The 72,089-nt window shown below is 40.3% G+C and overlaps 1 long non-coding RNA gene across 1 annotated transcript; it reads left to right on the top strand.

Moving 5' to 3' along the window:
- The first annotated feature begins 25,081 nt into the window (after positions 1-25,081).
- Positions 25,082-52,589, top strand: LOC128145298 (uncharacterized). The gene is made up of 4 exons (XR_008236418.1): positions 25,082-25,133; positions 25,889-25,922; positions 26,008-26,291; positions 52,434-52,589. It is a non-coding gene; the product is annotated as an uncharacterized LOC128145298 (long non-coding RNA).
- The last annotated feature ends 19,500 nt before the right edge of the window (positions 52,590-72,089 follow it).

Raw genomic sequence — 72,089 nt, forward strand, 5'->3', positions numbered from 1 at the left:
GAAATTTTGAACTTTTATTTGAACAGTGGAATCTAGAATTTGGAATAACATGTGTTTGAACATGTGTACAGGTTCAGTTTTAATGTTTCTTTTAATACATGTGGCCAAGATTCATTTACCTCTTGGTTTAACCTTAGCATATTGCCATGGGTCTTCCTTAGAAGCATTTTATACCTTTATTACTTAAAAAAAAAAAAAGCAAGTATCAAAATGTATCAAGGTTCTGATGGTGAATACTGGGACCTGCCTTGACAGTGTTATAATCTTTATAAAAATGCTTGCCAAAAAGATGTGATAGTATCACCAGGTCACATATCTCAGTCAACACACATTCCTTTTAAGGACCTTGGTTACCATTTCTTCAAAGAGTTGATTTGACTGTAAGTCTAGGAGCTCACACAACAGATCTTCCTCTGTTTCTACTTATGGGATTTTCAAACACTCCGCAGTTTTCTGGAGATAAACTCAACAGATATATGTAGGTTAATTTGATTATTTACTATGACATAGACTTTAAGATCTCACTTAGGCATCTGACCACCAGCAATCACCTTTATCCCTGTGGCCTTCATCACTTGCTGTGAAGATGGGTTTATGGATTAAATCCCTTGCCATAATCAGCTTAACAACTCTGACTTTACCTGACTATTTGCAGTTGCTGTTGTCTCTCAGGGCACTGACAGAGTTAATGGCAGCCTTTATAAAACACAGCATTGTTTTTCCTGTAGACAAAATAACTGCAAGGAAAAAAACGAAGCTATGAATTAAATGATTAAACAGACATCTTTAAACAAGGCATGCTACATACTAGGTAATAGCTATGAAAGAATTGAGACCTTGTTTGATAAAAACACGTTCCTGGTTTGTCTTCGGATATGTGTCCTGCCCTGAGCTCATGGCTAATTGTTTAAAACCTTTTTCTCTAGCCTCTTCCTCAAAAAAACAAACAAACAACCCCACCCCCCCCCAAACCCCTTGTTATTTGCAGTTTGACTATGGAAGGAGAAAGAAAGCAGAAGGGCGAGGTTAGAAGCTGTTAGGGCTGCTGTCATTTCAGAAAACTTGCAACAATTACTTTTTTTTTGCTATGTAACATATAAATTATGGACTGTATTAGGGTAACAGGCATTTTTTTTTTTGATCCTTCTATATTCATGACCTCACATGACCAATAACGTTTACTGCTTCACACTGGTACAAGCAATCAAGTCTGAACAAGTGACAGACTAATACACCCCTTGTAGCATTAAAGTCCTTGTCCTAGTAGCAACGGACACAGAAATTTCATTTTTAACTGAATATGTGAAAAAAAGCACAAAATTTTCTCTAATGTAATTGCACCTCAGCTTTTTAATAGAGACAATAAAAGGAGCATACATTTCTTATTGACTGAGGAAGGAAAGCTAAATGCTCTGCCATCTGGGGATTTTACCGAGCAGCAGTTTGAAATATTCTCAGAATGAAAGTGAGCAGACTGATCCATGTGTTGGCATAGGAGAGAATGATTTGAATTAAATTTGCTACTGTTGGTTCTAAGAGAGTATTGGTCATCATAACCTTGGAGGTAAGAAAGGTGTAATTGCCTTCCTGCAGTGACAGGTGGAGTTCATATAGGAATACTTCCTAAAAAGACAGGGGAAGTATCTGCCAATGGCCTACTAATGCAAGCCAAATTTTCTGCCCATAGAAATAGATATGAACCCATTGGCATCAGAGGAGTTTTAACCATTTACAATAGCAGGGATCTGCCTTCTTACTGTGGTTTATTGTTGTACACATTCTGCCCTAGGGTCATTCAGTAATTACTATAGAAAATAGTGTATTCACTTGATAACTTCTTCTAGCAGAAAAGCAATTAGCCTGCCAAGTGACTTGATGTTCCTAAGAAGGTACTGAAGTTTTGGAGGGTGGAAGTTTTAGTAGAAAGAAATAGAAGTGAAAGAGGTAAAATGTCTGGCTGGCAGACAGCATACAAAAGAGAGGACTGGGTAGAGAGACAGAGATGGCCATTTTATGAAGTACAGCTCACAAAAAAAAGCTCAAGCTTTAATGTGATACCAAAACTAGAAAAATACTTGGCTAGCCCACTAACTCCTTTCAGTACTGACTCTTCGCAATATTGGGAAAGATACCTGGACTTTCTAGCTGAACAAATTACTTGGGCTATTCATGGCTAGGTGAGCAGTAGCCACAGTAGCAGTTGTCACATCTTTCTGATCTAAAATATTATTGATGCAGGAAGGAAAGATGTCCTTCTATACAGAAGAGTTATTATCATATGAATAGCATTGTTATTATGCAAAATACTCTTTGACCAGTGCTTCAGCCCTAGTTTACTGGATTAGCGTGGTGCTGATGAAATCTGAGTTTACTGGGCACAAAGGCAGAGATGGAAACGCTAGTGGATATCTCAGATTGTTGCAGTATTGTTATCACAATAGCACAAAGTGTTATTATTTTGTTATGGAAATCAAGACAATTTCTCTCATACAGAAAATAGATGCAACATATGATGGACTGTGCAACGTTTGAAAAAACTGCTTAGGCAGTTAGGGAATGGAAGAATAAATTAGATAAAGTGCAGCAACCTTAAAGCATAATAACCATTTTTGACTCTATTAGAGGGGAAAATGATTTTGCAAACTGTGATTTACCTGGTTCCGTAGAGCACACTGTATTGCATGCCTCTGTTGCATTTTCTTTTCTCTATAACTGCTCAAACAACAATTCAGAATCAATAGGTTGTGGAATATTGGAATGTCAGTATCTATTGAAAATGAACTGGTTTATGGTGATCTGATATAATTAAAATCAATGCAGATATCTTTAGAAAAATATGTTTTCTTTCGTTGGTGAAGCCATATAGGGATCTTGGGTAAATAAAATGCTCCCAATTGTCTGCTTTTTCAGAGGAAGCCTTTATGTGAATTGAATGTCTATTTATTGTTAGCTTATGTTCTTTTTTATTTCATGCAAACTAGATTAAAAAAAGACTTATCATTCACACAGAAATGTATTCTAAGAGATAAGACTACATGCGTGTAAATAAACATTATGCCCAGATTGTACATTACTAACATATAGCTGGAACAAATTGAATGTTAAGTCCACGTATACCTGAAGGCTTCATGTTTTTAGATGCAGGAGAAATCCTTAGATTATATTTCCCCATCTACGTTTTACAAATGTAAATAAAGCACCAACCATTTAAAGAAACCTCCTTTGAAAATCCCAGTCAAGTTCCTAGAAGCCTTCTACCAGCCTTATTTCAGTTTTGTAAATCATTATAGTCAGAAGGAAGTGGGTCCATGCTTTTGCTATACAATGCTTCTGAGGAGACAAGGAACACAGACTAGATCTAAGAAAATGGTTTGGGTTTGGGGTTTTTTTTTTTCTTCTGACAAAAATTCACATTCATCTAAGTTCATCATCAATTCTTGAAATCTTCATTTTTTAAGGTAAAAAAAGGGTGGGTGGAAAAGCGTTGCAAGTTGGTATTTGTTAAGGGAAACTTTTAAAATTTGATTTCACTTTAAGTTTAAAAGGAGAAATAAACTTTCTGCGTCCAAGAAAATAAGGTTTGGTCAAATTTAAGTACACATCCAGCTCTGAGGTGACAACACCACCGGTAAGAACAGTTGCAAGAGAGAATTCACTTCATGCATCTCTCAGAGGATGTACAACAGCAGGGCTTCCCACTACTGGTCAGAGACTAGAGCTGGTGGGAGACTTCCTCAGGCAGCAAGAGGAACAAGAAGGCAGCCATGCAGAAGGTCTCATAAGCACTGATGGGCTTATCCTTCTCTGCTTTCTGGGTTTTGCAGGGACAGAATCCTGCAGATTCATGTACAGGGATCCTACAGATCCCTGGTCACACTTAAAGGAGTAAAATTTCCAGGTTAAGGAAAACACAGGTAAAGTTTTATTTGCAGACACATTGTTTTAGGCATATATTATTTTTCAGGGATATTAGATGTAACAAACAAATCCTGAAAGTGCAACAGGCCACGCCAGTGCAATCAGTTTTAATCTTGCTTCAGTCAGGAGAGCTGAATCCAACACTCAAGTTTGGTTCATAGGTTTAAAAAAAGGCACTTCTCGCACTAAGCAGTTACCAGGGACTGTTGTAATGCATACCAATCTGAGATTTCATTAAACCAGCTATAATAATCTTACTTAAAAATGCAGTTAGGTTCCGTTCTCCCATACATATACAAAATACTAGCATTTTATGTATTCCATCACTGGACACATACAGAACACCACTTTCAGCTTCAAAGCACATGTTCTGCTTTTGAGGAGATACATGTTCAAATGCAGGAAAAAATGTACTCAATTAAAATGTACATGCACTTTTGTAAAGATGTCACAGTGTTATTTCTGCATGCAGGATCTACACATATAAAGGTATGGTTAAACTGTATGTATACATAGGAAAGTATTCAAGTGTAAGCCCGTCATAGCTGCAAGCTGGAAGTGATAGTTATATGCAATAGAGTTCAGTCTGCAAGTATTTAACATCCATACGCAATGTCGAATAATATTCTAAGGCCAGATAGTCATGAATAAAAGTTCAAAGATTAATTTAACACTTTTCTCTGCTACACTTTTTAATGAGTTCTCTCACATAAATACAGTTTTCCATAAGGCAGCCTGTTAAAAATGAAATTGAGATGCTTCCACCATCAATCTGAGCATGCTATAACATCACAACTCTACTAGGGCAAAGGAAAGTTTGAGATATCTTTATTTTAGCATCACTTTCAGTTTTGCATTGGTTTTGGAGGGCAATTTAATGTCATTTTTTTGATCTTGTAAAGGTTATTTAGGTATCTTGAAAAAACATTGCTTTCAGTCTACACTCTATTGTAATGACTTGTACGTGTGCCTGTCCCACATTTTGCCCTCAGCCCCTTCACTCTGGCATAAAACATTTTGTGGTGAACCTTGTACAAGGTATGCTGTGTACGATCACAGGTAAAAACAGTTTTATGCAATTAAGTTAGCTAATTCCAAGAGCACAGCCTGAAGTAATGCTTGTCCTGTCACTATAGAAAACTTTACACTGGGGGAAAATGTCATGTAATTATCAGACGTGACTCCTGAATCAAGATGTCTTACCTACTTTTGTCTTTTCCAGCTATGGAAGTTTCAGAAACCCTGCTATAAACTCACCCTCTCTTAAATCGATGTGCTTGCTTTGATGCATCCCCTTCTTTTGACTGCATTTACAGCAGCTTCTCCCCTCTCATTTGACATGCATTCCCAAATTGCCCATGCTGGCGGCTGTTTGCAGTGAGCTAGCATCACAGTTTTAATAAGCTGGTTTGTGGGAATTTTTTTTCTCTGAGGGCATATCAAGCATTGCAGACCTCTAATTAGTGGTAGTTGTAGTCAAAGTTCAATAGTCAGGTCTTTTGAGGCATTAAGAGATTATATCCTTTAATAGCCCTGAAATGAATGGAAAACATCCTTATTAGCTTCTCATTTCTCAGCCTTACCAATTTCAGGACACAATTTTGTGTCATGCAATGTGTGCATTATGTGCGATCAAGAGACTATGCTCATGCATTGGTGTATCACCAGAACAGGGAGAAAGCTGTTGTCTATAAATGAACAATAAAACCCAAACAATTCAGTGAATCAAAATTAATGTGTGTGTGTTTGTTTCTGTCAGGGAGAACTTCTATTTCTTCATCCTTGGCTATGAGCTTGCAATAGATCAAATTGTCCCTTCTCTTTCATTTGACTGACAGCAGAGCCAACACTTGCTGAAGCTTTTTTTGGTTCCTCGTGTTTCTCATCCCCTTTTTTTAACTTCATTTTTCTCTCTTCCTCTCCAGAGATCCATCACAGCAACATGCAGCTCCCAAGTGTTATCTTTGATTTGTTTGGCGGTGTATGTCTAAATCAAAGAGAAGGAGCAGAAAGTAACCTGGCTGATGTGCAACCTTATAATGATTTTCTTCCATAATCCCTCACAGAGTGTCATTCAAGGAAAAGCTAAATAATTACTTTTAAAATAAGACCTCAGAGCTTCATGATCATGTTCTGCACATCAAAAGCTCATTCTGTATCTCAAGTGTATGAAATAGTCTATCTTGTCAATCAGTCAGTTAATTAAAAAAAAAAAAAAATCCAAACCAAAAAGGAGCCAAACCCTTGAAATATACCCTAACAAATGTGATCCCAGCTAGTTGGACTAGTCATCAGGCTTGATCACAGATACCCAAAATATTCCCTTCTGTGACTACTGTGACTAATGTGTTACAGCAAAAGTCAATGAGGACTGCCTTGAGTTACTTTCCCACCAAATTAAGCATATTGAATTGTCAATATACCTCGGGCTTTATAGATCATATCAGATGCAGCTGAAATCTGCAACGTAAGAGGATTTTTTTCTTTTCTACTGTGGTGTTCAGTTGAACAGTGATTTCAATTTTTTGTTGTCAACATCAAAAACATTCAGCAAATTACACTGACATCTCATTTCAAAGATAGCTTACCAGGAATTAAACTCTTTTTTATGGAGTTGCTTATATTTTGTAATTATGGAGGACATTTATTTATCTGTGAGGTTTGCAATTCTACTGCCAACACATCTGTTTAATAGATAGACCAATTTGCTTACCATATTTCAGTTCTGTGTGTCAGTACACATAGGTATAAGTATAGTAAAGCACACACATGCACATACATATAAGCCAAATGCTTATTAAAATATACTTTTGTTAACTGCTGTGCATATTTTGACACATTTAAAGAATGATCTTTCGGTCCCAGAGTGCAACTCTCCCACAGTTGAAGCCATTGTAAAGAAAACATCCCGGTGCATTTGCATGAGCTACATTCCTGTGATAAATTTATGGCAGAAGAAAAGGTGTCAACATGTGTATTTCTTCAAAGTTGAACTAATTTTATTTATTCTCTCTTAAGTTCTTCACAATTTTTTTAAAATATATTTGGCTTTGTGATATGTGCCCTGCTGGACACCCTCAAGTGCAATGTAAGAACACTTGCAAACTATAATCTGAACCATAAATCCCCAAATGTTCATTTCAGTCTGTGAGATCCCCTTGGCACCTAACCTTTTAAGCTGTTCAAGTTCTGCTAATGTATATAACCAGTAGCACAGCCATCATGCCTGAGCTAATGGCAACAATTTCACGCCTTAAGACCATTTTCTATGCTTTGAGAAGTCTGTTCTGCTGGGCAAATTCAGTGCATTGCCTTTGCAATCACAGCAGTGATGGGCACTTCCATCAAAACTGCAACCAGAGGGGATGATGTCATTCTCTAATTTTTGAACAAGTTAATAACATGTGCTCTCATCTTGGAAATGGAAGACTTGCCTTCTTAAATATCAGAAAGTTCAAGCCTATATTACTTACCTACCAGATGATCATCCTCATTAATGATTAGAATCACAATTTTCTTCATTTGCCTCTATTGTCTGTTTGGCCCTCAGAAAATTCCCTCCTGGAAATTCTTTTTGCAGTATGGTGGCAATGAATTGTTCCTCTGCTTCAGTCTAGTGGATAGCCAACTGCTTAGGACATCAAACAGGAAGATCAAAGCTATGAACTTACTTAAACTACTTCTGGCTAAGGAAGGTCAAGAACTGTACTTCTAATCTCAGGTAGATTTATCTTGGCATAACTGTATGGTAGTGATGGTATGTTTTCTTCTTGTCCTACTAACCTAAACCCCAGTCATCCTCCTCAAAAACTCACTTTGCGCCTAAATGCAGGAATACATTTCCTGGATATATATCGCAGTCCTACATAGATTATAGCCCTGAGTCAAAGACAACATTTCAAATGTGCATTTCTTTTGGGAACATTTGCGCAGTGTGATGAATGTGGGTTGTGATGAATCTCTTAATTGGAAGTCTTGTTGTCTCTGTTCACTTAGGAGAGAATTTCGGACCTAATCTGGATTTATGAATACAATATTTGGTTCTAGGTTGCTCTGGCCTTTTATTTGTACACATTCACTGGAAATGCAATGAGAAGCCCAGATTGCTGAACTATGGACATGACCATCATTTCTACCAGACTTGCTTGTGTTGTATTAATTAATGGTGCAAGCATGAAAAATTTGCCATAGAGACAATTGTGAAAGACTTTGAAGTGCCAAAGGAAGGATAACTCATTTCATTCTCTTTTCTATTAAAACATTCAGAAATATGCTATGAGGGGAAGTTCATAGTGCTGGAGTACTTTATGGAATCAGTAAAACACATTCTTATTTTATGTCCATATAACATTCAAAGTTACATAACAACATAATTATCACTTATTATTCAAACTTTTTTCATGTTCTGCATATATGAGTTAGACTTTGCTGTTATTAGCAATTCAGCTGGTGTGGAAGATGATATAAGACAGCATAAAAGTACAATCCAGCTTGATTTAATGCTTTTTATATTCAAGGCATCCCAAAATACTTTATAGAACGAGTTGTTGTTAGGTATTATTAAAGACTTCCCATTAACTGGGAAAAGCTCTTTGATGGCTTCAAAGATAATTGAGAAGATGTTTCTTAATGTAAGACTGAAAAGAAAAAGCATTCTCAAACAAACTTATGCCACAGAGAACAAGCTGGGGAGAAAACTGACATTTGTCCTCTCTCGGTCAATAGATTGTTATTAAATCTCTGAAAACATATTAAACAACATTTTAAGGAACTGACTTAAATCCACAAGGGGAATTAAAAGAGAATGAAGGCAGATATTTATTCTGAAATGTCATACTATTGTGACTGTATTTCAGAGTCTGATGACATACTATGCACATGTTATTATTAACCTTCAGTCAGACAGCATGGGTTAAGATAAGATTGTCATCCCAGGCATTAGCCATTAATCTGGGTATCTCATTGCTTTACTGAGGTTTAGGTTATACGCATAATAACTCTGGGCCATATTTTGACACCTTTATTCATGCTGAATTGCATCTTATGCAGCATCAAGTCCCACTAAAATCAGAAGGTTATTTCCAGAGAAATACATTAGTCAATGTAGTGGAATATTGTCCTTTGGCAACATCTGTAGATGAAATTGTACTGTAAAACATTACCGCATCAGAGCAGGGTATCAAAATGGCTTTGTGTACAAATTTGAAACAGATTCTGAGATAGTGGTTCCTGATAATGCCATTTCACTCTCTCTTTCAACGTGTGATTGCTTACCACAGAGCAGTAATGACAATAAATACAGCACTAACATTTTATCAAAAAATGACAGTCAAACCATGGATATGAGTCATCAAAGTTATGACACTAAGACATGTTTGGGACTCAAAGTCAGGTAGAAATTTTGTGCAATGATCTTAAAAACTGCCTTAGTTCATTGTAGACCATTCTAGGCTATGGGGACTCACACCTCTTGTGTATTAATTTAGAGAATTGCAAAGATGTGTGTTTCACACATAAATCACATTAAATGATGTCATTTTTGTGTCACTTTTTTTTTAATTGTATGGTTTTAATGCTATCTTCTACAAACAAAATCACAGATAATTCTTTTAAAACCTAATTTAAACTGCTTTTGGTAGCCAAATAGGCTCTTTCAGAGCCTTTTCAGTCTACTTGAGTCTGTGCGACAGTCATAATATTGGTAAATATTTTTATAAGGCCTGTACCTGTAATATTTCTAATGGTAAGTCCCGCTCCAATAACCTCAAAGAACTACATTTTCAAGGAACTGGCTTTTGGGGAAATTAACCCAGCAGAGAAAAGAAATGGCAAAAATTAACAATGGCAAACCTCTAGTTCAAGAGACAATAGAGAGAACACTTTATTTGATTTAGTCAGATATCCAGTTTTAGCATGATCTTAGTAGTTCATGTAATCAAAAACCCCTCACATCAAGAACTGATGGAAAATAACAAAATGTTGTGTAATTCAAGATGATACAGTAACGAATGCACACCAGGTACTCTCGCCAACAGACTACCAGTTTTGACTTCAAGAATGGGAGTTACAGGAGGACCTTGGGCCTGACTAAGCATCTTTGCCCTATGATCTCATGTGGCTACCTCTGTGTCTTTAGCAAGCTTTCTTAGGAGACACAGGTGTCTGTGCATGTGAGAACATCCTAAGAGGTCTTCTAGGGTACTGAAGGAAATGAAGTAGAAAAAGCATTGCATTGCTGCCTATGTCTTTCAGAGGCTTTCAGTGCTACAAGAGATCTGATCAGCTTGGAAAGAAGCTGATCAGACGTTGACAGGAGCTGCTCCATTCTCCCAGACAATAGTTAGTTCTTCACTACTGTACAGTTGTTATCAAGCTGCCAAGGTTGGACCCTGCGTCACGATTTTTGTTTACATAGGACCAAGAGCTTGTATTGCTTTTAGAAGCTGGGAAAATCTTTTCAGAGTCTCTTTCCAACATTTTTGACACAAGGGGTCAGACCTCCTTCCTGAGAGTGTTCAACCCAGGTAAGATGTGTAGGCTCCTGATGAGAGCTCACTGGACTGAAGTTCACAGCCCAGAAAGAGGCGTTGGAGCTGGCCCCCAGCTCCTTTTCAGGAGCTCCCAGTCCCTCTGTGTCTGGAGTAAAGATGGGCTCATGCTTCGAGGAGATGTGTTGGTAGGTATGGGGATTCATCAAGCATGCTGCGAACAATCATCAGGCAGTAAAGCACACCAGAGGAGATCTCCCTCCCACTCAGATAAACCAGCTTTCTTTTTTCTAAGATGTGTGATGGTTTAGGGCTCTTTTGCCATGCTGAGAGCTTCTGCATCACTTAGTTTATCAGTCAAGGACAAAATGGTTTTGGCCATAAAACACGATCTCACTCATGCCTCTGTCCATCAGATAGTTCACCCAGTATATCCTTTCATGACTCGTCTCTCTGGTTTCCACATTCTCATTATCTGTGAAGGAGATTTTAGGGGAAATTATTAGATGACCCTCAATATGCTTATGTGGTTCTTTGTTGTGGTAGAGTACCACGCTGTTAGCCTCCTCCACTGTCTTCCACTGTTGCCCAACAGCTGCTGTCTCCTCTGAAGGCTTTTTGTGCTTTCTATCTCTATTGCTGTCTTCTTTTCTTTGCCCACTTCTATTCCTTGTCTCCCCTTAAAAACTGCTCATTGACCATATAAAACTGAGACTTCAGATATTAAAACTTGTCTGGTTATGAATCTTTTTTATGGGAACAATGTGGAAATGTCCATGACATGAAGGTGACTGTCTCTCTCATCCCACTCTATACCATCTGCTACTACTGCCACTTTGCCAAATGTTTTCTGCAGAGCAAATGAAAGTTAGAGCTTCTCAACCCAACAGTAAGAAAACCTTATCCTGTCTCTAGAAACAGCTAGAATAATTTGTCTGAAAATCCTCTCCCCTTCATCCCAAAGACCCCACACGCACCCAAAATTAGTCCAAAGGAGACACAAGCAGCTTGGAAAATGTTACATTAAGTGACAAAAGCCTGGGAGCTTTAAAGTAAATGAGTATGAAAACAGCATCCTAAAATAAGAAGTGCTGTGCAGATTTGAGATTGGCTGAAACTAAAGACAGGACTTCTAATTAGGATCTAGATAGTGAAAACAATACAGCTACTGATACCGGGGCTAAACTCTGTCCTTGGATATGTATATTGTAAGAAGTTCCTGTCAACTTCCAGCAGAAACATTTGCACAGATCCAACTGTGGACTTCAGTGAGAGTTTGCAAGGAGTCATGTTTGAATTTGTACTGGCATCATTATCAGTTACAAATGCCATCATTTCTGTCATTATATATGCCTTGTCATGCAAAGAATAGATATCAGCAGCATGTTAGGATGGTAAAAAAGAGGAAAAGTTTTAAGTATAATTACTTTACAATATAATCAAATTACACTATTGGGCATTACAACCCTTTTATGACGTTCAGTGTCACAGATGAAAATTTTTATTTTTACTATTGATAAGATTATTACTTTACTGCTTCCTTGAAATTTTCATTCTGCTTTATGGGAGAGTTCCAGGGGAAACAAATGTGAAGTAAACGGAGCTGAAATGTGCAGTATGGGTGATGAAACTGCCAAAAGTCAAATTACTTTGTTCTGGGTTTAGTGGTTGTAGACAATTCTCTTTTTGATTTATTAAAAGTTGAGAATGTACATTAAAATAATTGAGACCCCAGTGAAGTACAAGGAACAAAAGATAGGACACCCTTTGGTAGTCACAGATGTACAAATACAATATTAATGCTTAGCATAGGTAATGTAAAAAATTGTCCACTAAACAAACTCAAATGCACCTGGGAATCTGAGCCTTTCCAGGAAGTGATACTGATGCCAGATGAATTCATGTTCTACATGCAATATGAGTAATAGGAGAGAAAAGCAAAGTGAACACTTAATTCATGTTGTGGCTTAGTAATTAAATTGTGGCTCTTAAAACTTTGTCCCCCCACAAAATTCCTTACAAGTAAATGAGTTGCCTGTAAGTGTAGTTTTAATAAAATTGACTTAGATACATTCCAGCCTACTTTTACATCCTTGTGCTTTTTAAATTTAATACAGTATTTCTAATTCATCCTTTTTAACATGATCAAAATTTCTAACACATTTGCTCTGAGATTCTGCATTAAAGTTTAATTGCTGAACTTTTGTCTAGCAATCAAAGAACCACTGCATCATATTGATTGCAACTGCCAAGTGCCTCTCAGTCCTTAGGACTCTGGGCAATTTTCCTGGGGGACTGGAGCTAACTAGGGCCAGTAGCAACTCACCTCTGTCTCATTCTCTGACTGTAAAAGTTCTTTTCCAACAACTTGAAGTCTTTATCTGCAGACTGCCTCTCCCAGCAACCAATAATTTAATGGTTAATCTCCCTTTCTTATTGCCTCTCTTTAAGATGGTCACTGAATTTCAGCTCACAGATTTAAGTCTAAGGCTTCTCTGACTGCGAGGCTATTGCACAGTCTTAAGCTTATTTTGCACCTTATTCTTCCAGCAGATCTACAGTGATTTGATTTTTTTTACTTTTTAATAGGACCGCCTCATGCCTGAGTGTGTTCCCACATGCTATGATTTTGTACATAGCTGTGATGTTTGTCTAAGAATATGAGAAGTGTCTGCTTTCATCAGAGCAGAAGAAGAGCTTGTGCACTTCAAAACCTGATCACTTTTCAGCTATGGCAGTTTACCCAATAAAACACATTCCCTCTCTCATAAGATCCTGCCATGTTGAATGCATTTGTATTCTGGGCAAAATAACTTGCTATAGCATGATCATTGACGTAAGAGAGAGCAGACAGTATGGCTAGCGATGAGAAGTTATACTCTGTACAGTGCAGAGGCCCATTTAATCTTATGGGGTGCAGGCATCAACCTTAAGGTGCCATGTTGAAACCAATAATAACACTTTAGTCAACAGAAAAAAAACCCTTATTTATGAAATCTTGGCCCCACTGAAGTCAACGACAAAACTTCTGTTAACTTCAGAGAAGCCAGTATTTATATTCTATTTTCAAATAGTGTAGAGTGTAGAAAAATGGGGACTAAGAAATTGCTCCCACAGCCAGACACAAAGAGCCAGCAGCTGGAATATCCTCCATTCCCTTTTAAGGGCAGTCGCTTGGATCCATTAGCTCCTGACATCAACCTTCCTGTTTGAAAGCAATGCCTAAGATCACAGGTAACTTTACAAATGATGTTATGTTTTCCTTCTGTTAAAAACCATCTGCCTTTGCACTTTCTGCCTGCACAGCTAGAAACAACCTAGAAGGCAGTAAAGCAAATGCTCCCAAAGTCACCCACTGGTCTCCAGTGATGAGGTGAAACAGGGATTAATTCCTTTCATGTATGTCACCATCACCATACTTTGTGCTGGGAAGGAAATTTCTCCTTGCAGTTTATCAGTCACATTTTGAAGCTTTTTTTTCCCCATTTTCCTTGGTGAATATGAGGGAGGCTTGCCATTGAAGCTTTAGATGGATGCACTGCATTTCATTGAGCTTACAGCTATCTAGCAGATGTAATGCACAACTGATGTGATGAACATTGCCTCTTTTCCATTTCGCTATCTTGGTCTACGTGGACAGTTTAACACACCTTCAAGCTTTCAAAAACTGTCCTCTGAGCTCCAGTCTCCTGAGAACAAGGATCAGGCACTTGGCCTTAGCGAGGAGGCATGTCACACTGCTCTCTACAGCTGAGAGCACTGCTGTGCCTCCTGACTTTTGTGTCTCCTTTCCAGGGGAAAGACCTTTTCAGAGGCCCCCTGGCACTGTTGGGGGCTGCCCTCTGGCTGAGCTGGTGGGATCACTGTGGCCAAAGCCAGGGCTGCAGCCACGGTGGCAGGAGCACATCGTGCCCAAGTGCTTCTGCTGGGTCCAGGCTGGGAGATGGGGTAGGGAGAAGAGGGCAAGATCTGGGGAGCATTCTCGCTATTTGTTTTATTTGTTGGTCTCTTTAACATGTAATTTTCCATTTCTCAAATGCAGAGGGTGAAAGGGTTCACAGAAGCATAATTTCTTGCTCTCCTTTGGGGCCAGATCTCATAGGTCACAGAGTAAAAGTGTTTGCAAACAGCACAGGTTCACCCCAACTGAATCCCTGTTCTTTAGCAGTGCTGTAAATATGACTTGTGTTTTGGTTTGGGTTTTTTTTTTTTCCTCACAGCTTGTTATTTTTAAATATCCTATATGTGCTTGATATCTTCCACTTCTAAATAAATACCAGTGACACTTGCCAGATGGTTTCTGAGAAGTTAAAAGGGGGAACAGAAAAAGTTTGTTAGCATTAAAGTCTTTTTTGTCAGTCAGCTTTATTACATGGCAAGGGATAAGGTTTAGATGAAACAGCAGGACTGATCCTACATCAAAATAAGGAATGAACTCTTTTGCTTAAAACTGTGCTCATATGAATGCAACCATTGAATGGTAAGTGGATCTTTGAAGCTGAATGCTTTCAAATAAGACTTCAGCCATTTAAAAATATATACACATGCACACGAGTCTTCCTGAGAATTTGACATTTCTTATTCATACCACATTGTTGATGACAACTGGATGACCAATCAAGCGCTCCAAGCACAAACATCCAAATCAGCAAATCAATAAATAACCGTGCCAAACAGTGCAGAGAGGACTTGGGAGTTATTTTATCTGCAGACATCCCTACTAGTTTAAAAACAAACAAAGGAACAAGACATCATCTGCCTGCTATTGAGAAGAAAAAAAGAAGTATACGCAAAGCAGTGAAAATTCATTGCAAATATCTGAGTGAAACTTTGCAAGAACTTTTTGGCCATGGGTACTGATTACTCAGTGCTTTGACTTCCATTGGAAGCTTCTCATTGCATTTGATTGGATTATGTATTTATTGCAACATATTTTTATGCAAATCTTTTTTGGTTGGATATACCAGTCCTTTTCTCAAAGTGTATAGCATGGCAGTGAAGCAACAGATGTGGTGGCTTGTAATAACCTTTTACAATGAGGCAAATGTAAGTGTTTTGATGAAAGGCATGGCTGAACTGAAAAGAAGCCATTGTTCCCATAATTTCCAGTATAGGGTTTAATGCCTTTGCATCAGTTCTGAATCTCTGACCATGGAGAAAAAGAGGAAATAGGTGATCGACTGTGTGTGGTTTTAATATCACAGAAAACAGCCTATTATGTCTCTAGTGCCTCTGCAAGGTTTATTACTGTTACTCAAATGATGACAGTAGCATCACTATTGCCATACCTGCTCTGTGATTCTTGGGTCATATGCTGTCATTGCCACAGTGCTGCGTGAAAGTTGAAACTGAATTGGTTTGGGACTGTACAGCCATGAAACATGCAGTGGATGGAGGAGACAACAAGAGTAGAAAAGCTATGTTGCATTTCAGGCAGAAATGCTCAGGATGAGATAAAGCCACGCACACACACACACAAAACACCCGAAAAGGTAGAGATACTAGAAAGAACAGAGCCAGGTGAAAGTTGGATGAATTGAAAGGATCCATAAAATTATAAGACCTTGTGCCATTGTTAAAATTTCCATTCTCATCTCAGCTTTTCCCCTGTTGTGCTAGACTGGTTAATGCCTGACAACATGATTAGGCTTTTGGTCTTTTGATTTCACAGAAGAAAATGCAAAGTTATTTCAGTGCTTCTTATTTCCCACCTCTCTCACTTCATATCTTTAAAAGTTTAGGATTTTTTTTTTCTTCCCTTTACAAAACTCTTTATCATACCTTTCTCCATGAACAATATTTTGCTTACTGCAATTCCATACCCTACTGATCTGCAACCTGCAATAATATAAAATTAGATCATCTTTTTCTCCATTTTTTGTAGTAAGACATCTGCCTTGTGATGATCTTTGTCTGCTGCCAGTGCAAGTGTCAGTGTTCGTCAAGATATCTCTTTTGTAACAATAAGAAGAAATCATTACTGAAATCAGATTAAAACCAAGGACATGTTAGATACAACTAGTGCTTTTATATTCGTTACCAATTTTATCCATCTTTGCTGTGGTGCAAGAGACTTTGTTTCACAAGTATATGATTCTGTAAATAAAAACTATTTAAACTTCAAGTTAGAAAAAGAAATAAAGAAGGAAGAAATCAACTATAACAAGAATTCACCTCTTTTTCGAAAAGATTATTTGTATATACAACCCCCAGTGATTTGTCAGTGTGCCATATTCCACTTTCATGTCTTTATAGGATTATTATTTAACAGGTTTTATTGAAATTTTTGATACAGCATAAAGAAAGACAAGACAAGTGAAGCCTGAGGGACAAAGCATTTGATTTATGTATGCTTTTCTTGTGTGTGATAGTAAACAAAAAAAAAACCCCAAATAAAGTTCTCCACCAGATGTATAAAAGTAAACCCATAAGAAGAAGTTTCAAAGGAGAACAGCATTAATGGCAATTTTAACATAACCAAACAATCAAAGGAATGTCTGGTGCAGTGTTACTTTAACAAGAATAGCAGTGAAGAATTTGCTAAAAGGAAAAAAAACCCTCAACGTCTTTTCACAGTGAAATGATGGCAAGGCCTGCAGAGCATGCTAAAAAGAGCTAACTAAATGTGGTAATTACACTTTTTGTTTGTCAGTGCAGCCTCTGAAGACTTAAGCAGGTTAAGCTAAAATGTTGAACTAAAAGAGAAATTGCTTGCAAAAGCTATGGTGGCTGAATGTTACTGAAACATGTTCTGTATTTAAGTTTTTGTGTTTGTTTTTTTTTTTACTTCTCGTTACTTCAGTCAAACTGTTTATATCTGTGCCCCACTGCCATTGCCAGTATTTTGGGACAATCTGGCTCTGAAAGGAGGTGACGGTGCGGCTAGCTCTCAGAGTGGCACGCACAGGCACAGTTCCCTCTGCTTGGGACTGCCACGTGAAATAATGTAATGTTACTGCTACTTCAAACTGAGTTTCACTAGCAGCAATAGCAAACAGTTCATCGTATAAGAACACTACACAAAGTGTGACCCCCCACACCTTTGAACAAGAGGACTGTATTTTACTACCATAAGGCTAGTCATCTGAAATCCCGCCCATCTTTGTAGTCCACTGGAATTATTTCCCATGGCAGAGAAGTCTTTGATACAGGATTATATTACTGAGAAGTTTTTGGCTGCTGCTTTATTTTCTTGGCAATCTATAGGAACTGGTCAGAAAGACGACACTAGGTTTCTCAGATATGTTATCAGTTTAATGATCGAATCAGGGAGTAATTGTAATTTGCAACAACATATCTAAACTGGATCTTGAAAGCTCATTTATTCTGAAGTAATTTCCCACTTTCTTGGCCATGGTGATTATCGGGCTCCAATTAGGCAGCTGACCTCTAGTTGGAAAGTGAAGCTTAAGGTGTTTTGTGCCAGCATTGATATACATGCTGAGCGACACACAGGTGCCCTGTGTACAGAGCCCCTCAACTGTTTGGAATAAATTCTGGTAGAAGTCATTTGTACCACAAATAACAAGAACGCTGGAAATGTCTCTTCAATTTGCCAGGCTCCTTGCTGCCAAGAAGGTTTCTTATGTCAAGGGCTGATTCTCTGCTCTGGCACATTGCTGTGAGGCTGGTGTTTCTACAGGAATCTGAGCGCTGTCACAGAATGACTCCTACAGTGCTGAAAACTTAGGCCCAAGGGCTGCAGCCGTAGAGGGGTACTGGCACTCCTACTGCAAATTTCAGAGAATTTAGGTGATCAAGTAAATTTTAAGTAGGTTTCTTCCTCTACTGTCCCTAATATTCTTGCTCCCTTGGATCTGTTAATAACTGAGTTTTTGTCCAGTTGAGGCAGCCTTTCTCTCAATAGTCCTCTGGGACATCCCACAGTATCAGCAGCTTTTTACCTTTTCACCATCAGCAACAATTTCAGCTGCCTTCATTGGAAGTCCCTCCACAGATGCAGCCCTACAGCAGTAGCAGCCCCTCCTCTTGTCCTTCATGTCAAGCCTGCTCAGGTCCCTCAGCCATCCTTGTTGCTTTGGATAGCAGAAATCAAGTGGAATCAAAGTCATGTAGGAATAAATTGCTCCACTTTCCATTTCATGAGGTCTTTTTATTCCTTCATACATATGTCTCTCTTCTGACTCTTCACCCTACCACTTCACTTCTTTTTTTCTATTCCCTTCTGTAATTGTAGCACCCCATGGTGCTCTTCTCCATATATTTTTGTTTCACGTGTGTGTGTGTCACTTCATCTAATTCCCCTAGGTCACATCGACCTATGAAAACAGCTCCTATTTCCTCTCCAGCTCTCAGGCAGCAGAAGTTTCTACGAGAGAGATCTAAAGTACTTCCCCCCTTGACTTTAAATTGGTTTTCTACATCTTGTTTCCAGTGAAGAACTTGGAGAAGCAGATGAAAATAAGAAGCGCTAACATTAAGAGACTTTACTACTGTGAAGCTGGTCACTGAAATCCTGAGATTAGTTCTCAGACTACAGATTGGAAATCAGTATCTTACTTTTTAGAAAATGAAAGGAAAGTATGAATAAATGTAATGATCCTTTAAAGCACAGTTAAGTATAAACTAAAGGCCACAATTATAGCAGAGTGAATTGTTTTTCTGTCTCTTCACATCAGTCACACTTAAGAAGTTCATGAATTCTGCAACAGTCTTCTCATTTAAAATAGAGGGAATATCTCCTATACTGAGACACAATTTTTAAGGAGAGAGCTTACATGGGCGCTGCTGTACATCTTTTAAGGAAAAAATAATGAATTTTAAAAGAATGACTCTCAGAGTGAACCAAATCTGAAAAATTAAATAGAAAGCATTTATACAAGATCAAGGTATATGGTCATGTCCCCAGTTGCTTTTCCTGGGGGTAAGAAAGAGTAATACACTAGTCAGGTCTGTTTCTACAAATTTGCAACTGCTGCTTCTGATTTGTTCCGCCTTGATATAATCAATCTGAATTCATGGTATCACCCAGTGCTGCCACAGAAATGACTCATGGGAAACAGAGCAAAATGCAACAGAACCTGCCCTAGTACAAATGGGTGTGACACGGCGTCTTTACTACAAGGTCAGTTAAGAGCAGATTGCCTATGACCTTCTTCTTGCTTGTAAATTTAATTGCTTTGCTGTTTAGGTAATATCCTGAAAAAAAAAAAATGGAAAGACTGTAACAGGCTGATTTATATTTATGTATTCTATATTTGAAAGTTTTACCTATTAAGAAAGTCATTGCCTGAAATTGTGAGTGTTGCCTGAACATGAATATTTCCAGTGCTGTCATTCCAGACTAGTTTACTGTATTACTGCATTTTCAGATGATGGTTTACGCATGTCCTGAGTGCCTTTATATTTGGATGTCATGTACATTTACATTCAAGTACACTGTCCTTTGATGGAATCTGTCCCTGAAAACCTCACTTATAAACACCCTACTCACAAAGCAGAGGTAGAGAAGCATTACAATTCAAATTACGGGATTCACGTGGATTCAGTTGCACTGGTGTGAAACTGTGCGATTATGCATAAGAGTTAGGTACTTTTTCTGCCTTGTATGCAGATGGGCAGGAGGGCAAGGGAACCATTGAGACCGTGATTTATAAACAGTTAGATTTCATCTTCAGGGATTATGTATCTTACTTCCTTTAAATTGAAAAAAAAAAAAAAAGTATAGCGTGTGCTTCCCCCTTCCCCATTCGTTAAGTCACTTGAAGTTAAGCCAAGCACTAACATAGGTTTGGCCTGAGGATTGAACAAAGAGGTAATTAAAATGCAATGGGGGATGGTCCAGAACTGTGTATTGGTTTTGTTTACAAAATTGTTCAGTTGGCTATTCACTTTGCTGAATAGTTTTGTATCTAGCCAGGAATTTTACTGACTTGACCATCACTGAGGCTAAATCCCCAGAAGCATCTTCCAGCCACTTTTGCAAGTTTGACTATATGAAAATGTCGGTCACTGTAGTGGCACTGTCAGAAAAAATCACTCCTGAGACACCCTGGTAGATAGGAACTTCATTAATTAGCAATGGGAAATGGGAGTAAGAACAATTTTCTTTTCACAGGCGAGACATTAGGTTTTTGTTTTTTACTTGGATATTAAAGCAATAAAGCCTTGATATGTTAATTTGTTGGCTCTGAATGTGTTTAGACTCTGTGATGAAGCTGTTTTGACATTGGATGATGGGGATGTTTTGATATAGTGCATTTCTGAGGTTGGGCTGTTTTGACACAAAAGGCTTTGACAAGATATTTGTAAGGTCACTGTGACCTACTGCTGCTGTTAATGTGGAAGTGATGGAAATGTTAATGTACTGATGTCTAATCAATGGAATGAAGTACTGTGGGATATATGTAAATAGAGATGTAAATTCGCTAGTTTGGTTTATAAATGAGCATGTTTGAAAAATGTTTCATGGGAGATTTCTAGGCCATCTTGCTTTTCCAGTCCTGGGGGGAGAGGAGTGTTTAACTATGAAAACATTATGAGACCTTATAGTGGTCTTCCAGTACTTAAAGGGGGCCTACAGGAAAGATGGGGAGGCACTCTTTATCAGGGAGTGTAGTGATAGGATGAGGGGTAATGGTTTTAAACTGAAATAGGGTAGATTTAGATTAGATATTAGGAAAAAATTCTTCACTGTGAGGGTGGTGAGGCACTGGAACAGGTTGCCCAGAGAGGTTGTGGATGCCCCATCCCTAGAAGTGTTCAAGGCCAGGTTGGATGGGGCTTTGAGCAACCTGGTCTAGTGGAAGGTGTCCTTGCCCATGGCAGGGGGCTTGGAACTAGGTGATCTTTAAGGTCCATGCCTGCCCAAACCACTCTGTGGTTCTATCATTGTATGAAAACAGTGTTTGGCTTTGGAGAAGTGCCTCTTTCCACTTACTAAGACAGGAAAAAAATGGACCTTTTGATTTCTGGTTAAGCAAACTTGTGACTTTCTGTAATAACCTTACAAATTTGAATTTAGCAAACGCGACCACCTTTAACTGGGCCTTGTATAATCTCAGCCTAATCTTCTGTTCAACCCCCAAAGGGAAAGCTGCTGGTTTACTGGTTGATGTAGAATCCGCATCACAAAATTCATTTTTGCTCTTACAGAAAAGAGGCTGCTGTCATTTCCACTCCTGTGATAATGCCTGGATAAAGCAGGCAGACTCAGCAATGCAAACTGTAGGGAGGCGGTGAGGCAACACCCAGTGAAACGATGCTGCCCTGGGCTGTGGGATGCTTGTGGCTGTCTTTTTTTACTACTTTGTGCCAGGCCAGCCAGCTATTGAAGAATTAACAGGGGGCTGCTACACAAATAGAGCAGCCTGTTGTACTGGTGTGTTATGCAATTTAATGCCCTCACAGGAGACAGATCAATATCACAGCAGGAGAGGTAAGGAATCCAAGGAGATTAGTCACAGAAGGCGAAGAGTGAAGAGAGAGAGAAGGCTGGAAGAGGAAGGAAGAAAGTTTCCTCTTCTCTTTCAGAATTAATATTCTTTTTCTTCTTTTTCTTTTCTTTCAGATTTGGTGTGTGTGCCTATATATGTTTGGGGGTTGCTGGAAGGGTTTTCCCAGGGCCTCTATTTTTTTTTGCAGTTGTGTGTCTCTTGTTGCTCTAAAACCTGCCACAGCTTGATGTCAGTGAGTTGCTGCCTGAAGAGCTTGTACTGGCCTCTCTTTCCTGTACAATCTCAGTTTAATCACTCTGGCAGTCAGCAAAGAAGTGCCTATAGGTAGAAAACATCACTATAACATGATGCAGTTGATTTTACTTCAGCATGATGGCCTCGAGACAAGCCATACCGGCACATGGAAAGTGTGTAGTAACTCCTCTTTCTCTGTACCAATTCACACACTTGCAGATATGAATTTGTCCTTTCTGAAAACAATTTTAGAAAATGTACAATAAGCCACTGCTATTTTTTATAAGGTAAAAGCAAGTATTAAACAGATTGCAAACAAGGCAGCCTTACAGAGAAACTTAAGATATCCCATTAAGTAAATGCATCACTCCTTGCTCCCTTCAGTGCCCTTTCACCCATCTTATCACTTCCATCAATCTTCAGTCACTCTAATCATCTCCTTCCAGCCTCTGCAGCCTGCAAAGAGCATAAAAAGCCCTGCACTGACTTTGTGGTTTCATTTCTCTTCTCTTTGCTCCCAGCAACACAAATAAGTGATTTCACAACCATTGGGAAGGGGCAGCAGAGGGAAAAAAGATTTAACCTACCTCATCTAATCAGAAGCTCCTAACAGATGGAGGGAAACTGCTCCCTGCGCCCAACGGGGAACTGAGCCAGGGCTTTTCCCTCACCACCAACTGCTGCAGCTAAACATCTGAATTTCTTCTCTTCTGGAAGCTTACAAAAGCTCTAATTCAAGAAACAGCACCTTGTTCTCTCCTCTTCCCTCCCTCATGCCATTCCCTTCTCCCAGAGCACACAACAGAGCACCCTTCCAGCCTGATGAGTTTCAAAATTGTGACAATGTCTAAGTCACCACTTTCACCCACTGTCAAATCCACTGTTAAAAAAAGAAAAGAAGAAAAACAGCCAAAAGTGTTAACACTTTCCCTTTCTAACATGTACTCCCAAGTGTTTTTGTCAAAAATATTAATAGTACAACTGTGCAGGAAACAGTTTTTTTGCATCCTGGACCATAGTTTCTGAGATATCATGAAGAATTCCATTTTACATCAGGAGGGTAAAGGGTATTAACCAGGGCAGAAATAAGGACAAACACAGCTACAAATAGCCAAGTCAAGGAACTTCTCTGTGATTTGAGAGACCTAAAATTCAAGTCTCTTTCTGGCAAAAGATAGTATCTTTTAGCTAGCCACTTGCATCTTTGTGGGCCTGCCTTTCCTGTTTGGAAGAGGAATTTCATCCTGCACCTGACAAACCTCCAAACTGAAGATGATACCTTGGTGCCTGTCAGAGCACCAATTTTATTTGCCAAAATTAAATCGCCCATTATACCAATTACTCATTTCCAGTTATTTGCCATGTCTGGGCTGAGTAACAAGTATGCATGATAGCATACTTCAAAGTCCAGCTCCTGCCCTGTCATCCAGATGGGGGAACATAGCCAGTACTTCTTGGCTCCCTTCCTACAAGGTATTGCTGTGTAGAGGATGGGTCTGTTGGATTACCCAAATATCGGGCTATGACTACTCAGACCCAAGGGCTAGAAAGACTGCAGTGCTCCCCAGGTTAGACATAGCTTTACAAGCCATAGTAAGGAAAATTTTTTAGACAGTGAAAATGAGTATCATTAGTATTCAGTCCCAGGGAGGCCAGTGAGTTGTTAGCTCATGTGGACCTTAAACAGAAAAACAACTTTACCTGGTACTGACCAGGTAGGATCTCCGGGCATTTATTGCAAAGCATCTGTGCAATGCAATCCATCTGCGGAAGTTCAGCAGAATGACTCTTGATAAAAATTCAGGTTCAATTCACTTCATCAGACAGATGGTCAGTATTCTGTATTTCATCTCCCTTAAAGGAAAGAGACACACACACCCCCCCCCCCCCGCCTTTAAATAAATCAGTTTAATAAAAGTTATGTAAGTGGCCAGCTGGGCACTAAGGACTTTCTGAGAAGAAAAGCACCAGAAGCAATGGCTGTGACAGCACTGAAGTTCATTAAGTTTTAGTTTTGCAATATTTTGAGTGTCACTCAGATAATACTTTTGATAGTCACCACAATGCTCCTGCTCAAACTCTATACCACAGAATCCTGATGGATTCTCCAACATCCAGTTTTGAGATTCAAACACAAAAGTCATCCAAGTTTGCACTTAATGTTTTCCTCAGAGACCTAATGTGCATGCAACCAACACATGCACATGCACCCTTCTCACATACACTAAAATGGAATCTAATAGTAAAACCCAAACAAGCTAAGCCTCCTATAATTTTAGGAGAAGGGACAGGAACAATACCATAATTTCTGGCTTAATACCTACTGATATTGCAATGATAAAAATTATTCTATGGCTTCTATTCCAACATTCACTGGCAAATAATTCCTTTACTTCTGTATATAGCCAGTGTATTTGTCATACACATTACAGTGAATAAGATACTACTTTTGTTTCATAAGACTTCGATACGTCTAGAAGCAGAAATATCTAGGTTGGTATTACAATTGCACTTTGACAACTTCTGCAGAAAAATATATGCACATTTGTAGCTGATTTATTTTTCCTGCAGAAAATACCATGGCAAGAAACCTGTTTTGTCAGTGTAATGAAATGTGACTTTCAAAAGTAGTAAATGGGCACAAATCGAAATATAAAAAATTCTTTTTAAACAAAAGGAAAAAATAAAACCTTTTTTTTGCTGTGAGAGTGAGTGAACACTGGCACAGGTTGCCCAGAGAGGCTATTAAGTTTCCATCATCGGAGATATTCAAACTCTGACTGGGCATGGCCCTGAGCAACCTGCTGTAGGTGACACTGCTTTGAGCAGAGGAGTTGGACTAGATGATTTTCAGATTGCTTCCAGCCTCAGCTACTCTGTAATTCTAAATAGTTGCATTTTCTGTACAGTCACAAAAGGGTTGTTTCTTTTTAGATAGTTCTATGAATTCCTCCCATTGTCAGATTCAATAGCACCAGTCACATCTCTGTTTTTGTAATAGCTGCAGGTTATAAGAAATTAGAGGGACAATTCAGAGGGGATTTCTACCTTTCCAGGAGAGAGGGCTGAAACAAAGGTGAGCTTTGAAGCTATTGCAAATTATGAATGCTGAGTTAGAATAACAGAGTACACCTTCTTTAAGTAGGGATTATTTACATTCTTTCATTTTAATAGTTGCTCTTCTTAATTTAAAGACTCTCGATCTTTTGAATGCAAAAACCTTTCAGGTAAATTAGAAATAAGGAGAGTTAATGCACTAAGTGATTGAAACAAAATAGCCAAAATGAAGACTTGTTATATTCCTGAAACCGCATCCTAATCTGATATTCTACAAAGGGGTGAAACTAAAAAGAGAGGGATAAAATGTGGTTGGAGCAACTGTATAACTTATGAGTCAAATGTGTTCATTAAATCCCTGAAAGAGAATATGGTAAACTGTGAAGGTTAATTACTAAGGAAAAATAAACACAAAATAGGGGTAGAGAAAGAAAGGAGAATTCTGGAGTTTGTAATGATTGAATGCAGCATGCTTAGGGGACTATTGCCACACATCTGCTTTGTGACAAGTACAGTAAAATTAGTTATGGATCATCAAAGAGATTCCTAGCACTTAACAAAATGAGACTGAAAGTGGTTTTTTTCCCCCCAGGTTCAGACATCTGGGAAAACATTAATCAAACATACAGATTCAGTGGGAGGAAAAATTTGGAAAACAGCAGTGTTGAAAGAGACTGAGTGGATAATATTGGCAGAAAATTAGGTGTGACTCTGCAATGCAGTATCACAGCAAAAGAGCCATTTTTAAATTTTATTTTCTTTTCATTTTTTCAGTCTGCAGATGAAGAACCATCACACCTTTATTCAGGTAGGATCAATAATCCCATTCTGTTTGAGAATGGTGAAACAGAAAATCTTGGTTGATCCCACAAGATGCTTAATGTTTCCTACAGAATGCCCTTGGGTCCCTCTGATGCGGAAGGGAGCTGGCCCTTAGAAGACAGCGTACAGGACTGGACAACGTCTTACCATAATGCTGCAGAGCAGTTGGAAGGGAATTCAAAGAAATGCAACGCTAGTGATTGCTGAGGGGACTGGCTTACGAGAAAAGCTTAAAACTTCTCTGATTACATCTGTGCCCAGTGGGATGTGGCGAGGATCTTCCCAACAAGTAGACAGAAAAAAGAAATTTTGTGATATTGGCCACTGCATAAGAGCTGATTCCTCATTTGGGGAGGTGAGTTGGCTCTTCTTTCTCTAGTGTGTAGAGGCAATCTCTTGGGCAGAGCTTGGCTTTCATCCAATTTTCTTTTAGCTTATCTTGAATACTTCTTCTTAACCTGATTTAAATTTGCAGGTTTAAGAGTTTTGCTTTTTTTTATCTATGTATTCTATTTATTATTATTTCTAGTGAGTAGGTGATGATATCAAACAACAAACAGTTACAAGTACAGAATACGGGGAGAAGAGTCACTGTGCAAACGGGCATAAGAAAGAGCAAGGGAATGACACTGTGAAATGGACAGTTGGCTTTAAATATCAGCAGAAATAGCTTCTCCCAGGCCTGCCTACATGACCTGTTTGGTTTACCCAAAAGTATGACCCCTTCAGCAGTTGCATATTCAGTACTGCACTATATCTGTCTCAGTGAGTTTGCTTCCTCCTCCCTACACACTCTGTTCTATTTTTTGTATGTGTAGGTGATAAGCATCATGATTTTTTTTTCTTTTGGTGTGCTGTGAACCTTACCTCTCGGCAACTGCAATTCTGGGACCAAATTCACACATACCCATTCCTAGATCTGTCCCTTTTGACAGTCTGGTACCTTTTCAAACTGCTTTGAATAAAAAGCGCGCAGTGTTGCATTGCTGGTCTTTACCAATATGTATCAGGTGTGGGGGAGGGGATGGATTCGACATCTTGCCATCTGCTGGCCTCGGCTTTGTAAGTCAGACCTCAGAGCCAGACCAGATTCTCTAACACTTTTGACCTTGTACATTACTATGGCAACTTTATCAATATCACTGTAGCATGATTAGCAACAGCCCAAGATGCACCACTTGCCGGTAAGCCATACCTATTTTCTTTAGTGAAACAGATAGCGCTGTTCCCACCGCCTTGATCACATTAATAGAGATGACAGAACTTTTATCCTGGGAGACCCTGCTAACTCTCTCCTGCCTTTTTCCAAATAATAAAAATTACAAGAAAGGGCAATTTAACAATCACCTAAGCTACTGGAGGATGAGAGAAGGCTTTGGAAACTGAGGGCAGATCACACTGCGCTCTAAGTAGGCTACCAGCTGCTGGGCAGTACCTGGTCTTCTCACATAATTGCATGCTACAATTTGTACAGCTAAGAGAACAGAGAAATTAAGAGAAACTCCCTCCCTAAAATCAATTTGCCCTGGACGCTTAATCAGAGAAGACTTTTGTGTTGTCTATGGAGGATAAACAGTGATGGTTTAAAATTCAGAGTTTAGGGGCTATATGATTTCCTCCTTTTTTTGTGTGTAGCATTTTCTGGTGTATTTCATGAACATTTAGTAGATTATTTCTAAAGGAGTTCACAGACTGTTTTGTGAATGTAGAGGGGTATTGAACAAAGACCTTTTAAAGTGGGGAAACACTGCTTTCACTGTGTGCATGGTGTGGTTATGTTCCCACTGTTATTCCATTTTATTTTAAACTTAATCTATTGAACCATGAAAAAATCTTAAGTATGAGAAATGTACTTTTCTTTTATGTAGCTAGTATTATGAGCCTCATAAAAAAACATACCTCAGATGAATAAAGCAAATCTTTATTTTTGCAAAATACAAGAAGATATAACTATTTAACTACTGCTTCAAGAAACTGTGCGAAATTACACACGTTGCAACCAACATGTTATTCCATATCCATGCGTAGAAACGAAGTTAGGTTTCCCACAGATCTGTGCCCTACATCCCTTCACCTCGCAACCCCCACATTTGCAATAAACCCATACCTCGTCCTACAATTACCCCTCCCACACACACCACATCACAGCAATAGCCCTCCATCTTCCCTAGGTCCCTTACATACCATATTCTTACTTCTCCTCTGTGTCCCTCATATTCCTGACTGCAGTGAGCCCTCTCCTCTACGTACATGTAGTATGCAAGGAGCACTGTATGCCACCAGTGGTTCGGAGCAATGCATGAGGAGCCTGCCCAGCCAGCCATGGCCCTTGGCTGCTGGGAGAGCCACACAGAAAGGCCGTGGGCTGAGCCATCCCTGCCTGTCCTTCAGCACCTTTCTGTCTTCCACCCAGCCCTGCATTTCCCAAAGTTTCTTGGAGCACAGTATATTCAAGACCTGACGTTCTTTGTCAAATGCAGCCGAAATGCTCCTGTCAGTTCCAAAGTTATTGAAAGGGAAGGAGTGAAGACAGACATACAGATACATGGAAAGCTTTCTTGTACAAGCCTCATTTCTGAACAAAATCAGCCAAGCTGAAGGTAAGAAAGAAATAGCGAGGGTCATAAGTATGCAGCAGTTTGAAACGATTAGTCCACAAAAAGACAGAGGGAAAAGCTTGCAGCCTTTAAGCCTCATGTTGCCATAAATTCTTTTCCTGCTGCTTCCCACCTTGGATTTGCTGTACCATAAAGTTCATGTCACACCTCTTGAGGATAGGCACACAGTACACAGATGCAGCAATGGTGTTTTGAAACTGTCCAGAACATCAGGGGTTAACGACATCCGCAGCCTCCTGCCTCACCGCTCACTAAGTTTATGCATTTCTTATGCAGAGCTGATTTACAGCTGCACTGCTGAGTTTTATCCTGGGAAAAAGCCTCAAATATACGTTTCTGCTACAGAAATTCTGCCCTTTGTAATTGGGGAAGAAAATGCCTATAGAATATGCTATAGAGCTCTAGCATACAGCACTTGGAAATGTACTTCATTACATATCATGAAAGCTGGAACTTCAAAACCCATTGATTAACATGAGACCATTACTGTACCCTGTTAATTAGGATATAGTACTTACTTAACACTATTCTTAGTTTGCACTGTGCACAGTAAGTACACTTCTACGAATAGGTTTTTTGGGGGGTAGGGGGACAGTGTTTGTCTTTTTTTTTGCATCAAAAGGCAGGAGCCGGCAGTCACCATTTTGAGAGTGCTATGGGAAGAGGAGCTTTCCTGCTGGCAGGAGCCAAAGAAGAGTGGAAGGACAAAATTTATGTGTCAGATGGCAGAAGGGAAAGGGAGAACGGTTAGGAATGGATAGCTGAGATGCAGTGAACTACTACATTCTCACAACTTTTTGTTAACTAGTATTTCTGGGGTTCAACAGGGAAAATAGTTACCCTCCTGAACATTAGGGAAAAGGGTTATCAGCACGCAGGAAATAAAATAGAGCTTGTGCAAATACATACAAATACCTATTTGATAGTCAGATTGGGAGCAGGGAATTTTAAATGTACACAACAAGCAGTGAGTCTGAGTAGCTTTTTCTCTGCCACAGTCACTGCATTCAGCACATGAGGAAAGGTTAAAAATTCAAACAGCTACAAGTCTCCAGCAGATACATGGAAAAAACAGGTCCTGGCAGTGTATCAAAATGTATAATATTGGTATGTATCTAATGTATCTAATGGAAGCAAAAGAAAAGGTAAAAGTCAGAAAAGTCAAGCAAAAAAAAATAATCACAAGCCCAGATCACTTTCTTGGTACTAACAAGCTGCCTATGCAAAGTGCTGACAGGCTTTACACCAGCAGTGTAAAAAGGTTCATGCTGGCTCCTCATTTCAGTCCACAACAGCAGAAAATCCCAGCTCTGACCCCTCTGCAAATCAGCCACCTGAAGAGATATCCCTGTTGCCACATTTCATCACACAGCAGCTGGAACCGTCACCTTTCCCCTTCTAGGATGTCTGTTCCGCTCCAGGCAGGCAATGCTCTTACGCCAGAGCGCAGCGATATGAATTAGGGTGTCTCGGCAGTACGATCTCCGCGTTGTGTTTGCCACCAGCAAAGGGCTCGCCCCAGCTGCATGCCAGCATTTAACCAGGTGGCAACACCTGATGGTGAGAGGCAAGGGCAGGAGCGGGCACGCAGGGCTGTCCCCTGCAAGAGGGCTTAGCAGCAATCCGGGAGAGTGCGTGGTCCAGCTGCACCCAAGGAATATTAGTATGCTTCCAGTTAATGCACTCTGAATCCACTACAGTTTCAAAAGGAGCACAGAATATATTTTATCTCAGCAGTTAATTCATGGTAAGTTTTGTGCTGTGTGAACGCAGGCCATCTGAACATGCAGAAACCAAGCTCATAGTGAATGTGAAGGGAGCCCATGCTCCCCCGTGTAAACAAGTTAATCTTTCTAGGCTCTACCTGAGAAAGGAATTAGGATGCTGATCCTCAATTTTGTCAGCCTCCTCTCCATCATCTGTGGGTGTTTATTGAAGCACTGGGCTGGTTACATAATTTTTCACATTATTCTCACAGGCTGTCCAACGTATGAAGTCGGTCTTTAATTGAAGTTTCTATTTGCATGCTTCACAACCCTTAAAATATTCTGCTTGGCATGCCAGACGAGGTTAATTGAGGACTCACTTGATGATGGTATTATTGTAATTTGAACTTGGAGAAATCCAACATTAATTCTGGGAGGATTCCGTAGGATTTGTTTTTCCTCTTTAAGTTTTATCTTTGTATTGAGAATTAGTTTGTTGTTTAAATTCAAACTGATTTTCAATGTATTGAAATTCATAATATTCTAATGAATTTTAGAAATTATACTTTCCTAGAAATAGGATGATAGCATTGTATTTAAATATTATTCTTTGGATTCTACAATGTATGAGACTGCGTTATATCCTTGTTTGGCTGGTATCATTTGGGGGATTTTTATTTCCTCTTGGCTGTAAGCAGGAAATTATTTCTCAGGTTTGGCTGAGATCAGGCATAGTTACTGTTCTAGGCTGTTGCCTCACTATGACTCGTTTGTGTATTTACCTTTGGAAAACTGACTGTAAGAGTAGTTTTTCATCTACCAATAATGTTGTTTAGGAATTTCCTCCTTTCTATTTTCCCCTCCATTTTTCAGCAGACAGGTCTTCTCTATGAGGAAATGCATTTGTCCCTGTTTAAAATACAGAACAGCACTGTAACAACCTAAGTGAAAGGTATCATCTTTGTTAAAGGATTGAAGTATCCGTTCAGATCTTTGTGAAGATCTGTAAATGGAAATTTTATCACTCAAAAGTTATGGAAACATTTTTTTTTTTCCCTAAGCATACCTTGGCATCCATCATTCTACCATAGTAAGCTCATGCCCTGTTGAAGCATTAGGTTTTACCTTGTGTTGGCAATATTTACCATGTTTACATCGGATATGTTGATACAAATTCTGTAACACAGGTATCCAGTGGCGTAGTAATAAACTTAAATTCCTTATCCAGGGTCAAACGTATTTCAAACTAAAAAATACAATGGTTTCAAAGAATATGTTTAACAGCTCTTAGTCCAAAGTTTGGTGAGATGTATTTAAAGCCTGATACAAAGAATGGTTTAACAAATGCTTTAAAAAAAACCAAACACAACACTGACAATATCTAAGTATTCCCTGCAGAGTCTAAAATTTCCATGATATAATCCTCCATCAATTGTTTTATATAAGAAAGGCAACTGAATGTTTATTTCCTAGCAGATCATACTCAGCTCCCATAGAACAGAAAGAGAGTTTGGATACAACCGTGACATTCTCGCACTGAATCATTAGACAGTTTTTAAAAATCTGTATTTCACGCAAAACTCTACATAGGTTTGGTATTTCAAGTTTTGCGTCTGATCCTTCAGAAACAAAAAGAGGCAGACTTTTACCTCCATATGGAGTCAATGGCTATATTCTAAGGGTCATCTGCAGGGGATTTTTTGAAAAACGTGAATTTCATGCTCATGTTCATATCAATTCATGAACCGATGTTCATGTTCATATCAGTTTTATACAGTATGACTTTGCTTTGCTCTGCTGGACTGTTCAACAAAGTATCTTTCTTTTTTTTTTTAACTTAATATTCTGGCCTTTCAGTTTTACTCCTCTGCACACCTGTATTTGAGTCATGCACTGAGAAGAAGTGAGACGTTTTATTGTAGAACAATCAAGTAACCGTCCTCCTGCTGCACAGCCATTACTGCTGTTTCTGTGCAGAGGATACTCATTATCCAGTATGTGAAATTACAATGGGAGAAAATAGTGAACATCTCAAACAGAGAAGTAATTACCATGTACCATAAATTATACGGTTATGTTTGTCTTTAAAAAATGTTGTGCAAAGTTTTTCTTTCTCTTTTTTTCTTTCCTTTTTTAAACTTCAGATGCTTTAAAGTACTGTGGATTTCAATACCATCACCCTTTTCTGTCTTAAATATCATAGCTTCATACCATCCTGGGCTATCACTACTGCAACAACAAATGTGACAAATTACATCACGTAACTAAATACCCAGCTCCTTCATGTTCACTGGCCAATTATGGAAAACAAAAATGTGCATAAAAAGGATTTTTATTTCTTTATGAAATAGCAGATTAATTTAACCTCCCAAGAAAAGCTCAGATGCTATTCTGAAAAGTTCTGAATGGTACTGAACACTGGAGTGACTCAGCAATACAGGAGGAACACACGGTTCATAGGTAAGGATGCCATAAAAGTGAAAAGTTTAATGGATAGCTTATTTTTGTATTTTTCTTAAGCAAGGGCTAAAGGTCAGAATCTTATGATCCACCATGAACAGACTTATAGCAAAGAAATCAAAGAGTTTATCTTTTTCATTCTTCTTTTATAAAGTAGCCAGCTAAACTGCCTAATAAAAAAGGTCAGTTACTATGGGCCAGAAATAAGAATTTGGCCTCCCCTGACGAAATTGGCATTTTCCCCCTTAACAGTTAACAATCTGGTCCAAATGCATTACAGCATAAAGGGGAAAGGGTCCTTACCACAGCTTTATTTTCATTCACTTTCATAAGGTGCATGAAAGTTAGATTGTTTTCACAAAGGATACATAAGCAAGGAAGAGATTCTTAGTTTTTCTTCACCTTCATGGAAGGCTGTGTTTTCTCCTAAAAGCTCCACATTCACCTGTGTTTCACTGCATTAGGAGAAGCAAGCTTGGAGTGCTCAAATCCCCAGGTACCACAATCCTGTTGATAGTAACCGCAGATCACTCTGTAATACATCTAGCCAGGAGCAAAAGGAGCTGTTGTGAGGGGCAGGTGTCCATATGGATTACTCCACTCTTTATGCATATGCAGGGTCTTTCCCTGCAGATTTTCAAGCTGCTTCTTATCCTCTTCCCTTTAGATGGGAACTTCCAGTTGTCTTTCTCCGCTGGCCCTCTCCCTAAGGTGTTATAGCAAGGGGAGGTGATTTGTCCATGGGTTATTAGAGCAGACACCACATACACTAGGAATTCCCAGTGTATAAATAATGTCCTTGCTAATTAATTTATTTGTGTTTGAGTCTCTCCTCTTGTCCTGTTACTGGCACTTGTGATTATTAGAACAGAAAGCCCAAGTCCTTTCCCAGTCATTGTCGGATGGCCGCCTCTTCTGTTAACTAGTGGGCTGCTCTGTACACCATCACTGGAATGAAAATCAGCTGCTCTGCAAAAAGCAACAGCAGAGGAAGAATAGAAATTATGGAGTCTGAAACCCCACAACCATATGTGATTTTAAAAAGTGTATTCCTCTCATGGTAAACCTGAAGATTAACCTGGAAGTTGTGCAAAACACCAGACTGACTGCTAGCTCGGTGAAATGAGATGCCTCCTTTCTTCCAAAAGGAGAAGAGTTAAGTTGGTTATGACAAAAGCACATCCATTCAGGTCAAATAAGGATTTTATTAGAAGAAGTAAATAGCAGTTTTACTCTTCCATTGACTGTGCCTTGCCCAAGTGGTGCCATATGGATCTGAAGTTGTTGCAACTGTCTGGTCTGGAATGTCCGCCTCCCAAGGTGAGCTCCTTGCTGAGAGGAAATTGATGGAGATGATAAAGCCAGCTCCTTTGGCCTCTCACAGGAGAGGGCTTAATGTAGAGGAAGTAAGCTGAAATTTCAGCCTGCCGCCACCATTAGGTGACAGAGATCAGAAAGTCATGGTGGACAGGAATTGCTCTGACAGACACAAGAGCATACCAAAAGCACAGCTCTCGGTGCAATTGCAGTGTGTCCCCTTGTCCTCCACCAGCCCCTTCCCAGCTACGCCTGAGTGTTAAGGAGACAAGATCTTCATTGTGAGATGGGATATAGTAAAGAGAATACTTTAAAAAATGGAGGTGTTTGTCTGACCACTGTTATCACTGCTAGCAACTGTCACTATATAGATTTCCAGTAGCTACAAGAAATGTAGCTAGATCTAGCCCAGCACGTTCCAAACACTGTGGCAGTCTTGTCTAGGTGAAGAAGACAGAACTAAATGTTTATCAAAGAGTTCTGATTGCTAGAGAATAGTTACCCTGGCTCCTAATGGAAAGTTACATTTTGCAGAACAATCTATAGATGCTATCGCACAGCTGTCAGTGAAATCACCTTCACAGAAGTAAGCCAGGAGCTCTGCTAGGAGTTGTAGAGTGTGGAAATGTCCTGAATCCAAGAGTACCTCAGTGGTGCAAAGTTATTTCTCATTTTCATTAAAAAAAAAAATGCAGTGAGGAAAGATTTTACATCATTCTTTAAGATAACGTGAAAACCACATCAATTCTGTATGTAACATTCTTATTCTACCAAAAAGTAATTTGCTCTCTTTGCATGAGTAAACTGCTATTTTGTTTTGTGCATCTCCAGAACTATGTATTTTGTTTCCCACTCAACAGAAACTCTGTGTGAAAGGAAATTTATAAATTACTTTTAGATCTGTATGGTAACTATGCAGAGTGCCTGACGTACAGTTCAGAAGCTGAGAAAGAAGCCTCTTCATTTTATATTAGTATTTTTTCCTGAACAAAGTCTGTGCTGAGGGCTATGGAAATAATCAATAAACTGAAGAGACAATCAACAACAGTCACCACAGAAAAGTTCAGAAAAATCTAACTGATGGAAAAGTTAAGCAAACAGCCTACAGAAAGTACAAGGAAGGTGTTAATTTTTTTCTCTTTATTGTCTGTGAGCAATAAGCAGAATGATATAAAAAGTATGGGGTTTGGGTGCTTTTTTTTTTGGTTTGGTTTGGTTTGGTTTGGTTTGGTTTGGTTTGGTTTGGTTTGGTTTTCCCGGGGGCTGGACACATGCAAGAAGCAACTATGGCCTAAAATTAAGAAGGTAAAAATGTGGACTACCCAGTGGAAGGCATTTTGTAACAGTGAGGTCTGTTAGGGAAGTAAAAAAATACCTAGCTATTGAAGGTGAAGACGCACACAAAACTAAGATGGATTCTATACAAAACCCTGAACAATGCATATACAGAAGCCACGAGTCTTGTTTGATGCTTTTTAATCTATAAATGTAAGATCTTTTCTCTCCCTTATTTGGTAATACATAGGTTAAACTGATGTTCACTGTAAAACGTATGCCAAAAGACTTTCCAGAATATGAAAGCTATAGGTTCCTGAAAAATCCAGAACTGGAGAAGGACTTCATATTTGGTGGCTAGAAGTGAAAGGACAATCCCTCTTCTCATGGGTTTAAGACCAAAACTGCAACACATAAAGGGTCTCAGAAGCTGTTTTAATAGCTGTGGAGGCAAAGATAGGACTGTGTACTAGACTGATGGCTAAAACTTGGTGCACCTTAATGAAGAGCTGTCAGCAGCATGTTATCACTGAAATTGCTTACTGCTTTGGACAGAATATGAGAAAGATAGACAAGTTCTGGCTAGCAGCAATCCAGTTCTTGCACCCCACATCTAGATCCTTCAGGATATTTAGCACTGCTGCCAACACTGGATTCACAATCCTTTTGTTTCAAAAAAAGAGCAAGATTGTGTCTGTTCTTGCTTTAGGAAAGGGGGCAAACCTTTTCATTCTTTCTTCCCTTCCTTTGCCTACAGCTTTTTCACCTACTTCTGGCTGGACACAGTCCAGTGTTAAACTATCCATGCGAGCAGCCGGGGCTCCTTGTGGCTATTTCCTTGTGAGGAAGTCGGTACTGAAGCCATACCTCCTGTAAAATGCATACAGCAAATGAAGCTTTCCTATCAGCCACCCGCATCTTAGCAATTTGGTGCTGAGAAATGACAGACAGGGCTGCAGAGTTATTGGGGGAAAGAGGAGAGAAGAGCGCTTTGTTTAATTATCCTACTTCAGCTTGATTGCTACAGTGTTATCTTCAAAGTGCAAAGATTTGGCAAACAGATTTCTGGTTCAGAATTTCTGGTTCTGTTCAGAATATTGTACTGCTAGCACCCGGGATCTTTCACCAAGGATTTACTCACACTAGAAAGAAATATCCAGCCTCTCACATTCTCTGATCTCATCAGCAGACCAGCTATCGGACATGCAGGCAGGCAAGTGCACCAGGCTCACAGATCGGCAGCACTCCTGTGGCAGGGAACGAAGAGAGGGCTAAGTGACAGGGCTGGAGAGAGATACATTTCATCCTTCATGACAAAGCTCGTGCCAGCTGTGCTACACCAGCCTGTTTGTAGGCATTACTGTCACCACATCCCAATTCCAGATGAAACCTGTCATTTACTGCCTTGGGTGAGGCTGAAGTCCAGCACATATAATAAAAAGGAGCTTTAAGCAAGTAGTCAAGAATGAAGTGAATATGAATGTCACAAATTGTTGATATAGTGTTGGTAAATTATCCAGTCTGCAGCTGCAGAAAACCAAAAGAAAGTATCACAAAAATGTTAAGTGTCACAGATGCCTTGCCACAGTGGGAGGTGAACAGCACTGTTACCTGGACAAAAGATATATTTATATAATCTTCTGATCACTTCCTAGACTTGTACAGATTTCAGGAGACACTTTGGAGTATATGTTGGCAGAAGCAGACATATGCACCAAAATGAAAGAGTTTGCCAATGTAAAATAGAGGAAATTTGCTATCCACCAACTGTGATACTGGCTGGGAGGTTGGGCAACTACCACATAAACACCTGTTTGTATTTTATGAATGATGCTGTGACACCAGCTTAAGCAGTGATGTAGATATGATCTAGGTTCAAAGCTCTGTAAGCAGCTCTTAGTTAGCAATACTGTGTAACATTTTTTTTCTTTGTTGCATGCAGTTCATCCTCAGAGTAAGAAGAGCCTCTGTCCTCATCTGGGCTTTGGAACAGCGGTTCCCTAGATCACACACAGCAGACATTCAACCTGAGGTTGACCAGGTTCAGGCATTGAGCCATGCAGCCTTAAGTATGCATGCTTGCCTTGCATAAAGAGGGTTTTCTGAGTCGCTAGTAGGGGCAGATAACTGTTATTTGAAAATAAGAGAAAATGCATTAACAGAAATTCAATTTAGGTTAAAAAAAAAAAAAGAGACTACCTAGTTAATTTTTTGAGAATTCTTAAGTTAAAATATAAGACCTTTAGTTAGGAAATAATTGCACACTTCTGACCTGAGGCAACAGTCAGAATTTGCTGGGGAAAAAAAAAGGAACATATCATTAAATTTAATAATACTTAATTATAGAATCATAAATATTTGAGATTGGAAGGGCCCAGCAAGTCATTTAAGTCCCCCTTCTTACCAATGCAGGAATGTTCCCTATTGCACATATGCTGGTATGTTTTCCGCAGACTATTAGAATTCATTGTCAGGAGGATTTGCCTTAAATTCCGCCTCAATTTTCCATTTCTTAATTTCATCCCATTACTCCCTGATATACCTGCTTGTTTCATGCTAAGTAATTCCTTTCCCTCCCTAGTGTGTATGCCAGTCAAATATTTGTAGATGGTTAGCATGCCTCTCCTTAGTTATCGCTTAGCCAAACTATACATATTTATTTAGTTCTTTTAATCTTCTTCATAGGTAAATCCCTCCAGCCCTTAATTATTTTGTTGCTCTTTTCTGAACTCTCCATTTTCAAATCTTTCTTGTGGTCATATTGAATGCGGTATCCCAGTTTTGCTATCCAGAGCCACAGAAAAATCAGGGGGGCTATTGTATCTCTGCTGCAATGCGATGTGTCTTTGTGTCTGACCCAGTATAATTTGTTTTCCCTGTTCTATCATGCTAAGCACCATGCAAGGCTGGAAAGAGGTCAAGACAACCTTTGTTTTTAAAATTCTGCCCTGAAGCTATCCCTCACGGTGCTGTCAGCAGGGAAGACATTTCTTCTTCTAAAACCTTACTTCTGATAGTTTTTCCACCTAAAGATGTTGTAACTTGAGCCTTCTTCTGCATTGGGCAATAACTTCACTTATACTTTTCCCCTCTTTCTGTGCTTCTTTACTGTCCTCTGCCCTGTGTGTTTCAGAGGAGATCAGTAAGAATGGGAGAACAGACAAAGCAAGGACAAAAAAAAACAACAAAAAAACGTAGCTGACTGCAACAGCAGGAAAAAGCTTCGTCTCCTGGGTTTACCATGCCACAGATTAGTAGCCCAGGATGAGTAAAAGGCTCTAGGGAAGCACTGTGGTGAAAAACTCAAGAAGGAAGACTGAAGTGAGGAGACAAAGTAGTACAGAAATAACTTAGGCAAGATGACATGGGAGATGAAAACAGGGAAGACACCGCTTGTATTTTCTTCCTGGCCAGCACCTAGCAACACATTCTGCTCTTGAATAATTGGTACTACATGGATTGCTGTGGACGGCTTTGTTTTGACTTTTCCTTGTCAGTTTTGACATCTATGTTTACACTAAACCACTTTCTTCTTCAGCCCTTGGTTCACCTGAGTTGAAAGGTGGACCTTCCATGCAGACTCTAACTTTGCTTTCCCAGCAGGTCCAGTGCCCTCACCACAAGGTCCCCTAGACAGTAAGGTCCATCTCTTAAATGTCTTGGGCACTTACGATGAAGTGGTTTCTAACAGCACTTTGCAGAAAAGCTAGGGGATTTAGGATAACCTGGTTGATGCCCTAGGTTAGAAAGAGACTAGTCAGCAACCGCTTGTTGTCTTGAGACCTTACCTGATTAAATGGAACATAAATATTGCCCAAGAAGTACTAGATTCAAAGAATATGTATCAATTGTCCAAACTAAGGGATTTTATAGTGTTTGCTTTATCCTTATCTTTTTAACCTTTTATTTCGTCTTGTAAATCATGTCAGTTGACAGAACTGTGCAGGAATGCAGAAAGTAAATGTAAAAATCTGCAAACGTAAAGGTATATATGTAAATATTCCAGTACAGGCACGAGTGTCTACATAAAGGGCAACTATTTCTCCTTCCTTTCTCAAAGTCCTTAGCTATTTTGGGTTTTTTCCCTCTGAAAATAAAGAAAGGGTAACTTGAAGAGGTAGGACCAGCTGTAGCATTATAGTGTTCCAGATTTGTAAGGGTATTTAGGCACCTAACTGCCAGCTTGGCAGACATGAGGTTGTGTCTGTTTATTTTTTAACATTTATTTATTTATATGACAGTTGTCATGATATTTGTTAAAAATAATAGAAAATAGGGGTTTTTTTTCATTTTCATGTAACTGCCAAGTATCTCTCTTGCATAAATACATCTGATAAGTCATATTATCAGAGTAACTGTCTGAAATCATTCTATGGGAAGAAATTGACCCTTATGTGTAACCTATTCCAGACAATGAGAAGATGAACATGAATAGGGAATGGTTCCATCTTTAACACAAGCCAATATTTTCCAACCTAGCCATGAGTTTTGTGCACATCCAGCCATACACGAAAGAGTGCTTGTGTCCTTGTTTGGCTGAACAGTCAGTACCTGAAGCTGGCAGGACTCGCAGAAGCCATCACCTGAATGTGAAAGTGTCGGTGCTTAAACAAGGGATCCTGAAGAGCTCTCATTATGGAAGCAACCTTTTATGGTTTCACAGGCACATGAATCTAATAGCCACAAAGCCACAAAGGCAAGGAGACCAGGGGATTGTGAGACCACATTCTTACAATATGGGCTTGGCTTTGCCTCTGGTTGTTCACTGTCCCAGGAGTATTCCCCTTGTATTCTTTTTGGGTGCTACAGGAACCTAAATAAAATTGAAAACCCAAGTCCTGAGGTAAATTCAGATGGCAGACACTGAAAGCTTTTGCCTTTCCCTGACCTATCTAATGTCTCAGGCATCCAGCATAATACAGAAAGAGGGATGTTTATGCAGCATTTTTCCCAGCTTACACAATTTTTTCAGCCTATGTCTGAAATGCTATGACACTCTTAGTTGCTTCTTCCCCCCCCTTAAAAAGGTTTTGAGACATTTTTTGGAAAAAAAATATGCAAAATATACAGAGATTAAACTCCACCCTCCAAATCTCATTATTTTATGTCTTTGTTTTGGTGGCTCAGAAAATGAAGGCTATTGGCTCTTGGATTATGTAAACTGACATGGTACATTTTGTTTCATTTTCTTCAGAGCATCAACTTATCCATAAAGTATTGATTGCAGGGGGCTGAAGCTGTCTGCACAGCTCTGGCTGATATATAAGAGATTTTATTTGCAATCCTGCCACAAAAGCAAGGTATTACTGTTATAAATAATGGAAAGTATGCAATGCTAAAGACATGCAGGTGTCTGTGGGAGAGTGGCTTGCACTCTAATGCTCAAGTTTATGTCTTTAAGCACAATATATGTGAAAACATGAGGAAGTCACTGCACTTGAGACATTCCTCTGGGGCAAATTGCCTTCAAAGCCTTCTTTTCCCTGCTACATCTGCTACACTGCTTACTCTCTCCTTTCCACAAATCTATATCTACAAGGGATTTCCCAGGCAGAAGCAGGTACCTATGTGCCAAACACTTTTTCTGTGCACAAGCAGTAAAGATAATGTTTCGGGGATGTATCATACACCGAGCTTGTTCTCAGTAGACCCAGCAAATGCATCCTGGAAGCATCAGCCTCGTTGAACACTGCTACAGAGCACAGCTACAGAAACCCCAAGCATCTCAGTGCATGCCTGGACCACGGCCAAAGCAGAGACGTAATGCATCTGAAAGGCCCAAGTACATGGTAGAGCCTTTGCAGAGCTAAACGTCTCAGAGGTCTGGGAAAACTCACACAGTCTTCCATACGAGCTGGAAGAAACTTCCTCAGGCAAAAGGCTGTTTCAAGGAAACCCACAACCGCTATGTGGATTTTGATGCAAGACTTGCTGAAGGGGATTGTGCACAATCCCCTTGCACATACTCCCAGGGCAATGCCACAGCTGCATCTTCTCCCCTCCCCTTCCTACTCATTTCCTCGAGGAGAAGACAGGCGCTGCTGCTTCTGGCTCTCGGTTTAGAGTCACAGATGGTATATGTTTCTCGTGTATACATAAGTATATGCTTTTATCTTCAGGCTGAATGGCCCGGCTGCCTGACCCAGGGCCCCACAGCGTGGGTGAGAGCTGGCACCAGCCCTGCAGCTGTGCCTGGTGGGGAGGGAGGTGGCAGAGCTGGTCACTGCTCCCGGCTCCCCCCCCCCCCCCCCCCCCTTTGAAACGCTTGCTTGGTCTGCTAGCCCTTGCCTCCTTTCTTGTCGTCTGTTCGGCCCTCACCTCTGAGAGGTAGCAGCACGCCCCACCTTTTTGGGTGTCTTTCCAATAACTAATTAATGCAGAAGGTGCAGCGGAGGTCCAGGTCCTGGGCTCCAGCCAGGTCAGGGTGCTGGTCTCACACTGCTCCCCACCTGCGTGTGACTCCCATACGGAGTGCTCACACTACAGCCTGCAAATAGCTGATGTTTCAAATAATTTTTTAAACCTTCTCTGAACACCATAATAATTTCCTACCTGCATTCAGGATTGGTCAGACATTTTACTACTAAGACGTGATAAATATGATCTTGCTTGGCTTCCAGAAGGTGTTAGGCATTTCTGAAGTTTCGTAATGCTCAAAGAGATTGTGTTATAAACAAAATGGACATCTCTGCTCGTTGGATTTTATTTTTTTAGGCAGCGGTTTTGCTGCCTTCTGGCTCCTCGGAGCGGTCGGCATTGGCAACGCCTCCAGCCCCAGGCAGCCGGTGGGGGGGAGAGGGGGGTTGGCTGACCCAGATTTTGAAGCACTGCGGAATAAAAATGTACAGCTCCTCTCAGTCCTGACTGATGACTGGGTTAGTAAACTGATTATGTAGTGAGCTATCTATGGTTTTTGCTGTGTCTCCACAGTGTGTTTCTGTACTTTATGTCTTGCATTTTCTTTATGCAGAGCATACAAAATTTTTTCTGCATCTTGATTTGTTACCCCCATGTCACACTTTTTTTAAAGGATTTCTCAAAACCAGAGCAGTCTAGCTGATTAATAAAACTCAGGTATTCATTAATTAGCATATAATTAAGAATTCGGTAACACCGTGTTCCAGCAGCTTCTTGTGCTCTTATTTTAGGGAATCAATGTTTGCACCAAGAAAGACAGAATTACTCACTTTCTCAGATTTTGTAGCCCATCTGCCCTACACAGGAGATCCCTGGAGATGTCATTACTGAAGTGATGAGACATTCTGGTTTAAGTGCTCGTGGGCTCTGCAGAGCAAGGGGCTGGGAATTAAGTATGCGTCTTATGCATAGTAGTGCAGAACAGCATCAATAAATGACTATTCTCCTCCTTAATGTTTGCTTTTAGATTCATAGGGACTAGAAGGAACTAGTGCCAGGCCAGAACTCATGGGTTTTAATTCCTATTTGGGCCTGGATTGGTACTGCTGAACTCTGGAAAACTGCCATAAAAAAACTGCCTCTGGAAAACTGACATAATACTTGCACTTACCATTGAGCTGTTGTGCTGATCGGCTACTGCTCCAGCAGTTCTTTGAACAAGGAAGTGCTATATGGAAAGGAAGGTTTATGTTTGTAATGGAACAGGGCTTCAGTAATGATCCTTGGCTAAGACAAGACATCTAGAGAGACTTTACCTGCCCTGTCTAGTGAAATGAGGGGTTGTTTGCCAGTGATCTCAGAAGGAGAATTATCTCATTTATCATGTTAGTTTTTCTACAAATGCTTCTGGTTTTTCTTTTAGTATATGCAATGTGGTACATCAAACATGTCTGTGTTTACAACACATTCTACGATTTGTTTTTTGTTTGGATCACACACATGAAAAAACAGAGCAATCATCTGATAGCAAGGTAAGCTTTGTGTTAAGGTTAGCACTAATATATAGCAGATCTCCTTGTGCTTAAAACACAGCTACGGTAAGCTGAATTATTGTCCCTGTGCAGTTTTCATAGTTATTACTTGGTAGGTTGCCTCTTCAGTGTCAAATTAGAAGTCATTCGGCTAGAACCATTGCAGTGGTGCCTCTTGAGGTTTGTAGCCCCACATACTTGAAGTATATTACATATTTTTTCGAACAGTTGTGCTTTCACAGGGGTCTGTATTAGAACAGCATGAAATCTGCTGCTGTTTACCTAGGTTTCATCTAAACCTCACTGGTGGGTTCACTTTATGCAATGTCAGCAGCACTGAGAGTCAAACTCTGCCTCTGTTTCAGACAAACTTGAAACTTAAAAGAAAACTTGAACTCAACCTCCTGAATTCCTTCCAGTGCCTTTCTCCTTTCCATTCTTTTCAAGGGCAAATTTGCATTTAGCTTTCCGATATTTTGTGAACACCAAACAGCATCTTTTCTTGCTTCTCAAGAGCCATTTCATTTTGCAGTTTTGCTTCCCCTTCTGCCCTACCTTGCACAGACTCATCCACGTCACATACTTGCTGTGGTATAATGAAAGCAGGATGAGAAGCAAGTATAGATTTCATTCACCTTCTTGTTTTACATATTTTGGGCACAGAGGATGAATTTTCTGTGTTAAAGTGTTTGTTTAAATACTGGCTGCAGAGACCAAAAAACAGAGGACGGGACAGAAGGGCTGAGGAAAACATTAAAGGAACCAACTGCCTTATTCAGGTGAAGAGGAACTTTGGGCAAGAAATGCTTACAGATTATAAAAATGAGACTTATACTGGGCATAAAGGTAGAAAGTCTTTTTCTGTACTTTAGTAATTAAAAATTGGACTGGCTGGTGAAGCAGAGAAGTGCTATGGTCCTCATTTCACTGTTAAGGAATCTACAGCTCCAATAATTGAAGTGAAGGTGGAGAGAGATATTTAACCAGCTTAAATTTGTGTATAAACATGGTAAAGGGCTAGGCATCAAATTAAAAAATGTGGGATTAAGCAAAATAGTGATGAGTTTTCTTTTCTTTAAATACTCTCTCTGCCCTGGTTTACAGATGGATCTTCTGCTGTTATTAATTTTGTTTGGTCTCACATCCATTTTTTAGAAAATTGTTCTTTCAATAAATCGTACAAGTAGCTATTATTGTGGTATCTTGTCCTTTAGACTTGACTGAAAACTGGCCTTATTTTTCAGATAGTGCCTTTGCCTGAAAATTACCATTTTTTTGAAAATTAATTTTGAAAATTATCATGTCTTCTGGCAAACAAGAGAGAGAGTTGAGTAGGGTCAAAAAGACTAATGTACGTATGGGATTAAATCAAAGAAGAGTTCCAGTCTTTCCGTAGGATTCTTAAACTTAGAAAGTAAAAAAACAGATAAGATTAAGAAGAATTATACAGAAAATAGAGTTAATGCTTTTATCTAACATAACAGGAAGGTAAAAGTTTAAACACAGACTATTATTTTTAGTTAAAATTAATAAAACCAAGCATTATATATATGTTTTATATTCTACAATGCATGTTAACATGGAGTCTCCAGGGAACCTCTTAGAGTTTAAGATTCAAAGCAGAAAACTGTGACTGAAAATCTAGCCTTGATCGTGGTTATTAAAACAGATATCATGAACCTGAATTGGTCCCTGTACAGTTTAATTCCTTTGTCTTTGTGTAAGAAGACAAACTACCATAAACTTTGGTTTGATACTTTTTCTGTTCTGCAGAAAAGATGAGAAAATTTCCCTCTATTACAGCTTGTATTTGGATAACTTGGTTCAAAGTGACTGAGCATCCACTAAAATATTTTCATTACATGTTTGGTGTAATTTTTTTATGTGAAAGCATGACAGATTGTAATAATCAGCAGAGACCCCTTATAATGCCTTTTCTATTAAAAGGAGAGGCATACATGTGACAGTTCCTTTATTTGTCAGACATGAGAGTATACAAAAGCAGCACTTAAGTCTCTAATTCCTTTCTCTATACATCCCTAACCATACACACACAGGTATACATGTATATGTGCATGCATTTTACTTCAAAAAGACCTTTTTATGGCCCTGCCCAACTTTTTCCTTGTATATATGTCAATGAATTTGTTTCATTTTGCTGCTGGGAAGTAATATTACAACTGGATTATAAACAGATCTATCAGAGTAGGCATGGAGTTGTTGTATTGTGTAAAGGGCAGCTGTGATGAATAAGACTGCTTAATACTGATGGAGACTCATGAATAAGACTGCTTAATACTGATGAAGACTCATGGGCCCATCCTTTGAGAGCCTCCCTTTGGGTTCACCCACACACCACTGCATCAAATACAGAAAGCAGAGGGTCCATGGAGCAGCACTGATGCTGACAGAGCTTGAAGTGTTGGGCAGGGAAAGTCTTGGGTTTCCTCAAACCCCAACACAGCCTATGCAAGAATAACAGAAGACTGGGTGCTCTCTCCAAAAGGCTTTTGCAAAGCCTCAGGGACTGTAGCTACAACTCTGAAAGCTGTCTAGAAAAATTGTCATACATCACATATGATGTGTTGGCCCAAATGTTGGAAGTTATACCAAGCATCCTGCTCAGGCTTCCCAACAGGGGAGTCTTGCTTACATGGGAAGATGCTAGGCAGAGTCTGTTGTAAGATTAATGAGGGTAAGTGACAGCTCAACAGAAATGACAATGAGAACTAGCAAATGAAATCCTCTCCAGGCCTTTCCTGTCTGCAGAGTGTAACACAAAACCCTCAGCTACATAAGAAATGAAATAAATTCTTTCTAGGTCATTTTATTTTTAAAGATTAACTTGAGATCAGAGACTTGCATCACGCTGTGCTGATGCCTCTGTGTTTTGCAGTATAGTTATTGGTAGAGATTTTTAAGGACTAAACTGTCAAAATAGTTCAGTAGTTGTGTGAAATCTAATCATTTTGTACAGATTACAGTACCTTTGTATTTGAAATGGATTTTTAAATTCCAATTGCTGGAACTGCATCTTTAGTTGTTCCTTGATTGTTTGTAGATGTCACGAATGCCTTTGGATCCAGGCAGAGTGATAATGGCTTTGAGCATAGAAATGGACTTGCAGCTGGATTCTCAGGAGAGCTTTCTACACTGGGTAATAGCTCACATATTGAAATGTGCTCATCGAAGAGGTATTATGGAGGCAGTAAAGGGAATCAAGATTTGCCTGCAAAGTGGAGATGAGAAACAGGAACAGGTAGAAAGAATCTAATTTCTCATGGAAGTTCTGGTAAAAATCAAACCCCATTATTTTCACCACTAATTTTAGGCCAGGATCTGCAACCGTTCCTGAAGATACCCATTACCTTGTTTCCAGTGCAATTCCATTTATTACAGTATGTGTCAAAGAAACATGGAAGATATTGTTCTTCCCAGGGTAAGCTGTTGCTCAACATAAGTGTCAGAAGTGTCTAGCCTTTATTGATTCAAATTCTGAGTTCTTTATATGATATAACCATCCTAAGCAGAAATAACGAATGTGCTGAAAGGCAGTACATTGTGTTTGCAAAAAGAACAGCATGAAAGGATCTATGCTCCAGTGATGTCTTGTTTTCTTTACTGTTGCTACGGAGTTGAAAGCCCATCTGTCCTCCTTATTATGTTAAATTCATTCAGGAGTCACTTAACTGAAGTATCCTTAACCTAGTGCTTCTGCAAACTAGTACATCTACATAGAGAATAGTTATTAAAATAAACATCTCATTATCAGCATCCTAATGCAGTACCATTGTGAGTAATCAATGAGGTCTGTGGCAATCATGGGAATTATACAATATAATTGAGTTACTTATAATAAAATTGCTAAAGAGTTGCTGACCTTCCCAGTTAAACCTTTTTTCTTTTTTCATACAACCTGCTGATCTTGCTCTGAATTTTTAACACACCAGGTTTTCTTCTTTGTCCTAACGTAAGTTTAGAGTAGAAATCTATTAAGCTAAGCTCAGGTTTATAAAAGAAGAAAATTATCATGGAGTCGCATTACAGAATCATGTTGCGTTCCTTAAGCTTTACAACCATCATTCCAGGCAAGAATTTTATGCTATCCTCCAAAATGAAATGGAAGCTGAAAAGATATGATAAATTTTTCTGTGTTGCTTCCACCTCATACTAACAGTCTACATTTTGCCTGTTTTACCTTAGTCTTAGTCAGCCATACAGTAAAGTGGGTTTGAATCCCCTGCACACCCATTACAGAGAACATGTAAGAATCAACCTAATGCTGAAGCCTCAGCTCTGAGAAAACAAATATGGGAATAAGAAGCTTCCAGCAGATACAATAAAGGCATACAAATGTCTTTGCTTTGCAAAAGTATGCACCCTCCCCATTTGTATATGCTTCTCCACTGGGGGTTATGCACATACACAAGTCCTGGGAGAAAGCTGGTAGAAAGCTACCAGTGGCTACTCCTCATCTGCCTCAGTGCCAAGACTTCCAGCTTAGCTTAAACTGATGATGAAGATGTGTTATGGGTTTGTGTGGTGCAGGTTTTTTTGGTAGCAGGGGAGGGGCTGCAAGGGACGGCTCCCGTGAGAAGCTGCCAGAAGCTTCCCCGACTTCCCGCCTCTGGCCCAGGCCGAGCCCATCAGCGACGGTGGTCGCGCCTCTGGGAGAACGGATTTAAGAAGGGGAACCGGTAGCGAGTGGTGGGATTGGAATGTGAGAGGAACCCCTCTGCAGGTACCGAGGTCAGTGAGGAAGGAGGGGGAGGAGGTGCGCTGGAGGAGGGGATGCCCCTGCAGCCCGTGGTGGGACGGCAGGCTGTCCCCCCCCAGCCCATGGAGGGGAGCGGAGGCCCCCCAAGATGGCCGCGACTCCACAGGAAAGCCCGTGCTGGAGCAGTGCGTGACTGAAGATCAGCCCGCGGAAAGGACCCACGCCAGGGAAGTTCGGGAAGAGCTGAAGCCCACGGAAAGGACCCACGCCAGGGAAGTTCGGGAAGAGCTGAAGCCTGTGGGAAGGACTCACGTTGGAGAAGTTGGTGAAGGACTGTCTCCCGTGGGAGGGACCCCACGCTGGAGCAGGGGACGGGTGAGGAGTCCTCCCCCCCGAGGAGGAAGGAGCGGCAGAGACAAGGTGTGGGGAGCTGACCCCAACCCCCATCCCCTGTTCCCCTGCGCCGCCGGGGGGAGGAGGCAGAGAGAGCCGGGAGTGGGCTTGAGGCGGGAAGGAGGGAGGGCTGGGGGGAAGGTGTTCTGAGGTTGGGTTTACTTCTCGGTATCCTTGTTTTGATTTGATTCGTAGTAAATTAAATTGATTTTTGTTTCTTCCGCAAGTCAAGCCTGTCTTTTGCCCGTGACCATAAGTGGTGAGTGATCCCTCCCTGTCCTTGTCTCAACCCACGAGCCTGCCTTTATATTTTCTCCTCATCCCACCGTGGCCAGGGCGGGGGGGGGGGGGGGGGAAGTGAGCGAGCGGCTGCGTGGTGCTTTTTTACCGGCTGGGCTGAAACCACGACAAGATGACATAAGATAACCTTGTGGATTTAACACGAAAATGAATGAAAGAGCACCCATATTCTGCAGTTTCAGAAATGAGGGCAGTGATCTCTAGCAGGTGAGTGCTGATAATCATCTGGAGCTAGTAAAGTTATTAACTACATCCAAAACAGGGTGTTTGCCCACTCCCTAACCAGAAAGGGAAGGGATATGCATGCAGCTGTGATTTTGCCCTCTAGACTGTCCAACAACATAGAAAATGGATGTACTGGATATCTTTAAATTTATTACAAATATTTTCTTTTCTCCATAACGTGCTCCAGCAATTATTTGGACCCTCAGAGTTAGATTGTCATTAGAAGTCATTGTCCAGGTCTGCATCAGGACAACTCTGTTGTGACACCATTGATATCAGTGGGTATGGATGAGTGTTAAAGGGATTGGAGTAGATGCTGGAGTTTTAATTACATACCTTTTTTAAAAGAGGGAATAGGCTGCTCCCTTTTTTGATAGGTACAGGATTTGCGATGTTGTACACTGTTTCAAGAATGACAGGTTAGAAACCATGCAAGTCACCAGCATGAAAATTGAAGGAGTCATATTTAAAGACCCTATTCCACGTCAAGAAAAAACTCCAGAGTAGCAGTTAAAGCTTGCTTATTTATCAGGCAGTTGAGTTTGTAGGTGAACTGACTTGTAGCTACACTGTAGTTGGGGAGCTTTTCTGCTGACTGACAACACTGAGCCTCAGAAGTCAGGTGGGAAAAGGTTGTTCTCTGCTGGCTCAGCAGTCCTTCCAAACAGAGGACTTAGGGACACCATGTGTCTGTGGGAGGAGAGTGGGCGAGGTAAAACGTGACCATGAGTGGTATAAAATAAAAGTTAGATCTAGATCCCCTAGGCTTGGAGGGTCTTCACCCTGGCCTTAGAGACAGACAAGGACAAATCACATGAGGACTTGCAGGAGATGCTGCCTTCCACCTTTTGTTACGCATAGTAGTGATGGTGGAGGAGGGGTCTTGCCAGCTCTTTTTCCTCATTTGAAAAGCTGTACTGCTCTGTTTCATTTTACTTAACCACGTAAAAATTGCAGAAGGAGGGAGGCAGGAGAAAAGCATCCACATCAGACAGAGCAGAAGGAAATACGGGAGGAGGGTGGAGACGTGGGTTGGTGGTGTCTGGTTTACGTCCCTTCTGTGCCATCTGAATGGTACAAAAGGCTAAAACCCAGCTTGAGCATCTGTGTAACTGTCTGCACCACTATGATAATGAAAATCCACAAATGCTTAGAGAATAAACAACATTTCAAGTTTCCTGAGGTTATATAAAAGAAATATTTATTCTATCTGAGAGTATGCAGAGAAGTATTACAGTTTAAAAAAAGCATAACGTGCTCACAATGTGAGGGAGCAGAGCAGCCCAGTAAGCAACGTTAACTAGGCTGTTTCCAAACTTTTGACTGCCTAACCATGCAGCCTTAATGCTCTGTTACCATATTTGTCATGCACACAGTATTATATAGATATATATAATGCCGACTGTCTGGTTAGATATAGATATCTTATTTTTATTGGAATTTTATCCTCGGCCTCCTCTCTGCTTCTCTTTTCACAGTTTTTCTTAAGCAGAATGTGAAACTAATACTTTAAAATTTCAGCTGCACTTTTGAACCTGTGATATTTGAAAGCAATTTTTTCTCATCACAACCTGAAACTGATAAGTTGTTACACAGGAAATGTTGCACATCTCAAAACTCTCCACTTATAGAAGATGCAGTACATATCCTTTCAAAGATCTGGGATGCATGTGAAAAAAAGTATATTAGGATTACTTAGCTCATTGGAAATTATCACTGCAGCTCTTTTCTCTACCTCCTTTTTTCTTTATACAAATGACAAAATTGTCTCTTAAAAATGTTTAAAATTCATATTCTGTCATGTAGATCTTGGAGTTATTTTGAAATGTGAGCTTGTCTGTGAAAGCTGTATTATGTATTTTGGTATTTATGCTACATAAAAATTTTAATGTAAAGTAAATCCAAGCTCAGGTGCATAATTAAGTCTAAGACAGCAATTATTAAAGCACTTGAATGATCCCCAAGACCAAATCCTGCCTGCCCAATGAAAGCCAATGACACTGGGCTCCTCCAACTCTTAGATTATCAAAGGATCTTAGCACCCAAGTGGTCTCACAGATTTAGGTACCTAAATCTACCAACTGAGGATGGACAATTTCTCCCTATTTTGTTACAAAGGCATATGATTTTGGGGCCAGAGAGGAGGGACAGAAGATGGAGCACAGTCCTGTAGCCTAGTCAGGAAGATGTTTTGAGTTTGTGGGCATTAAAGGAAATTACAAAACAGTCCCCAACGCAAGAAGGAGAAGCCTTGGACTTCTTATACAAAAGGGGATATCAGGAGAGATGCTGCTTTTTGTCACTTCTGAGCAGGATCAGGTGTGAGATAGGCTACACCAGGGAACTTTCTGGTGAAAACCCAAGTATCCTTAGCCTTCTGGATGCTGGGGAGGTTAAGCAAGGGTTTTGTGAGTTGTGGTCTTGGATTCAAGTGTCTAAATCTCACAGAAAACCTACCCGGGATATCTAACTGCCTCTGCTGAATCTGTTTTGTTTCCCAGTGTTTTTCCTACTTACTTTTATATATATATATATATATATATATATATAAAAGAAATATTTTTATATGTATGCATGTTAACCCTGCAATTACTGCCATGTTATGTATCATCAGTTTAAATTTTGACACATACGAGACTGAATTCCTCTCTACTTTCTCTTCACTCCCAGAGTTCAGTAAACTCTAGATAGGACGCATTTGGCATGCAGGAAAAGCTCTAGTGTTGATTCTGTCTCCAGTAATCACCCACCCATCTAATCCATCATACTTGACCAGATCATATGTAAATCTGATTAGCTTACATAAGAATGTAAAAAAGTTTCTTGCTCCCTTTGGTAAGCACATCAGTCCAATAACCTAGACATCAACAGACACAGGCTTTACACTTTACAGAGGAGAATCAATAATCCTAAGGATATGCCGATTATAAGTGTGTACAACAGCCAGGAAGGTTGTTGGCAGCAGCAAAGAGAAAACCTTCATGTCTTAAGCTGGTCAGATCCAAAGATTTGTTTGGTTAGCTGATCATGCTTTCTTTAAGAAGACCTATGTGCTTAATGCAACAGCTCAATATGCAACATTAATTTTAATTAACAGATTACTTGTGGACCTATAGCTCTATCATATTGTTACTGTAGCCGAGGTTAGGAAATTGTCTGAAGGAAATAAATTTGAAGCAATTCAGGCACAGGTAAATTGCCTGTTATTATCTATGAACCATTGTCATTATGGTCACTTCTGAAAAATCATGTGTTTCCCATGGTTCATTAAATCTGTTTTACTGCCTGAATAAATGAGCTACTTTGAGATGTCAGCTGTGAAGACTGAAACAACCCCAAGCAGAAGGATTTATTCCACTAAGAAAGATGGCAATCAGCAACATAAAAGACCTTCCAGAAAACATCTTATACAAAATTCATGGTTTTATTAATTCATAATGTTAAATGTTTTTAGCTGCTAACTAGTCACAGGATTTCATCAAGATGTGCATTCTTAAACAAAGGGAAAGCGTTAGCTTTTCTTCAGCAACTTTGCTCTGATCCTTTATTCTTTCAGAAAAAAAATAACGTTCTCAAAATGGAGATTTTCTATTTCAGCAGGTCTGCCTACCAGATTGTCAGAAAATGTCTTCAAAATGGCCAGCATGAGGCTTCCACCAAGACTTATCAACAACTGAGCAACAAAAAACCCCATGTTATGGAATTAGAAAAAGGCAAGAAAGGAGCAGGGGAGCTGATAGCGTGCTCCCTTCAGCCAGGGGTTTGTGCTGTCCTTGCTATAAACAGATTCTAGAGCAGGCTGGGCTGGTTAATGTGATTGTAGTTCCTGAGCAGGTACTTACACAATGGCATATTGTATTTATATCATGCATTACAGGGATGCTGTGAACAGGGGCAGCAGAGAGGAAGGCTAGTCCTGGTGACTGTACTGTGATTTGAAGGGGAACACCCTAGGAAGAAGGGAGGAAGGGGAACCATACTTTCCATAAGAGCATCCAAGCAAGGCAGACTGCCAATCCCTCTGGAGGGCAGGGTGGGACAAGAGGTGGAGAAGTGGAAAGCAAGGAAAAGCCTGAAGGAGTGGGGACTGGAGGACTTCTGAAGGGAGCAAGAGGCTACCTGCAGTGGAGGTCAGACCTACACCAAGCCTCAGAAATGACAGCAAGTGACCTTCTCTAAGAATTCCAAAGAGAAGTCATGGGAGAGGACACTTTCAACCATAGTTTGAAAGAAAGCCTGAAGGACCCATCCTTCTCAAGAGGGATACTGGTTTTCCAGCTTTTCATATGTTTTATTTCTCACTTTGTAGGTTCTGAATTTTCCCTGCTTAGATGGTTATCTTGTTTCATTGTGTGTGAGATTTGGGGATTTTTTTTTTTTTTTCCCCTAATAAATCTTAATTTAAAAGGCTACAAAACCATTAACTTCAGGTTGACCGGAAGGATTTGCTTTCTATCTCATGGCCCTTCTGGTGTAGGGCTTGTGAGCTGGTAACCTTACACCACAGTTGTAGCTGTCAGTACTGACAAACCCTACAAAAGTAGAGGATGGCTAAGGAATATTGTTGAAACACCATAGGAGAGCTGCACAGGGACAAAGAGAGGTAACTCTTCCTCCTTCCCCCTCTCATCACAGCACCAAAATCTGGGACCGTATATCTTGAGTATTTGTGATCCCTTGCAGCTAAGTGACACTACCTAGCCTTTTGGACCTTTCAAAGGCAAAATCTCGCTGGCCTTGGACATGAATGTGCAGTAGAAAAGTGATAATGAAGAAATAAGGACATGGTTGCTAGAAATCAATGAATGACTGCCCTGGAAGCTGCCTGTGACTTACTTGAGGGTGTATGGTCAAAAGATTCATGTTGATACGTATCTGTATTATGGCCTATACGATGGCCCTTTTGTACGCTCCCCAGCAAAGTATAAACCTGTCCACTACCCAACACTGTGTGTGTGGCAGTCCGTGCTCCAAACTGGCTGGAGTCAGGATATTGAATGTGCTTTTTTCCCCAGTGCAAAAGGTGTATGATGTGGGATATGTACAGCATATTAGATTGGTTTCCAGCCACCTTCCAGAATCTGATGGCAGGAAATTTGCACGGCTCTGGTAGCCAAGTGACAGATAATAAGAGAAAGGTGCCATTGTTGGAACTATCGGTATCAGATTTTCTAATACAGCCCTGTTGTAATGAGATCATACACATCGCTCAAGCTGCAATCAGAACTTCCACTGAAGGAATGAGCCTGAATAATAATAAAAGCAGAAAGCATTTTAAGTAAATAGAATTTCCCAGATACTGCATAATGTTGTTTGTTATTGCTATCTTTTATGAGCCTTGAGAAATATATTGTATAGGAATGATTTCCTTCAATATAAGCTGTTATCATGGAGGTCTCCTATGTCAATTCTTATTTAAAATATATTTCCTTACAGTCTCGATATTATGAAAGCATAAATTAATGCGACCTCTTTGCTTCCATTCCATGTTCTTATAAAGCCTCACCGTAGCTCTCCAAAGAACAGTTACGTGCTGCTTTGTACAAATGTAGCCTAAAACACTCCAAATAATAAGATCCATTTTGGCAGTAAAAATTCATTTTATGTACAGCTTTTGCAGCCCCTGAAAAGCCAAGGTCTTTCAGTGAATATTGCACAGAGCATTTTTTTTCTAAGCTCAATTGAGAATGAAGAAGCATGTACATGATCTCCCCCTCCGCTCTCCTAATGGAAAACGTCCATGAGCCTAAACAAGTGCTGCTTCTTTTGAAGAGCTTGTGGGAGCATAAACAGGGAGCCTGACGGTGCTAACAGCCAGTGCAACACCACCACCCTGGCAAACGTAGAAGGGAGGGCAGACTGTTTCCATGAGCTATAGTAGTACGTTATTTCCCTCTTGCCTAAAGCTTGCCATTGGCAAAAAGACAAAGCCAAGACAAACTCCTATGGTGAAATGCACATTCCTGATTAGCATTTCCCTATTAAGACCATTTTCCTGTTTTGCACAGTTTGCTTTTTATTTTGATATATATTTATTATTGCTGGCAGCATATAACAAATATCATTTCATTGTTTCATCCACATCAATTTCTGACCACTGAATCTTATTATACTATTTTCTACTAGTGTAAAAAAGCTGTATTCAAAATTTCTTCCTTAGGTAGTTAAAAATCTTGTTTACAGGCAAAGAGGAAACATACGTTATATATAAAGAAGTCAAAATTTATCATTAGTACAATTGAAATCCTAACAGTCTAATCCAAGAATCATTATTAGTCCAGCTATAATTACTATGGAAAGAGAAAGAATATGTCTATGCAGAAAATGTGCGGTGGTAATAATAATAGTAATACAGTTAAATTTTTACATGTGCACTTAGTTTCTACCTCTTTTCCTGATGTTTTGCTCACCATTCTGGTGTTCCTCTTAGTCCCAAGGTCAGGGGTTTCATTCTGGTGTTGGTGGTGTTAACAGTGAGTTGTCAGCATCTGAAGTCCTTTGCCAGGAGGAATATTATGTTCACATTGATGTTTTCCTCTTTCGCTGTCTTAGATTCATTCAGGGTCACTTTTGTATGTCTGCTAACATGCTTTTACACCTAGCTTTTATTTCATTGATCTGCACCTCCACGTTATAGCCATTTTTTTGTGGTGGATTTACATATGTTACATACTATTTCTTTGTTTGCTTTCTTATCCTAAAAAACAGTTCAGTCCACCTCTAGGTCTGCATTTCTTTAGCTGTGGAGTCTCCAGTGTTGAGCCTGTGCCCCATATCTTATCCTCCCAAGCCTGTACCCCTCCACACTGCACCCTGTGTCTCTCTTATCCTCCCTGGCATGTATTCCTCTGTACTGGTAAAACCATGGTGGTACCACACAAAGATAGATTAAAAAAAAGTAAAGCAAATCAGCCATAAAGTCCTAAAGAGTTACAGAAATTGCTGTCACAACTAAACCAACTAAAACAAGGCTGCAGGCAGGTCAAGGAAAGCTCAGACAGAGCAAGACCTGACACCTTGCAAACCCAGTGCTAAGCTTACTGCATGTTACTAGCCATGGCAATACTGTATTACAGATCAACATAATCACAGGAAGTTCTTGTATAATATCTTTTCACCTTTCACAGAGACATGAACCAGGTGTATCTACTTAAGGCTTTTACTGTAAAACATGATTTTCGCTCCCCAATTAATTCTGGAGTTCTTTTAAGTACCTTAGTTTCTTTTGTGATCTTTGGTAAAATGTTTATATGACAGTGATAACAAAATAGTTACATAATGTAACATGTATAGGTTAGTGGAATTTATCATAAAAGACAAGGTGTTAAATTTTATGGCTGTCACCTGTCCAGACAGTGCTTCATGCTCATTTAGCCTCCAGCATTTTTAATTCTATCATCTAACATGGCTCAAAACAAACCTAGAAGTTGTAACATAGAGTGAAAAAGAAAAAGCTGGTAGGTGCAGAGCCTTGTATAAGCAAGGGCAATCACTGTTGGGACTGTTCTGTATGCTTTATTTTAAAAAGCGTCACATGTCCAGATCTTATCGCTGGATTATCCAGCACATGTCCACCACAATTCGCTTTAATGAAATCCGATAGTCTTAGTTCCTACAGAATGACATTTGAGATCATGGTATCTATATGAATATTTTATTTTGTTCTGTTTACCCTTCCTTCCAAAAAGTTTTTGTACCATTTCCTACAGTATGCTAATTCAAAACAGGGGTAAGTAAGTCATCTCAGAAAATACTGTCTTCTCACTGAGGGAAACATGAGTTCAGTCATTATCAAATACAAGAAAATCCCACAGACAACCCCGACACAAGTTGCTGCTCATGGAACAGCTTCCTGACCACGTAATGGCTTGCTGGGCAGAGTGTTCAGTGCTAGTCATTGCAACAACTCTTGTCCAGCTGAAAAAAATTTTGCTAGATAAATGAGAATTAATAGGGATAAGATAAGGGGGTTTTAAGACCCTTATAAGTTTCTATTTCAAACTTCTTGCCACAGCATTCCCAGTACAAGACCACAGTTTTTCCCTGATTCCCCATGCATCAACCCAGGAGGTGCAGAAGAGCTATTGCACTGTATAACAGCTCAGGATAGAACAGCTGGAATGGGCCCTTCTGCACCAGCAGCCCCATGCTACAAGTCTGCTCCAGTCACACAGAAAATGTAACAGGGATGAGGGAAAAGAAGCAGCAACATAGTGCTCCTCAACCACCTACATCAATGCTATGTCCACTCTGGTATGCTCTGGTATCCATACTGGGAGCTTTCTGCTAATTTTCCATTTGTTGCTACCATTAGCACATAGCACAAGCGTGGAGATAGTTGCAAACAACAGAACCATGAATAGGAATGGAAATTTCTACCACTTAACAATCGGGTCAGAACACAAAGGACTAGTGCTGAAAATGCTAACATTACCATTAACCCAGTCTACAGTAGAAGTATCTTTAGGGCCTTGCTGTTGTTACCAAAAGTATGACATTTTTGCAAAGTCCCTTAGTACAGACAAGTCTTGTGAGAGACACCAGTTGTCTCTTTGAAACGTAAAAAAAAATCTGTCTTAAATTCATATTCAGGAAAGACAGTGTACAGCCACAAAGTAGCTGGTAGATTATTTGGCTCTAAGTATCTCTTCTGTTTGCTTGGGGTTTTTGCTTCCACCTAATTTCGTAAATTATAAGATTTCATACAAAAATATTTCTTTTCTCTGTGGCAAATGCACAGACATCATACTATCAAATACTGTACTGCTGAATTGATCTGAGTGAGAAATAACAGTTCTTAATCTGCTGCTACTGTTTTATCTCAGCAAGATTTAGATATCCCAGCAGGAAAGAGGACAATACTACAAGGTGCTGTCTACATATACAGTGAGCAGCAGCTTGTGTTCTGATAAATTTATGATTATCCACTCCATTTATCTCAATGAGATGTGAACTTTAAAGTTTGCATGGTCTATTAGGGCCTCAAGTGAGCAAGGCATTTAAGCATGTGCTTAAATCCATCTGTATTCAGAAAACCAATTAAGCACATGCTTAATTTTAATGATGGATCCTGTACTGAGGCCTATAAAGCTAAACTGCCATTAAACTTGGACAATGTCCCCTTTCTTTTTTTTTCAAAAAAAAAAAAAACTAGGAAGTTATATGCAAGAGCTCACGTTAGTGCAAAACAAGGCTTTTCAATTTCCATGTGCAAATATCAGGAATTGAAATAGTGAGGATTAGTTGTAATAACTTTAACCAGTAAACTAATATGCAGGGAGGCAGAAGGGTTAATTCGCAAAAGCTAACTTGCCTAGTGAGACAGGGCAATTCAGAGTGGCAAAACAAGGCTTCTGCCTCTTCACTGACTATAGAGGCAGCCTAGGGAGATTAATATGACGAGTGTCAAACTAGCAGTCATTCAGTACTTGTGTAACCAGACCTAGATTTCAACAGCCTCCCATAGTAGACAGTACAAAAGTATAAAGTAAATTAGCTAATGTTACAGTTCTTACCCTGACTTCTGTGCATTTTCATCTGCAGCCTTAATCGTTCCATTAACAGTGCCATAGATGCCAGGTTTTTTCTAAGCATTGCTATCATAAGACCAACCAAAGCTATAAAGTTATTTCACACTGAGATACGTATGATGCCTATTGATGTCAAAATTAAAGGTTTCTGAAGAAACAGCGCTGCAACCTTATTATTAGTTCACTAATTGCTCATCCAATTTGGACTGGGTATGACATTTCCTAATATATTCCATTTCACCCTCTTTACCGCGCTATGCAGGGCAGCTAAGTACTTTGAAAGCTTTAAGGAGGTCTTTCTATTTATGAGGGCAGAGGTGATGTGTAGGCATTCCTTAATAATGTAGGTGTGAATCAGCGTAAAAAGTTAGAAATGAAACAGCGGCATATTAAAAAGGATGTTTAGAGAGAGCTGATTCTAGCAAAGCTATCACTGGTATTTAAAAATACTGAAAAACACTTGACAACAGCACAGAATCTAAACAGGGAGACAAAAACTGCAGCTTAACCCTGCGGGTAATGGGAATAGCAGGCAGAGTCTGACCCATCCCTGAAGAACTAATTTTGACCTATATTAACTGCTTAATCTAGGGAGTTTAGTTTAACACCATTAGAAAAAACAAAGTACACGTTTAGCAAGTGAACAGACATAAAAATACCTCAAAGCTCATGCTCAGCTTATACTACTCAATATGGCTCTTAGAGCAACATTGGCCCAGGGCACATGACAAGTGGTAGAACAAGAAGATAGAGAGGCCAGCAATGTATTTACAGATACTAAAATTATACTTCTGGAAAGAATTATGTGTTCCCTTCATAAATGTACACATTGGCAAAAAGGTAATGATTTCTTTTAAGGCAGTGAATTGATGGGCTGTTTTTTTCAGGAGACAACTATAATAAAAAGGACTTTAGTGGCATTTGTGCCTGAAATTCAGCAGCATGCAGGTATACAATTATTAGCGATGAGAGGAAGACATATCTTTACCTTTTCCCTCCACCGCCTCTTTGTTAACTTTCCATTCTGTACCCGGGTTCCCTCTCCTTTTCCCAACCACCGAGTAAATTGATCCAGACCTACATGTATACTTGACTGTCCTTAAAAATGTTGTATGTCCCTGGCAGCAGAAGCTTGCGTTGGCAGCCAGCGTGAGCCCACATGTGCACTGTGGTTTACAATTCCCCTCTGGGAACTGGGAGAGCTCTCACAATTCCTTTCTTTGCAGCCTGCGAGATTTTGCAGGGTTTGCAATGTGGCAATTATTCTCAGGGAAATGGGAGAGATCTTATGTTTCCCTTTGCGAGAAATAGTTACGTATCTACTGGGTCACAGAGAGAAAGCGAATGTGCTGTGGAAATGAACCCAAGATCCACTGGGCCAGAAAAAAAAGAGAAGGTCCCTCAATTCCAAGGATGTTTATCCAATGCAGGCTTATTCCAAAGTATATAAAACACTGAAACAGTCCTGGGAGCAAGTCTTGTTTTCTTGTCTGTTGGGTGACTGCCCAGACAACAAGGCTGTTGTGTGAGAAGTGGGCCCTCCTCCTCCTCTGGCCATGTTTTAAAAGAAAACAGCTGTTGTCTCTGTATCCTCTACATGTCCTCCAAAAACCCTACAGATCAGCCCTCATTCAGAGGAAGGTTTTGTTTCTAGGTCCCAGCTGACATGAGCTTTGCTCTAAGCCATTGAGAAATGGAGCAGTTCTTCATATAATTCCAGGGACATGAGGAAGTTGCATGCGGTGTTTGGGCAACTCCAAAATTAGGACACTAATCAGTGGGGGTGTTCCAGGGTTGCAGCGGTGGGTTTGGATGTGGCTTTGGATCCTGTCCCTGAGCCTGCAGGTAGGCAGGAGTTGTGCAACAGAGGTCTCCTCAGCATTTCTCACTGGAGGAACCTTCAGTCTTTGCCACCGAGTCTCAGCTTTCTTCTTTTTTTCTTTTAGATGTATATAGATACATATAGATAAATTGTCCTAAAAACATATGCCTTCACTCTCCTTTGAGTCATCAAAGAGCCTAAAACAACACTCCTGAGAGCCTAGGGACAGAATTGGTGCTGTGCCACCATGAAATTTGACATTTTGCTAAGGTACCACATAAGTCAGTGTTTTACTGCAGATTTAATTATTTTGCTGCTATCAGAAGTGTACATGTATTTTAATCTTTTAAGGCCTGTTCCTTAATGAGACTGGATATAGCTGCATCTTGCCCTGCATTCTTCCTTGCAAAAGAGGAATTCATTGATTGTGGTGGGGGTAGGAGAACCAAAGCTGTATCACTTAGTGTAGAAAAAAAAAGGTGAGAACACAGAAGAAATGTCTTTCTACTAACCATATTTGCCTGTCAGTGAAGGAGATGATAGCGTAAAGTAGGGTGATGAAATTCTTTGTATAAGGATACAAAGCCTGAGAAGCAGAGGAGAAAATACTTCTTAGCATCTGCTATGACTGTAGGAAAGTGAGAACAAAGAAGGAAAAACCTGTATAACCTTTCCCATTACCCTGTATGCCCGTACACACACAACACTTGGATTCTACTACAGCTCTTTCTTCACTGCACACAGACTTTCCTTTGATCTTGGTGGACTTCTGTTCTTTGGACGAACTTTTCCTTGGGTGATAAAAAGTCCACATGCTTCTGAGAGTAAGATTTTATGCATACCACTTGAGAACAAGTGCTTGTCGTGGTTTCACAGTTGAAAAGTGTGTAGGTGACATGGACTGCTGTTAAACTGCACTGGTGTTCACCACCTGTGGACCTCGTCCAAGGTCAGGATGGAAGAATCAGGGCAATAATTAGACATTCTGTTTTGCAATTAGAAACCACAGATGAAGTAATGAAAAGCTTTCCAGAACATCACTTACTATATTATTGGGTAGGGTTGTTTTTTTTTTAATTTGTTATTGAAATTAATTCTGCTTTAGTGACTAACTGTCTTGGATAGTCACTATTCAGCTTGGGAAGTGCAAACAGGCTGGGGTAACCAAAACAAAAAGGACTGAATTGATTCTCATATTAATAGGAGAGTTCATTCTAGAGAGAAAAGGTTAATTTGCTTTTCAGTGAGTTTATGGAGTGCTCGTGGCTAGGGTGATAATTTATAGCTAAATCATATGTTTAAAGGCAAAAGTGATTACAGAAAAGCTAGGGACAGCATTTGCAGTATTATGCAACAGAACTGTCAACAATATTCTCTGTACTTTCTTCTTTCCCCAAGCACAAGGATTTGAGAAACAAATGAGCATGATAGCACTGTCGGTTGTGGTCTTATTTTTTCTCTACACAGCAGATATCTTAAGAAATGCAGAACCAGAGACAACGTTGTCCCACCCAATTTTAACACTGCTCGTTCTGATAGTACTCCTCAAATATGCATGGCTTTTGTTGGGCTTGGCTTCCCCACAAGAGTGCTGCCTACAGATACTGAGTTTTCACCTGGTTAGCATACTAATTCTTGAGATTTATGACTTTTCAGAGATGCAAGAAAAGCAATTTACGCCCAAGATGATGACTTGACGTAGATAAAATCACTGTGAATATGGGTCGATTTATTATTTTTTTGGTTTTTATTTTAGCCAGGAAGAAACAGTGATATTTGGGCAACTGAGTATGAGATGGGCTAATGTGTTTCTTCAATATGTCTAGGTTTAGCAGTTGAAATTTTGGCTAGCCACCTGCAAGGTTAAGTATCAATAACAGTACTAACTCTGCTACTGAGTTAAGAAATGCTGTGATAAATGTGATTTGATGCAAGTGACTTAGAAGGACATGTTAATATAATAAGGAAATGTTTGTAATGGCATTGTACGGATGTGGGTGAAGAGCAGTGACAGCAGCTTGCTTGTCCTACTTTTAATGCCATATTAAACACTTAAACAAACATGCAAACCTAGAGAAGCTCAACAAACAAATACTTAGCAAGGTTTGCCCTTTGGAGTTTTTTAATAAAAAATGTTAAATCACCACCTTTATTTGGATGGTGGTGGAGTGAGAAGCCCAAATCAGACTGACATCCAAAAGGCCACACTTTAAAATTCTATCCCTTTTTGAGTGTCTGAACTTGCAGATTTCTAAGGGAAAATCCCCAACAAAATAAGAGATTCACTCAAAATAGGTATCAGTTAGCAGTACCTGAAATAAATAGCCAAGCAATAATATTAACACTGTCTTTCTTTTCCCACAAAATTCTCTTAAAAAACTCAAAACGCCAATTTGTCTTTTAAAGTTATATGGAAGCTTTCTTCACTCTGAAAAGTGTTATGGTCACAAAGTCAGCAGTGGTATATGTGAATTGATATTAATGATATTATTTCATGGTCAAATGAGCCTATCTGAAGTAACTGTTCAGGTTCTATATGGTTTTTATTGTTTCATATTGCATTGGCTGTCACTTTAATCAGAAACATATTTAATATTCATTTTTTCAATGTATTGCTGTTTTCCCTTTGTCCATAGTTGCCCAAAGGATTTAGATAAATAACTGCAATCACTGTCAATGAAAGTTATCCATGCACTTCAAGGCCTCAGTCCTACAAACACAAGCTGTCCCACTAAACTAAACGAGCCTTCTTACATGCAGGAAGTTTCTCAGGCAGAGGGGTGCTGGAAAGATCAAGCCTTAATACATCACGTTCGGACGAGAGCATATACCTATGTTGCCTAGCTTATCCAAAAGGAAAATGATACGCAATGCACCTGTGTCATCAGTGGGCTTTATTTTGGTTTGTTGTCATCAGAGGGGGTTTTTTGCGAGACACAAGTGGATCAGTAGAACAGGAATGTGCAACACTGAACGTCTCCATCTTAACCGAGTTGATGACACAGAGGAAGAGCAATAGGCAGTACAACAAAGGACACTACATTTGTCCAGCTCTAGTAGGATATGAATGGCATTTAATCAGAAGGGAAACTATGGAAGATCTATGACACGTTTGAACAAGTTTCACTCACAGCTCATAGCTGAATCAAATTGCTGGCAACTTGCATGATCGGTGTATCATTTTGTCCAAATAGAGAGACTCTGGTACATCTGTTGTTCCTGTCAAGTTATCATTATTTTCACTATGAAGGAGATAGTAAAACTCTATGCCTGATATAACAGAAGAATTTGAAACAGCTTGTAACTAAAAAGAAAACCAACAACCTCTTTTTAGCGTCGTGGCAGGACAGAAAAATATTTGAGGAAGCGGAAACAGCTGAGCCAGCATACAACACTGCAGAAGCAGGTTTTCAAAGGATATTTTTACATTTATTAGCTTAGTTTTAGTGCAGCAATGCCCATAAGCTTCAGTCATGGACCAGGATAACACAGAACAGCAACAACAAAAAGCATACTTCCAAGTTGTTTGAAATTGCACCAGATAACCCTCCTTCTGTGTAGACCAACGGATCTGCGCAAAAGGACCGTCAATTTTTAATACTGAGAGCAAATTCTTAAGGAACTGGTGGCATGTCTGCATGGGCTTTTTACAAAGCTTGATAGTAAAAACTAATTGGATTTTGAGTAGTTGGTGCTATCCCCCAAAAGAACCTTCACTGTCCTTTATGCCTATAGCCAAGTTTTGCAGTTTGAGGCTGAACCTTGCAAAATATCACAGCTCGTTTTCAGGATAGTGTCTGAACTTCACAAAGCTGGAAAAGACAACTAAACCATTCTCAATCCAAATGGGTTCTTGACACCTCTGAGGAGGAAAGGCATGTATCAGGAGATGATCTGAGACTGGTTTATACAGGGATGTTTCAGACTAGAACTATTTTAGGCTCATCTTCTAGTACAGAAAGGTCCCTGATGCTCCTGAAGCAATAGGGAAAAAAAAAAGAGTACTCCTGCACATTATAAACACCCTTGGCTGACGTACAAAAGTACATACAGGTATTTCCACAGGCTATAAAATAAGAGTTCAAATTGGCCAAGAAATAAATAAAACCTGTAATCTTCAGGATAAAATAAAGATTATGTATTGCAGATCACAAACTATGTTAAAAAAAAAAAGGTATCTTCTTTGCTATGGCAAAAGAATGGTTGCACCTTCCACATTTCCAAGTTCACAGGTGGGCATGATAAAATCTTAACAACATGCCATTAAATATGCCTTTACAACATCCCTTCCATCTCAGCTAGATATATCTGTGAATCCTCCCTTTGCACTGGAGATTAAATAAACTCCCTGGACAGCTGAGAAGAATTAAAGTATGACCTGATAGTTTCTCTGCTTGACAATAATATTCTCTGTCAGTTTGTGCTGTATACAAGATACTGTTCTCTGATCCATGCTCAGAAAACAGATATTGATGGTTTTAACTGATTAGCATCTGTATACCATTTGGCATTTCAGTCTCCAAACATATTTTACAAAATGTTGCAGCAGGTGGTTTCTAGACTGTGCACAGTGATGCTCAATGCAAATATTTCCCTGCATCACCTAGCTAATGTCTTGAAACTTTCTTCTGTCTTTAACAAACAGTAGTGCTGTTGAGTTTGGCCAGCAAAGTCCAACCTTTTGACTGAGACATGGCTCACACCCCGTATGAAGTTATGACAAAGGTTGTCTGACCATTCCCATCCTCTATTATAGAGCAGGACATCAGCTGCTAGCTGGTCAAAATGCAGGTACTCCTATACCCCAAATGCATCCAGTAATTTTGGGTAAAGCATCTGGACAGGTGACAACACAGGGAAGGAACTTGCTGTTACATGCTATAAAGTATACAGGCCCTCCTTAAACATAATCACACTCTCGCCTGTCACACAACTGGAATACCCAAATTTTAGTCAAGCAGCAGATGCACGTCAGGGTATGTGAGAAGGGAGAGGCTGTGAGGGTCCCTCAGGAAAAGGTCAGAGGAGAGCAGGACACAGGGTTACTCATGCAGGCTGCAGCCCATTCCCTGCCCTGAGATGCCTTTAAGAAAATGTTTGCTTGCCCATTGTTTATTTAATAAAATAGTACTTCAGACCTTTCATTCATTTAAGCTTTCCACTAAAATTCCCTAGAATTCCTTTAAACACAGAGTATCTTGGCAGCAAGTGAAAAGAGCAGGTAACTGTGATGCATCTCACAGGAACCATCACTCATCATCAAGGCTTGTGAGGAGAGAAGGTGGACACAAATCTGGGGAAACCAAGCAGCTTCCGAGAAAAGATCACAGTTCAATTGAGTTTAACATCCATTACCTTTCTTATTGTAAACAGATGGCCCAATCCCAAAAATTAGGGAGTGAGTCAGTTTTCAGAATTAGGAATAGGATCTGTGCAAAAAGTAAAATTTACTCTTCCCATCAAAAGTTGGGGAGAAGAAAACTATCAAGACCATCCTCAGAGACTTCCCCTCCTCAACCAATCCATGGAAAATGGAAAGAAAATTAATGAAATAGCACTCAGTCAACAGCAATGGTCCAACTCCCTCCAGCCCCCTGGATATAACAGACCTGAAGCTGCGAGTCACCCACTGATGCATGCCTCCAGCCTGGCTCTGCAGGAACTGAGCACCGTCAGGTCAAGGATGGATGGCACTGTCATGAGCTGCCCGGATCCCACACTGACGGCAGGGCAGCTGGGGAGAGATTTGGGCACTACTGAGCCCTCATACCCTGCCACCCCTCGGCTCCTGGCCTCCAGAGAGGGTCAGGGCAAAAGGTGAGAGAGGAGACAGCTGTGATGTTTTGGCTCCTGCTTGTTTTCAATTTATGACCAGGATGTCCTGTTCCAGCCTCAGGTCACAGAGCACGAGCCTGCCATGCCATGCAGACGGCATCTGTATGGAAAGCAGTGAAAAGAAGATAAATTAGCCAGAAAGTGTGTGGTGGCATAACAAGGATGATGAAGTACAATCATGGTTGCATAAGAATAGTATATGTTCTAGTAGGTATAACAATTAAGGCTGGTATGAAAATACATAAATTCTCCTTTTTCATTTTTTTTTTTCATTTTCATTAACTTCTGCTGGCTTGGGAGCCATTCCTGTACACACTTCCAGGTTCCATAAAGTGATTTATGGACCACTGAAAATGATTTTAGATATTCAGGCCCATGTTGCAACAAACTTCAAGCTGATGGCTGAACTGTAACTTTGGAATCCAATTTAAATTGGCCATTTTAGCACAAAGCTACACACATTTTTTTTTATTGCAAATTGATAGAGGAGACATTTTCTGTTGTAAAACAAATTGTATTTTGTTTATCTAGCATTTAAATGTCCAGTGTTAAAGCAATACAAAAAAAAGAGCTGAAGTAATGAATAAGATAAATTCCAACTCAGTTTGGCATTTTCCTCCAGCATGATGATTTTCAACATTTTCTTCTCCATTTTCAGACACCTCCTAGCCTTCCATTGGAAATTGCTCGCATTTGAATTCATCTTTCTTAGATATGGCTGATTAAAACTGGAGACAGTATTGCAGATGAGATGTCAGCAGTACCTTGTAAAATGGCATGAACTCTCCCTCATCTCTACTGAAAATATCCCGTCAGAGGCATTTTTGGATTGCCATTGCCTTTTCACAGCACTGGTGGCTCTCAGTTGTCGCGTGGCCAATACACCCAGCTCCTTCTCAGCATCAGTCATCCCTAGTTAATGAGCTCCCAGTATAAAGCAAAAAAGTGATAATAGTCCCCAAGCCCATTTACACTCTGTACTATAAAATTTAATTCCACTTCTGTTACTTTTTCCCCTGAGATCATCCAGTTCTCCCCCAACGACAGCCTGATGCTCTTTACACTGGTGCCTCCTCATAGTGTCAGCAGCAAATTTCATTTGTGCCCTTTGTGTTGCATTGTGTCATTCGCATGCCAACACCACTAAAATAAATATTAAGTAAAAACAGTCATGTTCTCTATCGCATTGCTCTGAAAACACCCATGAAACTAAAGTGAGCCCATTCTTTTAACAAGGGCACAGTCCTAAAGCTAGAAAAGTGCTTAGCCAAGTAGAGAGATCCCTACAAGCCCCCCACCCATGCCATTACAGTTCCATCTGCTTTAAGGACCTCACCATAGAGCTTTTGGAGGCACACTCTAAGAGGGTTACACACCATGCAGCCCACTGTATTGACGTGCCAGGCGGGAGCCAAAGCTTTCAGAACAGCCATCGGACACGGCTGCGTGCTATGGGGGCAAGCACGAGTCTCCCTGCTGCACCAGGGCTCCTGAGTCGCCCCGAGCCCAGGGGCCATGACATACCCTCTACCCTTGTGTGCAGCAGCCACCAGGGCAACATCACCACCACTGCTGGGCCCCCCAGCAGCATCAACCCCACCAGGCTGCCAGGAGCAGGGCCAACCCACAGCAACTATAGGGCACATGGGAGCAACCAGAGAAAGAAATAAGAGGCAGGGCATAGGCCCCCCAAGTGGTGAATACAACAGACGTCTCAAAATTTCATTTTGATAATCTTCAACTTGTCTTGCCACTGGCTTTAAATGCCCATGCGCAGGTGCCACATCTTTGTCCTCCAGCTCCCTCCCTGGTCATGTAATACACATGATTTTATTTGAAGGAAGCCCAAGTAAGGGAAACTCTATGGCCTTGACTTTTATTCTCAGCACCCCATGCAGGTTTTCTGAAAAGAACTGTTATAAAGATTTTTCAAAGAAATTGGGGTCACCTACTGCAGTGAACTGAACGTAATTGGGAAGTACTCTAGATATCCTCTGTTTGGAAATGTATTGCGTGTGGATGATGGCTAGTTCAGTTTTGTATGAGTTTCTGGCTTCACATGCTATTTTTAAGAGCTGTAAATAGAGCAGGTCCTCCCCACCCTCTCCCCCTCCCCCCGCTTCCACCCTCTCCTACTCACTGATTTCTCAAATTAAATTGGGTACAAATACTGTAATAATTTTCTCTCTACATTATAAGAAGATAGGCATAAACAGAAGTTCAGACACATACAGCATGTAGCATCTTTATGAGATAAGATCAGCAGTGTGGCTTTCTGCCACAGGGTTTGCCTTTAAAAATTGTAATCATCAGTTTGGCATGTTTATCATCCTGTAAGAGGGATACTCTTACCACTGCTTGTGAAGAGAGATGGCTGTGATAAAAGATCACCTTTATGTTTATCAGAACCTTTTAATTGCCCACAGCATGCATCCCTTGAGGATCTAATTGTGGCCCTTACAAGCATTTGCATTAAGAAAGATGTCACTATCATTTGAAAAGATGTTCTGTGCTGCATGTTAAAATGGATGCATCTCCTTCAGCCCAAATTTAGAAGGGGAACAGAGGGGTTGCTGGCTTCCCCAGCTTCCTTTGCCCTCACAGGAGAGAGGAGCTAGAAAGCAAATATCCCTTCCCTGCTGGCTGTTGCTGCTTTCTGCTTTTTGCACTACTGAGGTGAGTAGAGCAGCCCTGGCTGCTTCATTTGTTTTGCTTGAATCAGGAGACGGATAACAGCAAAAGCAGATTCCCCTTCTGTCTCCCGCAGCCCTTCATGACTGCCGACCCCAGAACTGTTCGCAGAAGCTGAAGTTACAACTTGCTGATTCAGCCCAAGCTCAAGGTTTTTTAACTTGCTCCAGTGTCGTGGCTTAAGGCCAGCCAGTAAAAAAGCACCACGAAGCGCTCTCTAACTCACTTACTCGCTCACTCACTTGCTCGCTCACTGCTTCCTCCCCCTCCCCGCCTCGGTGGGATGATGAGGAGAAAATATAAAAAAAACCCTCGTGGGTCAAGAGAAGGACAGGGAGGGATCACTCACCACTTATGGTGACAGGCAAAAGACAGGCTCGACTTGCGGAAGAAACAAAAATCAATTTAATTTACTACGAATCAAATCAAAACAAGGATACCGAGAAGTAAACCCAACCTCAGAACACCTTCCCCCCAGCCCTCCCTCCTTCCCGCCTCAAGCCCACTCCCGGCTCTCTCTGCCTCCTCCCCCCGGCGGCGCAGGGGAACAGGGGATGGGGGTTGGGGTCAGCTCCCCACACCTTGTCTCTGCCGCTCCTTCCTCCTCGGGGGGGAGGACTCCTCACCCGTCCCCTGCTCCAGCGTGGGGTCCCTCCCACGGGAGACAGTCCTTCACCAACTTCTCCAACGTGAGTCCTTCCCACAGGCTTCAGCTCTTCCTGAACTTCCCTGGCGTGGGTCCTTTCCGTGGGCTTCAGCTCTTCCCGAACTTCCCTGGCGTGGGTCCTTTCCGCGGGCTGATCTTCAGTCACGCACTGCTCCAGCACGGGCTTTCCCGTGGAGTCACGGCCATCTTGGGGGGCCTCCGCTCCCCTCCATGGGCTGGGGGGGGACAGCCTGCCGTCCCACCACGGGCTGCAGGGGCATCCCCTCCTCCAGCGCACCTCCTCCCCCTCCTTCCTCACTGACCTCGGTACCTGCAGAGGGGTTCCTCTCACATTCCAATCCCACCACTCGCTACCGGTTCCCCTTCTTAAATCCGTTCTCCCAGAGGCGCGACCACCGTAGCTGCTGGGCTCGGCCTGGGCCAGAGGCGGGAAGTCGGGGAAGCTTCTGGCAGCTTCTCACGGGAGCCGTCCCTTGCAGCCCCTCCCCTGCTACCAAAGCCTCGCCACACAAACCCAAAACATCCAGATAGTGACTGTTTTATAGAGTGAAGTGCCAGCTGGACATGGGATGCCCCAAACCACACAAGTAAATGTTCTCCTTGTGCTGTCTCATACAGCAAAAAGCACAGCACAAGAGATCCTTTGAAATACAGAGAGTAGCTCAGGGTGTCTTAAGAGCAACTTGTTCAACACACAAGTTGAGATGATTGGGTATTATTGCTGTAAATCAGACCTTCCAAAGAGCTGTCATTTTTTTATAGCTCTTCCCTGAGCTCTTGCCACTTTATCTTCCTTCTATCATAGGTCTCGGGACCATTTCCCTGCTTGGCCGAGGCAGTCAAGCAAAAGATGCAGGGTCTTACTGTCTGTTACAGGAGGAGAACTTGATGAGAACACCAGATAATTGTGCTCCTTCTCAAGAACAGGCAGTCTCTCCCTTTTTACCACTTCATGAGGAATTGAAAAACATACAGTCGTTCCATTGCGGTCAGAATCAAATCTCCTTTCTGAAAAGGCCTCCCAGGGCCTAACCTTGTGCTAGACTTACCTTACATACTTGGGTTGTGCTGGAACAATCATCACTGTCTGCCTACACTGTGTGTTTGTGTGTCACCTACGCACTCCAGCTCAATAGGGTATCAAAATGAAAGTCCATTGTTCTGAGCAGTGGGGTTCCAATTGCACACCTTTGGATTGAACAGAGAGAAGGACTATTTTCTGGGCTGTGGAGATGACCATTAATTCAGCCATCTGCTTTCAGGAGCTCTAGAACTTCTTGCAGCCAACCTGAAGGACTGATTTTTCCCAACAGTTTGACCCAATCTGCAACAACATCCTACACGCATCTACCCAAAGCTGTATGGCAGGGGAATAGTAATCCCTGGCTCTGTAACATGACTCTTTTCCATACTGCAGCCAGCTTGCAAGACACACTCTTAGCAATTTTTCTGTCTACTCTGCCTCTTCTAAAATGTAGGCTGATTCTAGGTAACAAGGAGATAATTCTGGATCTAACCCATTTATTTGCTCTTTTCCTGAGGAATAACTGAACAATTCAACACAAAGACTCTTACTGAAATCCCATGCCAATCATTGAAAAAGTGTTCTTAGGAAAAAGCTATTCCTTTGCTGCTTCTCACACATACTGTGTATGTACTCACCATCTATTTGCCCTTCAGTGGTTGGCATCTGTTACTATATCAGCCCAGCAAAATACAGGTGGAACTACAGCAGATGGTGGCATATCCCTGCAAGCTTAATCTAACAGAAGTAACATTAAGGGCACCTTCTTCAGGAAAAGCAGATTTTTGCTCAAGGAGTAGAATATGAAAACGTCCAGACACCAAATGTTATGAAGCCAGCAATAACATAGCTCCCCTGATAATGACAATGGTTTGAATATTTTTTATTTGAATAGATCTGCTTGCATTACCAAGAACTACAGTGTTGCTTGGTAACTATTTTCTGATACCTGGAGACTGAAAAACACTTTTTCAAAACTAAATTCCAATTCTGATATTAAGTCTTGCATTTTAGTGGTTTCAGTCTGTCCCCTCTATTGCTGTCCAGCTACAGTAATATTCTTGGTAACAGTCTTATGTGGCATGGACATTTTTTTACTTTCTTTCCTTTCCCAGAAGATGACAAGTGAGTTTACAAGTAAATATTTTACACTCCTTCCTTGGAAATACATCGATGTTGTAAGAAGAGTCAGTGAAACCATAAAGTGAAACTGCAGGTGATCTCAGACACCAGTTGCATAACTCAGGATGAGTTTAATAATGTAAGTAGAAAGCAATTCTAAATTATCAGTGACAGAAATAAAATTACTACATAAAATAGAAAAGCAAATGATATTAAAGTGTTGCATGGAACAGAGGTGAATATGTTTAAATATTAGACACGCTTCCGTGTATGTATTTTGCTGGTGGTGCAGTGCCAGCACTCACTTATTTTCCAGAAGCTGTGTTGTGTGGTCATGAAGATAAAGGAATAGAATAATAATAGTAATAACAATAATAACAAATGTAACACTGTTGATAGGATCATAATTCAGTAATGAATAAAATACCACAATGTTCTAGTAAATTACTTGTTAAAATTTAACTCCAACAATAAGAAGGATAATTAAGAAGACGAAGGAACAAAACCCCAGTGTGCTGTAGTTTTAAAAGTGTGTCTGCTTATTTCCTCATGTTGCAAATTT

The sequence above is a fragment of the Harpia harpyja genome, chromosome 8 (genome assembly GCF_026419915.1).
Source record: "Harpia harpyja isolate bHarHar1 chromosome 8, bHarHar1 primary haplotype, whole genome shotgun sequence".
In the NCBI taxonomy this organism is placed as follows: Eukaryota; Metazoa; Chordata; class Aves; order Accipitriformes; family Accipitridae; genus Harpia; species Harpia harpyja.